General features: G+C 34.5%; 2 protein-coding genes and 1 long non-coding RNA gene across 3 annotated transcripts; 1 reads left to right on the top strand and 2 right to left on the bottom strand.

The window, feature by feature from the left end:
* The first annotated feature begins 44,340 nt into the window (after positions 1-44,340).
* Positions 44,341-44,939, top strand: LOC108466129 (uncharacterized). Its single transcript, XM_017766490.1, has 2 exons — positions 44,341-44,599; positions 44,674-44,939. Exons 1-2 carry the CDS (start codon positions 44,341-44,343, stop codon positions 44,937-44,939), a joined length of 525 nt encoding a protein of 174 aa, XP_017621979.1.
* Positions 44,940-65,354: 20,415 nt separating this feature from the next.
* LOC108463153 (uncharacterized) lies at positions 65,355-67,356 on the bottom strand. The gene is made up of 3 exons (XR_001868013.2): positions 66,800-67,356; positions 65,778-66,694; positions 65,355-65,695 (listed from the first exon to the last, which is right to left on the bottom strand). It is a non-coding gene; the product is annotated as an uncharacterized LOC108463153 (long non-coding RNA).
* A 3,304-nt stretch (positions 67,357-70,660) lies between these two features.
* LOC108466733 (uncharacterized) lies at positions 70,661-71,575 on the bottom strand. The gene is made up of 3 exons (XM_017767105.2): positions 71,407-71,575; positions 71,169-71,315; positions 70,661-71,087 (listed from the first exon to the last, which is right to left on the bottom strand). The coding sequence occupies exons 1-3, from the start codon at positions 71,482-71,484 to the stop codon at positions 70,821-70,823; spliced, it is 492 nt and encodes a 163-aa protein (XP_017622594.1). The 5' UTR covers positions 71,485-71,575; the 3' UTR covers positions 70,661-70,820.
* Between the last annotated feature and the right edge of the window lie 514 nt (positions 71,576-72,089).

The raw sequence follows: 72,089 nt of genomic DNA, 5'->3' as shown, positions 1-72,089 counted from the left end.
ATCCATGGATTTATTTCTAGAATTTTTGGTCTGGCCAATTGGTACAGTTTATTAGTTAAAGTCACCCATGTTACAGGGATCGACTGCTCTGACCTTCGCGCGTTACAACTTTAATATATCTCTGTACAGGGCTTTAATACTGGTGCCGTTTGTTTCTAATGAAACTAGACTCAAAATGGAATCTGTACATATAAGGCATGACTCCTAATTATTTCTGGATAATTTATAATAAATTTTTAAAGTTGCGACAGGGGACCCAGAAACCGTTCTGGCCCTATCTCACAATAGCTTTAATATCTCTTAACATGTAACTCCTATGACCGTTTAGTTTCTTCCACATGAAAGTAGACTCATTAAGGTTAATTTTTATAATTTATTCATTATTTAATACCATTCCTACAAATTTTGGTGATTTTTCAAAACCACACCACTGCTGCTGCCAGCATCTATTTTCAAAGTAACCATTACCTATTTCATGATTTCCACGATTCAAATGGCCCTTTTTGCACACATAGCACAAAGTGTGATTATGATTAACCATTCCAATGGCTAATCCTTTCAAACAATTTCATACCCCATAATGATTATCATACAAACTATTATAGAATCATACTAAAAACGTATATAAGCCATTTTCGCATGGCTATCCAAGCTTACACAAAACCGAAAGGTACATGACCTTCAACATTAGGGTAGTCCTATACATGCCATTTCAAAGTTCAACCAAAATTATACCAAAATGGAGGCTTTGATAGTGTAGATGACTTCGACTTTAATGATCCCGAATCTGCTTGCTACCGAGCAAAATCTATAAAACAGAGAGCCAAAGCAGCGGAGTAAGCATTTTTATGCTTAGTAAGTCTCAAGCAATAAAATCAGCTTTAACGAAGCATTACATTCACATAGCCAAATGAATCATTTCATTAATACACATTCACATAATCATACTTACTTCACCATCCCAACTCTTATGTTCATACACAAATAACGGCTTCGTTAAGGCCGATAACTCGTTCCATCATAGGAGCGAATATTCATACGCTCTTACTCCTAGCGCGCAAAGCACACACAACACATACCTTGTTATTGGGAAGTTTCACAAGTGCATTAGCTGAAAATTTTCCAGCAAGCTTATAATTTTCAAATCACATACCTTTGAGTTTAACCGGATATAGCTACTCGTTCAAATGCCTTGGGACATAGCCGGTTATGGTAACCGCACAAAGGCCTTGGGACTTAACCCGATTTCACAATTTGCACAAATGCCTTGGTCTTAGCCGGATGTAGTCACTAGCACAATTGCCTTGGTCTTAACCGGATGTAATTACCAGCATAAATGTCTTGGGACTTAGCCGGATATCATTCAATTGCTCATGCACACATATACATCAATAATCATTTCCCATTCATATTTCATTTTTCGTTACTAAGGCTCAAACACAAACATATCACTAGCATAATCGCCTTGAACTTAGCCCCGGGTATCATTCAAATACTCATACACACATAAATCAATAGTCATTACACATCAATTTTCATTTCACATAATTCGAGTAGGGTCATTTCTTGAGGACTTACCTCGGATGTTGTCGAACGGCTTTGACGGCTATTCGATCACTTTTTCCTTCCCCTTATCCAATTGTGGCCCTCTAAGCTCTTGAGCTAATTCAAACAAATTCAATTTATTAAAGTCTCGCTTGCTAGCCTTGGCCGAATACACATATCATTGATTCAACATCACATAACTAAGCACTTTAGTCAATTTTCTTTAATTACGCACACATTCGGCCTTAGCTCACAATAAGGTAGCCGATTACCTAAGTCAAGAATAGGCATCATTAAGCTTGCCTCTAACCGAATGCATGCACAATAATTCCCCTCATGTGGCCGATTATGCTTAGTCATTCTTGCATAAAATCAAAAATAAATTGCAAGATTTTCACATCATATGTGTACTAGGCCGAATGTACATGCAAATTTCACAACATTCTTCAACAAACTTCTTCTTTAAACAACATATTCATCACTTTCTTCATAATCAAAATATCATGTGCAATCATATATACACATATAAGTGCAAGGCCGAATTTCAAGGTGTCCATAGCCATCCAAAACACAAATTTTAACTAACATGCAAGAAGCATGAACCATGCTCATGAATGCATCATGGCCGAATACATCACAATCATGCCCCTTTCAACTTCAATCATGGTTAAACAAAAAAAAACTCAATGTCTTACTTAAAATTGGTACAAAGAAGTTTCAAGAGTAGTCAATCCATCATTGCATGCATCATTAGCAAGCTTCACATTTAGCATGCAATGGCTTTAACACAATAACAACTTTGGCCAAATGCCATTTCCATGGCATAACAAGGATTTGAACCATGGCTAACATGCACATCAAGTTAGCAACCAAAACATGCATGAAACTCCTAACACAACCTCATACATACCTTAATCTTGATGCAAATTTAGCCAAATCTCCTTCTAGATCTCTTCTAAACCAAGCATGAAGCAAAAATCCTATCTCCTCCCTTAGTATTTTCGGCCAAAAGGAAAGAACAAGGATGAACAATTTTTTCTTGTTTTTCTTTCACTTGCAGCAATGGGGAAAGGATGAGCTATTTTTTGATTTTTTGTTTCTCATCCAACATCATTAATTATTTTATCATTTAATTCATCATGCATTAACAAAACATGTTTCAACATGTTTTCTTTGCCCATAAACCATGTCATGGCCGGCCACTAGCTTGTTTTGGGGAAATTTGACATGCAAGTCCATAGTTTTGTATGCATGCTTTAATTAGTCATCACACATTTCCCTATCATACTTTCAAAGTTCACTACTAAGTCCCTTCTAGTGAAATTCACCTTTATAACACTAAATCAATCATCAAAATGTCACACATGAGCACACATATTATAGGCATCAAAATAAATTTTAAATTATTTTTATGCCTCGGTTTCAATGGTCCCGAAACCACATCCCGACTAGGGTCAATTTTGGCTGTCACAACTCTCCCCACTTAAGAAATTTTGTCCCGAAAATCTTACGGTAAATAGGATTGGGTATCGCTCTTTCATAGAGTTCTCGGTTTCCCAAGTAGCTTCTTCTATCCGTGTTTGAGCCATAACACTTTCACTAGCGGAACCCGCTTGTTTTAGCATCTCTTTCACTTCACGTGCGGGATACGAATCGGTTCTTCCTCATAACTCATATTGGCTTGAATTTCAACTTCGATGGATCAATCACGTGCGATGGATCGGATCTATAGCGTCGAAGCATTGAAACATGGAAGGCGTTGTGAATCTTTTCGAGTTCAGGGGCAAAATCAAGCGATACGCATGGCCCGGGCCAACTCGTTCGGAGATTTCAATGCGCCCAATGAATCTCGGGCTCAACTTGCCCTTACGGTAGAATGAGTATCTTTTCCACGGCGAAACTTTAAGAAACACTTTATCTCCCACGATACTCAATGTCCTTTCGTTTCAAATCGCGTCGACTTCTAACGATCGGAGGCTATTTTCGACTTTCACGGATTACTTTTACTTTCATTCAGCATCTTTAATCAAATCCACTCGAAAATTTTGTTTTCACCGAGCTCGGTCCAAAACAATGGTGTACGGCATTTACGCCCGTACAAAGCCTCGTAAGCGCCATCTTAATACTTGATTGAAAACTATTATTGTAGCGAATTCAATCAAAGGTAGGTACCGTTCCATGAACCACCGAACTCGAGGATGCAACATCTCAACATATCCTCAAGTATCTGAATTATCCGCTCGGATTGACCATCGGTTTGGGGGTGAAAGGCGGTGCTGAAATGCAACTTGGTACCCAAAGCTTCTTGCAATTTCTTCCAAAATCGCGAGGTGAACCTCGGATCTCTATCCGACACAACAGAAATTGGTACCCCGTGTAATCTCACAATCTGAGAAACGTACAATTCAGCTAGTTTATCCAATGAAAATCCGTGCACACAGGGATAAAGTGAGCCGACTTAGTCAATCTATCAACAACAACCCAAATCGCATCCTTCTTACTTGCTGACAATGGCAGTCCGGACACAAAGTCCATTGTGACTCGATCCCATTTCCACTCGGGTATCGTGATCGGCTGAAGTAATCCTGAAGGCACTTGATGTTCCGCTTTCACTTGTTGACATATTAAACATCTCGAAACAAAGTCGGAGATGTCTCGTTTCATACCATGCCACCAAAACCGACGTTTCAAATCGTTGTACATCTTCGTACTCCCCGGGTGGATTGCCATTCGGCTACAATGGGCTTCGTTCAGAATTATCGAAATAAGTTCCGAATTCCTTGAAACACACAGACGACTTCTGAACCTCAAACAATCGTCATCATCGATCTGAAACTCCGATTCCTTGTTCGGAACACACTCGACCCATTTTGCAACCAACTCATCGTCGACCTTCTGAGCTTCACAAATTTGATGTATCAATAATGGTTTGGCTTTCAATTCAGCTACTAACACGTTGTCGGATCGAGCGGACAAGTGCACATTCATCGCTCAGAAGCGAATAATGATTTACGACTCAAGGCATCCGCAACCACATTCGCCTTTCGGGTGATAGTCAATGACCAGCTCATAATCCTTTAATGACTTGAGCCAACATCTTTGTCGCATGATTTAAGTCTCTTTGGGTCATCAAATATTTGAGACTTTTGTGATCCGAGTACACATGGCACCTCTCACCAAATAAGTAATGTCGCCAAATCTTCAAGGCGAATACGATGGCGACCAATTCGAGATCATGGGTCGGATAATTTTCTCGTGTGGCTTTAATTGCCTCGACGCGCAGGCCACAACTCGACCTTCTTGCATCAATCGTAACCTAACCCAAGTAGGAAGGCGTCACTATAGATGACAAACTCTTTGCCGATTCGGGTTGCACTAGAATTGGGGCTTCGATCAAATAAGTTTTCAGTTGGTGAAACTTTTCGACATTTCTCCGTCCATTCGAACTTAACATCCTTTTGGAGTAACCGTCATCGGCGTGGCTATCATTGAGAAACCTTTACAAATCGTCGGTAATAAGCAAGGCCCAAAAAGCTCGAGCGTCATTAATATTTCTGGAGGCTTCCAATTAAGTATGGCTGAAATTTTATTCGGTCGACTCGAATACCGTCACGAGATACCACATGACCCAAGAAGCTAACCTCTCTTAACGTAACTCACACTTGCTTTGAACTTAGCATATAATTGCTTATCCCGTAAAATTTGCAACACTAACCTCGGTGTTCAGCATGTTCGGTCTCATTTCTTGAATAGACCAAGATGTCATCAATGAACACGACTACGAATCGATCCAAATATGGTCCGAAGATCCGATTCATTAAATCCATAAATACCGCAGGGCATTAGTAAGCCCAAAGCGGCATCACTAGGAACTCATAGTGACCATATCTCGATTCAAGGCGGTCTTGGGTGCGTCCGAATCTCGAATTCGCAATTGATAATAGCCCGATCTCAAATCTATTTTCGAGAACACCGAGGCTCCCTTCAGTTGATCGAACAAGTCATCGATACGTGGTAGCGGATATTTGTTCTTTATCGTCGCTTTATTAAGGCGACGATAGTCGATCTACTGACCTCATGGTTCCATCCTTCTTTTCACAAACAACACCGGCGCACCCCAAGGCAAAAACTCGGCGAGCAAAACCTCTATCCACCAATTCTTGCAACTAAGCTTTCAACTCCTTTAATTCCGTTGGTGCCATACGATACGGAGCTATCGAAATTGGAGTGGTACCGGTACCAATTCGATGCCAAATTCTATTTCCGAGCAGTGGTAAACCGGCAATTCTTGAGGAAAACATCCGGGTATTCACAAACCACCGCAGCGATTCGGGTTTCTTTTCTGATTCCTTGTCATCGAGCACATATGCAAGGTACGCTTCGCACCCTTTTCTTACATATTTCCGGGCCAACATTGTTGATATTACAGCTGGTAACCCCTTTAAGTCCGTAGACTCAACCCGAATTATCTCGTTATTCGCGCACCTCAAATCGATAGTCTTGCTTTTGCAATTTACAACCGCATCGTGCATGGTCAACCAATCCAAACCAAGAATAACGTCGAATTCATCGAACGGCAAAAGCATCAAGTCTGCCGGAAAACAAGAACCTCGGAACACTAGGGGACTTTTCTTGCACACTTTGTTGACAAGCACGTAATGACCCAAGGGTTTGACACCGAATTACAAACTCGAGAGACTCAATAGGCAAAGTCTTCTTGGATGCTAAGGTTTCACATATATAAGAATGAGTAGAACCGGGGTCAATCAAAGCAATCACATTAGTATTGAAAAGAGTGAAAGTACCGGTAATGACATCCGGTGAGGCGGCATCCTCGCGTCTGGCGTATGGCATAAGTCCTAGCAGAGCACGAGCCTCGGATCGATGGTAGCATCTCTAGATCCTCTCGACCGCCACTAACATTGCCCACATTTCTAGGTGGCCTACCTCGGCGATGGTAGCACCGGGTTTCCACTTTGACTTACATTTTGTTCAAGCAACCTCGGGCAATCCTTCATAAGGTGGTCGGCCGACCCACACTTATAGCAGGAGCGATCACGGAACCAACACTCCCCAAATGCCATTTGCCACAATGCGAGACACTCCGCCTCTCTCGCGATCATTTCCACCATGTGGCGATCAAGTGACTCGTGTGGTCACAGGGTCGATCGCGTCCTCGTCTAGAAAAGCCAGCGCCTCTAGACCGGCTCACATCATCTCGAAATCTCTTGATGCTGTTGAAGAGACTTTCCGAGGACCTTTTCGAATTCTCCGGTTCCCACATCAACTTTTGTTTCTCCTTTCTAAGCTCTTGACTTTACAAGCTCGCTCAACAAGTACTACGAACTCTCGTATTTCGAGAATGGCAACGAACATCCTTATATCATCATTCAGCCCATCCTCAAGCGTTTACACATAATAGCCGGACGAAATGCATTCTCGCGCGTCCGGCTAAGCCTCACAAATTTTCGTTCGTGAGTCGTAATGGCGACATAGAACCTTGCTTAAGATCAAGAAATTCCCTTCGCTTTTGGTCGATGAATCTCGGTGATATACTTTTTTGAACTCGGTTTGAAAGAATTCCCAAGTCACTTGCTCTCTAGGCACCACGTAAGTCGAGTACTCCACCAATAATAGTCGAATCGCGTAGCAAGGAGATGGTACACTTTAAGCACTCATCGGTGTACAAGATAGCTCATCGAGCACCCGGATAGTGTTATCCAACCAAAATTCAGCTTGCTCGGCATCGTCGCTATCCGTAGCCTTGAATTCAGGTGGCCCCATGTTTACGAATTCTGTCATTGGGGCTTACTTGACCTTATTTGGTCGATTCTGGGAGGTATTGTAGGTCTTGGGTTGCATTAGTCGGGAATGGAGGTTGTGGAAGCAGTAGTGTTAGTTCGAATGTATTGGTTGAACCAATCATTCATCACACTATAAAAGGCTTGCCTAGCCTCATCATTCGGATTGCTGGCCATAGGTTGAGAGTCCTTGGCGCTGTCCCTGCGGGAGCAGCGCCACACTCTCCACATCATCAGCTATTGCTCGATTGGGATCGGGATCCATTGCTATAAACAAACACAAATTCAAATTGTCAGAAATCTCCACACTATCAATTTATCACTTAATGGCATGTATAGCTAGACCCCAAACATATTACGGTAGTCCTAGAATCGACTAAACCGTGGCTCGATACCAATAAAATTGTAACACCCGAACCCGAGACCATCATGGGTTATCGGACACGAGGGTTAACAAGCCAAATCCACATATTTCACCCACCAATTTGACATTTCCAGACAGGCTGGAAATCTGCATCACTGTCACCTTAAAAATCATATCTCGAGTTTCAAAACTCAGAAACTGATTCCGTAAATTTTCCCTGAATTTAGACTCATATATCCATCCATGGATTTATTTCTAGAATTTTTGGTCTGGCCAATTGGTACAGTTTATTAGTTAAAGTCACCCATGTTACAGGGATCGACTGCTCTGACCTTCGCGCGTTACAACTTTAATATCTCTCTGTACAGGGCTTTAATACTGGTGTCGTTTGTTTCTAATGAAACTAGACTCAAAATGGAATCTGTACATATAAGGCATGACTCCTAATTCTTTCTGGATAATTTATAATAAATTTTTAAAGTTGCGACAGGGGACCCAGAAACCGTTCTGGCCCTATCTCACAATAGCTTTAATATCTCTTAACATGTAACTCCTATGACCGTTTCGTTTCTTCCACATGAAAGTAGACTCATTAAGGTTTATTTTCATAATTTATTCATTATTTAATACCATTCCTACAAATTTTGGTGATTTTTCAAAACCACACCACTGCTGCTGCCAGCATCTGTTTTCAAAGTAACCATTACCTATTTCATGATTTCCACGATTCAAATGGCCCTTTTTGCACACATAGCACAAAGTGTGATTATGATTAACCATTCCAATGGCTAATCCTTTCAAACAATTTCATACCCCATAATGATTATCATACAAACTATTATAGAATCATACTAAAAACGTATATAAGCCATTTTCGCATGGCTATCCAAGCTTACACAAAACCGAAAGGTACATGACCTTCAACATTAGGGTAGTCCTATACATGCCATTTCAAAGTTCAACCAAAATTATACCAAAATGGAGGCTTTGATAGTGTAGATGACTTCGACTTTAATGATCCCGAATCCGCTTGCTACCGAGCAAAATCTATAAAGCAGAGAGCCAAAGCAACGGAGTAAGCATTTTTATGCTTAGTAAGTCTCAAGCAATAAAATCAGCTTTAACCAAGCATTACATTCACATAGCCAAATGAATCATTTCATTAATACACATTCACATAATCATACTTACTTCACCATCCCAACTCTTATGTTCATACACAAATAACGGCTTCGTTAAGGCCGATAACTCGTTCCATCATAGGAGCGAATATTCATACGCTCTTACTCCTAGCGCGCAAAGCACACACAACACATACCTTGTTATTGGGAAGTTTCACAAGTGCATTAGCTGAAAATTTTCCAGCAAGCTTATAATTTTCAAATCACATACCTTCGAGTTTAACAGGATATAGCTACTCGTTCAAACGCCTTGGGACATAGCCAGGTTATGGTAACCCGCACAAAGGCCTTCGGGACTTAACCCGGATTTCACAATTTGCACAAATGCCTTGGTCTTAGCCGGATGTAGTCACTAGCACAATTGCCTTGGTCTTAACCAGATGTAATTACCAGCATAAATGTCTTGAGACTTAGCCCAGATATCATTCAATTGCTCATGCACACATATACATCAATAATCATTTCCCATTCATATTTCATTTTCGTTACTAAGGCTCAAACACAAACATATCACTAGCATAATCGCCTTCGGAACTTAGCCCGGGTATCATTCAAATACTCATACACACATAAATCAATAGTCATTACACATCAATTTTTCATTTCACATAATTCGAGTAGGGTCATTTCTTGAGGACTTACCTCGGATGTTGTCGAACGGCTTTGACGGCTATTCGATCACTTTTTCCTTCCCTTTATCCAATTGTGGCCCTCTAAGCTCTTGAGCTAATTCAAACAAATTCAATTTATTAAAGTCTCGCTTGCTAGCCTTGGCCGAATACACATATCATTGATTCAACATCACATAACTAAGCACTTTAGTCAATTTTCTTTAATTACGCACACATTCGGCCTTAGCTCACAATAAGGTAGCCGATTACCTAAGTCAAGAATAGGCATCATTAAGCTTGCCTCTAACTGAATGCATGCACAATAATTCCCCTCATGTGGCCGATTATGCTTAGTCATTCTTGCATAAAATCAAAATAAATTGCAAGATTTTCACATCATATGTGTACTAGGCGAATGTACATGCAAATTTCACAACATTCTTCAACAAACTTCTTCTTTAAACAACATATTCATCACTTTCTTCATAATCAAAATATCATGTGCAATCATATATACACATATAAGTGCAAGGTCAATTTCAAGGTGTCCATAGCCATCCAAAACACAAATTTTAACTAACATGCAAGAAGCATGAACCATGCTCATGAATGCATCATGGCCGAATACATCACAATCATGCCCCTTTCAACTTCAATCATGGTTAAACAAAAAAACTCAATGTCTTACTTAAAATTGGTACAAAGAAGTTTCAAGAGTAGTCAATCCATCATTGCATGCATCATTAGCAAGCTTCACATTTAGCATGCAATAGCTTTAACACAATAACAACTTTGGCCAAATGCCATTTCCATGGCATAACAAGGATTTGAACCATGGCTAACATGCACATCAAGTTAGCAACCAAAACATGCATGAAACTCCTAACACAACCTCATACATACCTTAATCTTGATGCAAATTTAGCCAAATCTCCTTCTAGATCTCTTCTAAACCAAGCATGAAGCAAAATCCTATCTCCTCCCTTAGTATTTTCGGCCAAAAGGAAAGAACAAGGATGAACAATTTTTTCTTGTTTTTCTTTCACTTGCACAGCAATGGGGAAAGGATGAGCTATTTTTTGATTTTTTGTTTCTCATCCAACATCATTAATTATTTTATCATTTAATTCATCATGCATTAACAAAACATGTTTCAACATGTTTTCTTTGCCCATAAACCATGTCATGGCCGGCCACTAGCTTGTTTTGGGGAAATTTGACATGCAAGTCCATAGTTTTGCATGCATGCTTTAATTAGTCATCACACATTTCCCTATCGTACTTTCAAAGTTCACTACTAAGTCCCTTCTAGTGAAATTCACCTTTATAACACTAAATCAATCATCAAAAATGTCACACATGAGCACACACATATTATAGGCATCAAAATAAATTTTAAATTATTTTTATACCTCGGTTTTGTGGTCCCGAAACCACATCCCGACTAGGGTCAATTTTGGGCTGTCACAAACTAGGCATCCGAACTCGTTGAGTTGAGTCCGAGTTCACTCATGGATGCGAACGCCCGAGCTCGTTGAGTTGAGTCCGAGTTCGCTTATGGGCGGGTTACATAGTAGCTTGGCTACATATGTGGCACTTATGTGCAAACTTTCCATGTATCCGAATTATATTCCGATGTGTTCAACGGATAAAGTTCTACTCAAATGGAGGAATACTCAAGATGAAAGGGACGTATTGGTAAGTGTTGTGAAATGGATACTTTGAACAGGTATGTACTTAACCCTCGGGTTGAAAACTCGATATAACAACAATATGTTAAGATGATAAATGAAAATGTGATATGAATGTCTTGGTGATGATTATGCAAATGATGTTTTATGTTTGCTTATATGGTTATGTTACTTGCTATTTGCATGTGAACTTATTAAGCATTTATGCTTACTCCCTCCTTTTCATTCCTTGTAGTTTTGACAAGCTAGCTCGGAAATCGGAAACGGTCGGAGGCTCGCTCACACTATCCGTATACCATCTTGGCATAATGGCTTGTATATTTTGAGTATGGCATGTATAGCATTATAATCATTTTGTATATATGGTCTTATGATATGGTTATTGAGTGGTATGGAAATGCTTGGTAATGATTAGCCATTGGAATGGCTAATCATGATCATATTTGGTGTTATGTATGTCAAATTGCTAGCTAATCCATTGAAACCATGAAATAGGTAAAATTTACCATAAAATAGATTCAGACAGCAGTAGTGACGTGAATTTGAAAAATCACTAGAAATAGTAGAAATAGAATTAAATAATGAATAAGTTATGGAATCGAATCTTGATGAGTCTATTTTCATATGGAAGAAGCGAAACAGGTATATGAGCTATATTTTATGAGATGTTTAAATTTTTGTGAAACAGGACCAGAGCGATTTCTGGATCCCCTATTCCGATTTTGGAAATTCATCATAAATTTTACAAAGATAATTAGAAGTCATGATTTATATGTACAGATTCCTTATTGAGTCTAGTTTTATTAGAGACAAACGGCATAGTCATTGAAGCTCTGTACAGGGAGATATCTGATTCGTAATACACAGAGGTCAGAGTAGTCAAATCCTGAAACAGGGGAGACTTTAACTAATAAAATGTACTAATTGGCCCTACCAAAAATTCTAGAAAAAAATTAGTAGATAGATATATGAGTCTAGTTTCAGAAAAAAATTACAGAATTGGATTTCGAGTTTCGGAACTCGAGATATGATTTTTAAAGCGACTGTGATGCAGTTAGCCAGCTTGTCTGGAAATTTTAAAATGAATTGTATGAGCTGTTTAAGTAATGAATTAAGTCCGTTAACACCTCGTGTTCGACTCCGGAAACGGTCTCGGGTACGGGGCGTTACAGTTATTGAATGATATTAGACAATTTTTGTAATTATTTCAATTTGAATTGAAATGTTTTGAATTGTACTGTAATACTCTGTAATCCTAATTCGGTGACGGAAATGAGTTAGGAGTGTTACACTTGTTCTTAATTATGTGTACTTAATTTTTTGTTTGATATTTCTAGATTATTTATTCATGTTTGATGTGCTTAAATTAGAGGAGGAATAGACCATATTTAAAAGTAGGTCTTGCATAATTGAGTGGAGTTGCATACAATCCTAGAAATAGGACGACATAAATCTACCAGATTAGAGTCAAACCTAATAAGGGAATCCATAGTTCGAATTAATATGATAATGGGGTTTTAATTAGAAAGAAATTTCAATTACTCATGTCGAAACCATTCCTTTTTTCAAAATTTAAAATTTTATAAAAAACGGGTAATCGACTTTTTGAAAATAAACATGGAGTCGCCACCGATCTTTTTGTTTTAGTGTTATCGGATCACCTAAGAATTTGGTTATTTTAATAAAAAAAATTTGGTTTACTAAAACAACGATCCCGGTCTACGAAAATATGAGAAAACGGGCTCGAGAGTCGGTTACGTATGAGGAAGGATTAGCACCCTCACTACGCCCAAAATTGGTACCAAATCGATTAGATACTGTCCTTATGTCTAAAATGTTTTTGAAATGTGGTTCTTTTTTAATAACCTTTGAGTAACCCGAGTTGGTTGCCAAAATCTTCTTGTTTCGACGCCCGAAAGTTTATAATTTGAAAATTACAAAAGGATGCCCAACTATTTGGTCCAACGAAAAAACGAAACCCAGCACAGTAGGGTACAATTCCTCGAATTTCCAAACATTGAACACTGCATTGCCTTAGAAAATACGAGTGAATTTCTGAAGAGATATTCGATTATTTTGATCAAACGGGAAATTCCAACCCAGCACGATAGGGCACTATTCCCCGAATTGCCAAACATCGAACATTTCTTTTGTTTTAGAGGGTTTTCTTAAAAACATGAGTGAAAACCTAAAGGAGTATGCGATTGTTTTGAACAAACGAGAAATCACAACCCAGCACGATAGAGCATGATTCTCGAATTGTCAAACACCGAGTATTGCCTTCATTTTAAAGGATTTTTAGAAGACCTGAGTGAAATTTTGAAGGGATACTTGATTATTTTGAGCAAACGCGAAATTGCAACCTCGCACGTTAAGACGCAATTCCGCGAATTGCCAAATATCAAATCTTGCCTTCGTTTTAAAGAATTTTTAAATAAAACTAGCTTAAAACGTATTAATGCATTTTGAAATGAGCCGAATTTACATTTCAAAAATGAAGTGGAAAACGATGATACAGGGGAATATGTGTACGCATAAACTACGACAATGGAAGAGTGGAGGTAACAATTTATTTAACCAACTGACAAACCTTTACAACTAAGTACAACTAGCTTGGAAATATAGCTCAATCTCAATCATGCATGGAGAATAATTAGCATGGTAATATAAAACAATGAACAGATAAATAATGCAACGATAACATGCATGACATAATGTAATATGACTACTACTAAATACACAAAACAAAATGCAAATCGAAGAAATAACATGGTATAAAACTATTTTAAAGTAATGACAAATAAATGGACACATAAAATGTTGGTTGACAAATTTGCATATAAATGACTAGGGATAGATATATAATTTTTCTTGAAATAGACATCATGAAGTGAAAGTTTAAATCAAATCACATATAAAATCGTAAACACAAATTCCTTTAAAAGTTGACAAAGTTTATGACAATTCAAATAACATATATATGGTACGAAAGAATAACAAGGATATATGACAAGACATAATACAAAAATGGATTTATAAAACGTATGCACATGTAAATCTATTGAGGAAAAAAACATGAGATTAATAATAAGATATATATAAAATTTGAGTTAGTCTAAAAATTATACATGTCCTTATATCAAAACATTTAGAATAATAGACTATATAAACACCAAAACCATATAATGTAAAGATATACTAAAAATAATAATAATTTTATAACTACAAAAAAATGAAGTTTCCAAAATTATTTCATATATACATAAAGAAAATACTTGATAAATCACAAAGTAAAAGGTGTTTTAAAATAAAAAAATCTATTAAAGTAATAAGTGTATTAATATATATACAAATTTAAAAGTGAGTACATGTAAATTCATATAAAAATGATAATATGTATAGGTTTAATAATGTATGTAAATCAAATATATATATTATTATAGGTAAGTATAAAATAATTTATATGGAACGTATATACAAAACACATTATCTTAGCAAAAATATACATTAAAATACATGGGTCTAATAATATATAGATCAAATATAGATAACGATAAAATATTTATAATAATAAATTAAAAGATATGTTATGTAAGATTATATAATAAAAGACGAGAATAAATTTAAAAGAAACTATATCGTAAAATAATATAAAATTAATAATATACATAGAATAAAATAATTTTACTATAAAGTATGTATATATATATATATATGTATAATAGCGTATAAAAAACATTACAATAGTGGTTTTAAAATGAAATAAAATTATTAAAATAATTTATAAAATAAAAAAAGGACAAATTATAAAGGGAATGAACGATTAAAATAAAAGGGGTCTAATTAAAATACAATTAAGATGAATGGGCTAATTTATAAATAAAGTAATCAAAAAGGGGACCAAAGTGCGAAGCACACAAATGCCTAGGGACTCAAACTGGAATTAATCCAGGCCCTAAAACGTTGAGCACAAGCGCGGACTGAAATACAAACGCCCGCAAATTATGGGTAAAATTTAAAAAGAAAAAAATGCGAATATTAACTAATTTGAAAACGGGGTAAAACGGGGAGGACTGATACTGAAAATAAACCCTCACCGAAAAAACACGCGGGTCATCGGGGCAGCAAACCGGATTGGGTCGGGTCTCTTACCAAACGACGTCGTTTTTGAGCCACTGGAGCAGGCTCGAAATGACGTTGTATTTGGTCCTTTAAAAGGGCTAAAGTTGAATCAGTTAGCCGAACCCTAGCCCCCATTTTACTTCCCTTTCTCCTGACCCTAGCACTCCCCCTTAAGCACCAATCAGTGTCTATCAGCAGAGACGAACAGCCTCGGGCTTCAACGGACGACTATTTCGGCCGTGGGATCCTTTCTAAACTCAGATTTCAACAAAGTCGATAGAACCCCTGGTACTTTAGCAAGGTAAGGCTTCGTCTTCCCTTTTTCTTTTATTGCTTTCGAAATAAAATAAAAAAATTAAAAAAAATACAAAGCAAGAGAATAACCACAAAAAGAAAGCCCGGAGATTTAGATCAAAAAAATCACCTTCCGATATTGGTTGCTTTTTTTGTATTGCCTATTGTGTATTCATGAAATATGCGTTCGTAACCTTTACAAAGATTAAAAGCTTGGCTTTTATAGCCGAAAAGTAATCAAAAGAAAAAAAAATACAATCAATTTCCTATTGGCTGCCATTCTCGCTGCTATTTTTTTTTTGTTTCCTTTCGCAGGTACAGGTGCGTGGTGTGTGTACGAGGGCCGAGCTAGCGTACGGAGGCTTGACGTGGTTGCTGGAAGCATTGTACGGCGTCTGGAGGCTACAGGGGTTGCAACGCAAATGAGGGAGGGGTGACCTAGGGTTGCTGAGGTCTTTTAGGCCATTTGTGCCTCATAACTTTGGATAAATGGGCTAGGGTATTAGTGTTGGGTTTTAATTGACTAATGGGCTGTGAACCATTGCATGTTTTTGGGCCCCGGACTGTTTATAACACTGGACATTTTAATTAATTGTTGGTTTTTTTCTTTATTTTGTATTTATTTTTTTGGGTTTCTAGTGGGCATTGGGCTTATTGGGCCTATTTTTGGGTGTATATGGTATTTGGGCATTGGGCCTATTGTATTTAGGACAGATTTGTAAATGGACATTTATTTAATTATTGGGTTTTTACTATTTGGTTTGAGGTTAATGGGCTGGGCAAATTTGGCCCACTACAACTCAACCTAAATTTAGTTGCTCTTGCTCTTGAAAGAGATATTAGCATAATTTAGGGATTTCTACAAATCAAGATACTAAGTAAATAAATTGCATAATTTAGATTGATAGTGACAAATGAAATCTAGGTGAATTCTTTCCTGGGTATTGTTTCGCTTCTTGGTTGTTAATCTTGTATTTTTCTAATTCGTTCCTTTTCGTGTTCATTAGTTAATTAATTTAGTTAGTTTTACTTTTCAATCAATCATTCGAATTATTCGGTTAAATAATAGAAAGATAGTAACTACTAGTATTTTCCTTAGTCAAATTTTTAGTTAGTTTACAATGCATCACGACTCGATCGCAGGGTCCAAGCAATAGGATGTCACATTCATTGTTAGAATTACTACGAATGCAAAACATTTAAATCGTAGCATAATTCAAGCAAACATAAACATTTCAGTTTATAAGGATGATATACAATCTTCCTTGGGACTTATACGAGCCTATGTAGCTTTAAAATGAATTTAAGATTGACAAATGACTATTTTGAAAGGAATCCAAAATACAAGGTCGATGTAGCGATGTGAGGGGGTTGCTCATCATGACATGACATACTAACTTGGCCTCGTTGCAGTGATAGGGTTCCTTATCACGTTGTAGCTTGGAGATCAAGCTCGTCATGATGCCCATCGATTTATGTTGTGATATGACATACTGACATGGAATTCATAACCTGTTGTGCATCTTAAGAAATTTCATCACCTTGCTGGTGTTACCCAAGCCATGGAATCTCTAAGCAAATCATTTGTCTACTTGGTTCCAAATTTAAGCCTAGGTGTTCTTCCATAAAACAATTTTTTCTGGGATTTGACAATGTACAACTTCCTCATAGAAATCTGTATTACCCTTCTCGACTTGTCTCTTTAAAGATAGTCACACACACACACACACTAATCAGTCAGTCAGTCAACTTTTACTAATGCACTTGCAATTGTCGTCGCCTCAATGCTTGGTCCTTACCCTAAGCCATTCATTCTACACTAAACCAAACTTATGATTTCCTTATTACACTAGTAACTATCTTCTTCCGACTTGGCCATTATATAGTCTCTTTCATAAGGAAGACCTAATTCTAACCACTTCTCCTACAATCCCCTATCTGACATTAGGTTGTTTACTAAACACCCTTTCCTTGCAGACTTGTACTTTACAATATTGTCCCATAAGATTCTTCCCCTCCATAACATTTTACTAAACACCCTTTCCTTGAAGACTTGTACTTTGTGTTTTGGGCGTTGAGGCTCTGGGACATGTGGAGAGATATTGGAATGTTGAGCTATGCTCCATTCACTGAGACATGTTGGTGTACCGGAGAGTGCTATAAAGTTGGCCTAAACGTTATGGGCGAATCTTGAAGATCACATTCGCCATGTTGGCGCAAAAAATCTTTTAACTATTTTCTCTTAATAATTAACATCTATTTAAAACATCATTTTGATTTGCTTTAAAGAAATTCAAGTATTGTTGAAATTGTTTATCTTTAAAAAAAATCTCAAGTATTGTTGGTTTACAAAAGACATCATATTTCAAGTAAATGTGGCAATGGAAAAATAACATAAGACATTCGTCATTTTGAAAACATATGTTTATTATAGCTTGTAAATTTTCAGTTTAATGAGTAGGTATTGTTGAGTTTTGAAAATGAAGTATTGAGTTTGAAAATACAATCGTTGAGTTGAGTTTGACATTATTATGAAAAATCCAGTTTAAAAAAATTCAAATCATGTGAAACAATCCAAAAACCAAAATCCAAAAGGAAGTCCCAAGCCATAATCCACAAACATAAAAACAAATCCCAAAATATCAAGTACCAAAATATAATAGTTTTCTGATAATTTTTTAGTCTAGCTCTGTAAGCTGGACCCATCCTAACATTGATTATTATCTGAAAAATCAAAAACGTAAAGGGGTAAGCTTTTTAAAGTCTAGTGTGGTTACAAATCATATCAATAGAAATTAATACAGAACATCACAATTTAATAGATCACATATATACATAAATATACAACCATAGAATCACATTTATCAGAATGCATAATGACGATATCAATGCAACATTTTTTCAGAAACAATGCAGATTCTTAGAAAACGAGTTCCTACCCATCTTCGCTACACACAATAATGAGTTCCCCAGAACTTATCCATCCAATAACACACCAATAATGTGGACAAGCCACTAGATGTTGTAGTCGAATTGCTAGAAAAAAATAATGTGGTCGAGCCACCAAATAATGTAGATATACTGCTAGATACAGAATATTGTGGTCAAACCACTAGAAATTGTAGATTATTAAACTGTCAGAATCTTCCTCCGTACAATATTATCCCAACTCCATGCATGTGATGTGGCATACAAAACATAGTTTCAGTAGGCATGCTTTACATGCGAACCAGATCTTAATATAATTTATCACAGTGGCATGTTTGATATGCGAATCAGAATAATAACATGCTTAACATGCGAATCATAATCAGAATAATAGCATGCTCAACATGCGAATTAAAATATCAATAAATCAATGTCATGTTTATTATACATGCATAACCAATATCGCCATATATCACAAATCATGAGTATTAGGAAAACATACAATATCACGTTTACCAGAAAAATCACATAGTCACATACAAACATCACAGATCTGAAGTTTCGAATCACTTACTTGGAATCCTCATTTTTATCAGATTTTATCAATCTATATGAATACTTAGCGTATTTTCCCATTTTCACTTTTAGAAATCCTATTAAAGAATTATTTAATCCTTTCATATAAATATTTATCTCGAATAGAAACAATATCATATATTTTATCAAAAAAAATCCCCATACTTGATTTCGCAAATCAGGCGACAATGACTCCGTTTCCAACTTCTAAAGGAAGATATCAAATCTTGAATCCTTACGTATAAACAATTCATACCGTATTAGAACAAGTTATTTTAATGAATAACCCTCAATTTATGATTTGGCGAAATACTTACATAATCAATTGTACAATTTCACACTTCCAAAAGTGGGGGTACGGATCCAGGATTTTCGAATAACACTTCATAATATCCAATAAACCGAATGGTTATTTGTAATATCCTGATTTTGGGCCTAGTCGGAATAGTGGTTTCGTGACCACAAAATCTGAGATAGAAATAATTATTTTATGATTATTTTGAGGTTTATGATATGATTGCATGATTGTGTGAAAATTTCGTGAAGAAATTTTATGCATAAAGTGCTTAAATTGAAATTAGAGACTAAATCGAATAATTTGCAGAACTTGCATTCTAGAAGTTTCTAGTATGAAATTGTTTTGAAATATTAATTAGGAGGTCTTAAATAGAAATTTTACCAATTTCTAAGTCTATGGACAAAAATTGGACATGGATGGAATTTTTGGAAAGTTTAGTAGTAAGGGCATTTTGGTCATTTAGGGGCAAAATGAATTAAAATACAAAATTAAAAGCCAATTTTGCTCATCTTCAACCCCATGGCCGAATATAGCAAGGAGAAACCAAGGCTAGGGTTTTTCAAGCTTCCAAGCTCGATTGTAAGTCCATTCTAGCCTCGTTTTTAATGATTTTTACGTTTTTAGAGTCCCAGTAGCTCGATTTAGCTTATGCTAGCAATAATTTAACCTAGGGTTTATATTTGGAAAAATACCCATAGGTGAAATTTGTGTATTTTGGTGTTTTATGATAGAATATGAGGTTTTAAATTATGTTAGACAACTTGTGCTACTCGGTTCTAAGCGAAAACTAGCAAAAGGGCTTAATCGGTAAAAATACCTAATAGTCATAAGTACATGTTAGAGTGAGAATTTGATGTTGCCATAGAAGGGAAAAATGATCAGCTTGTCATAAAACATAAGAAAATAGGCTGAAGTTTAATTTACGAGCTTTGGGGAAAAAGTGTAAATATGTGAAAGTTTAGGGGCAAAACTATAATTTTGCCAAAATATGATTTTTGGGTCAATTTGAATAATGTGAGTCCTAATTAGACTATATTTTAAATGATAGAGCAAGGAAAACTGAAATTTGGACTAAAATGGGGAAAATACCAAGTTGTGGACAAAATGGTAAAAGTAGCCATTTTCGCATACGAGGTAAGTTCATATGTAAATGTTGGTAACATAGTTATTATTTTAAATGTTTTTATGTTATTTAAATTATATGATAACTATTATGAAATATTATACTCGTGATAATTGTTTGATAATATGTCAAATTATGTGATATACTTGGAAAATGTGAAATACTACCGAGTATCGGTATCGACATTCCGTAGGAGATAGTTGAGACACATGATTGGGAAAAAGGTCCCGTTGAACCTTAGGAATAGATTAGGATACAAGTGACATGTCACTAGGATGTTTGGGCATCCGAACTCGTTGAGTTGAGTCCGAGTTCACTTATTGATGCGAATGTCCGAACTCGTTGAGTTGAGTCCGAGTTCGAGAGATGTAACTAGGCATCCGAGCTCGTTGAGTTGAGTCCGAGTTCACTTATGGATGCGAACGCCCGAGCTCATTGAGTTGAGTCCGAGTTCACTTATGGGCACATGGTAGCTTGGCTACATATGTAGCACTTATGTGCAAACTTTCCATGTATCCGAATTATATTCCGATGTGTTCAACGGGTAAAATTCTACTCAAGCGGAGGAATACTCGAGATGAAAGGGACGTATTGGTAAGTGTTGTGAAATGAATACTTTGAACAGGTATGTACTTAATCCTCGCGTTGAAAACTCGATATAACAACAATATGGTAAGATGATAAATGAAAATGTGATATGAATGTCTCGGTGATGATTATGCAAATGATGTTTTATGTTTGCTTATATAGTTATGTTACTTGCTATTTGCATGTGAACTTACTAAGCATTTATGCTTACTCCCTCCTTTTCATTCCTTGTAGTGTTGACAAGCCAGCTCGAAAATCGGAAACGGTCGGAGGCACGCTCACACTATCCGTATACCATCTTGGCATAATGGCTTGTATATTTTGAGTATGGCATGTATAGCATTATAATCATTTTGTGTATATGGTCTTATGATATGGTTGTTGAGTGGTATGGAAATGCTTGGTAATGATTAGCCATTGGAATGGCTAATCATGATCATATTTGGTGTTATGTATGCTAAATTGCTAGCTAATCCATGGAAACCATGAAATAGGTAAAATTTACCATAAAACAGATTCAGACAGCAGCAGTGACGTGAGTTTGAAAAATCACTAAAAATAGTAGAGATACAATTAGATGATGAATAATATATGGAATTGAAGAATTATGAGTCTATTTTCATATGGATGGAACAAAACAGGTATATAAGTTATATTTTATGAGATGTTTAAATTTTTGTGAAACAGGGCCAGAGCAATTTCTGGATCCCCTGTTCTGACTTTGGAAATTCACCATACATTGTTAAAAGATAATTAGAAGTCATGATTTATATGTACAGATTCCTTATTGAGTCTAGTTTTATTAGAAAGAAACGGCATAGTCATTGAAACTCTGTACAGGGAGATATCTGATTCGTAATACACAGAGGTCAGAGCAGTCAAACTCTGAAACAGGGGAGAATTTAACTAATAAACTGTACTAATTTGCTTGACCAAAAATTCTATAAAAAAATTAGAAAATAGATATATGAGTCTAGTTTCAGGGAAAATTTACAGAATTGGATTTCGAGTTTTGTAACTTGAGATATGAATTTTTAAGTGACTATGATGCAGATTGTTAGCTTGACTGAAAATTTTAAAAATAAATTGTTTGACCTGTTTAAGTAATGAATTAAGTCTATTAACACCTCGTGTTCGACTCCGGCGTCGGTCTCGGGTACGGGGCATTACATTTTGTGGTATTAGAGTAGGTTTAGTCGGTTCTCGGACTAACCTATCATGTGTAAAAGTTTAGCTATACATGCCACTGATCTGTGATAGTGTGATGTCTTCCGACGCGTATGAGTACAGTACTGTCTTATTTAGACAGGGAACTCTCCAACCGAGCTACGCCGACCATGTTCAATGTTATGTGAAGGTATTTGAGTAAAATTATGATTATGATAAGTCTCGGTTTAGAAAAGTATGAATAAAAGTTTATGATACATATGTGATAAATATCCATACTTGCTTAATGCTCATATGATGTAGTGTATATGGCTTACTTGATAAGATGAATGGAATAAATAGAAAGTAGTAGAGGTATGAATAAAAGTCATAATATTATGATATGAATGAAAATGTCATTGTCTTGATTTGGACGTCGAATGTTGATGAATGCTAATGATATATAATTTTTATGAGATAAAGGATTATAATGAAATGAACTTATCTATGTTAAATTGTTGGACTAAATTATATGATTGTAATGATATGTACACGATGATGCACGAAATGAAAGTTGTGATTGTGATGCAAATATCTATGTTTGTTTGGTCTTATATGATGTCTTGAGCATGAATTAATTTAATTAAATGAATAGATAAGTAAAGCTATCTAGAAAACATAGAATGTATGCATAAGTATATTGTCTAAATGGGACAATAGGAAAATTTGTGTAAGCCAACATGAATGTTGCATTGCCTGAATGAATGACATGATTTTGATGATGTTGCTATGATGATGGAAGTTGTGTCATATGTGTATGTATAAGAAAGTCGAGTCAGAAGTCCTACAACCCCTCCCCCTTACCGAAGTGGTACTTATAATGGAATTTCATGAGATTTGTATTGAATAAGTTTCCGGTTGAGAACCCAAAGAGTTCAGTGATAGAATAATTATAAGTATGATCAGAGATTGAAAATGAGCTGATAAGTAAAGTCAGAACCAGTAAAGTATCGGATTGATATAAAGATTATTGGAATTATGCACTGTCCCAGTTAGAGAAGGAATTCCCTTTGGTAAATCGAATTACTCAGGTGCAAGGTCGAGAAAAGTGTAAATCGAAATTTATTTAGAACTGGCATTCTTTAGTGAATGGTTTAATATGAAATTTATGACGGCAGAACTAGTTGGGGAAATGATAGTTGAAATGTGAATTATCTGAGTGTGACAGTTATGACTGGGCAGATTTGGCAGTCTCTTTTGAGATGTTCTATGTGTTCACCCGTTCTCAGAAATATTTCTATGGCTATTGATCTTCTGAAGAAATTCTTGTTATATGGGAATGTCTTCTAATTCTGGTGTTGGATGAAAACATTGGTAGTCTGACTGGTTTATAATTTATATTGCTCTATTTCATCGGGTATTCTATTTCATTTCGTCTGATAAGAATTGATGAGAGAATACATATGATATTATGATTCTGTTTCTTCTACTTGATGCTTCATCTGATATATATGTATGGGAAGATATATTGATCTTGTTATATTTGATTTTAGTGGAATTAAATGATGTTTTCTTTTGGACTTTCTTTCTTTGAAGAATTATCGGGGTATTCTGTATTTTCTCTATGAATTTAGTTTTCGATTCTCTGGCATAGTATCGTATCTTGGGTTTCTTTATCCTGGATCTCTTTATTCTGGATTTCTTTATTCTGGGTTTCTCTATCTTGGATTTCTTTATTCGGTTTTCTTGTTATCTTTGTTCCATAATTTGTCAATTATGACTCATGTTCGAAGTACGTTCTTCAGCTCGTGATAATCATGTCAAATATGACTATACTTCTAATTTGATCTTGGTAATGTGGTGATTTTAGTATTGGGATTTTTTCTAATTTCTATATAAGGATTTGACATTAGTAAAGGCATAGGTGATAAAAGCGCGAGTTTCAGTCGGTATGGTGAATTATTTATTTGAAAGATTTCATGTGACAATTATGTCAGGATTATTTTTTTCAAGTCTGATAATATAATTTCATTTTTATACAAATAAAAGAGTAAATAGTCTGAACGAGAAGTGTATATTTATTAGAAAGAGTTGGATATTAGTTAAAATCACTACGAATGATAAGGTTTTCGTCTTGTGAAAGCTGAAAAGTTTATTACATGTTGACAAAGTTTGGATAGATGAGAATATTGGTAACCGAAGCGTCTGAACTAGACTAGTCTACATTGAGTAAAGACTTCCTGACTTTCAGTAATGTACTGTTGTATGAATTGTGATTTGTTTCAAGACAGTGAGGTAATGTGATAGTTTAGAGCATTCGATGTTACATAAAATCGGAGTTGTTAAAGGGGTTAAAGCCGAACATTGGGATCTATCAAAATTATCCTTGTCAGTGTTGATATTGGGATGGAAATGAGAAGGATTATTCTTGAGGCCATATAAGAAATATTTCCATGGCGGAAAGAGGAAAATGTGATGTATCCTATTGTTAAATGTTTGGCGAGATCTATAAATCATATATGTATTGAATGAATTCCTACTCATCAGATTCATGGAATTTCAGGTCTCTTCGATTGTTGGATTTCTTGGAATTCCAGTCTCCATTAAATCAAGTTGAGATCTGGGTTTTATGTCATGATATCATGGGAAACTGAGAAGGGTTGAAAATTTAAGAACAGTTGAGAGTTGAGACTGTAAGCTTTCAGATCATATGAGAAATTAAAGAGATGTATTGGAGGTACAGTCTAAGTGAAAGTTCTTCAGCACCGAATATGAGATTAAAAGTGAAGACCACTTTTCTGGTAAGATTTTCGGGGACGAAAATCCCTAAAGGGGGGGAGAGTTGTAATATCCTGATTTTGGGCCTAGTCGGAATAATGGTTTCGTGACCACAAAATCCGAGATAGAAATAATTATTTTATGATTATTTTGAGGTCTATGATATGATTGCATGATTGTATGAAAATTTCGTGAAGAAGTTTTATGCATAAAGTGCTTAAATTGAAATTAGAGACTAAATCGAATAATTTGCAAAGCTTGCATTCTAGAAGTTTCTAGTATGAAATTGTTTTGAAATATTAATTAGGAGGTCTTAAATAGAAATTTTACCAATTTCTAAGTCTATGGACAAAAATTGGACATGGATGGAATTTTTGGAAAGTTTAGTAGTAAGGGCATTTTGGTCATTTAGGGGCAAAATGAATTAAAATACAAAATTAAAAGCCAATTTTGCTCATCTTCAACCCCATGGCCGAATATAGCAAGGAGAAACCATGGCTAGGGTTTTTCAAGCTTCAAAGCTCGATTGTAAGTCCGTTCTAGCCTCGTTTTTAATGATTTTTACGTTTTTAGAGTCCCGGTAGCTCGATTTAGCTTATGCTAGCAATAATTTAACCTAGGGTTTATATTTGGAAAAATACCCATAGGTGAAATTTTTGTATTTTGGTGTTTTATGTTAGACAACTTGTGCTACTCGGTTTTAAGCGAAAACTAGCAAAAGGGCTTAATCGGTAAAAATACCTAATAGCCATAAGTACATGTTAGAGTGAGAATTTGATGTTGCCATAGAAGGGAAAAATGATCAGCATGTCATAAAACATAAGAAAATAGGCTGAAGTTTAATTTACGAGCTTTGGGGAAAAAGTGTAAATATGTGAAAGTTTAGGCGCAAAACTGTAATTTTGCCAAAATATGATTTTTGGGTCAATTTGAATAATGTGAGTCCTAATTAGACTATATTTTAAATGATAGAGCAAGGAAAACTGGAATTTGGACTAAAATGGGGAAAATACCAAGTTGTGGACGAAATGGTAAAAGTAGCCATTTTCGCATACGAGGTAAGTTCATATGTAAATGTTGGTAACATAATTATTTTTTTAAATGTTTTTATGTTATTTAAATGATATGATAATTATTATAAAATATTATACTCGTGATAATTGTTTGATAATATGTCAAATTATGTGATATACTTGGAAAATGTGAAATACTACCGAGTATCGGTATCGACATTCCGTAGGAGATGGTTGAGACACATGATTGGGAAAAAGGTCCCGTTGAACCTTAGGAATAGATTAGGATACAAGTGACATGTCACTAGGATGTTTGGGCATCCGAACTCGTTGAGTTGAGTCCGAGTTCACTTATGGATGCGAATGTCCGAACTCGTTGAGTTGAGTCCAAGTTCGAGAGATGTAACTAGGCATCCGAGCTCGTTGAGTTGAGTCCGAGTTCACTTATGGATGCGAACGCCTGAGCTCGTTGAGTTGAGTCTGAGTTCACTTATGGGCGGGTTACATGGTAGCTTGGCTACATATGTAGCACTTATGTGCAAACTTTCCATGTATCCGAATTATATTCCGATGTGTTCAACGGGTAAAATTCTACTCAAGCGGAGGAATACTCGAGATGAAAGGGACGTATTGGTAAGTGTTGTGAAATGAATACTTTGAACAGGTATGTACTTAACCCTCGCGTTGAAAACTCGATATAACAACAATATGGTAAGATGATAAATGAAAATGTGATATGAATATCTCGGTGATGATTATGCAAATGATGTTTTATGTTTGCTTATATAGTTATGTTACTTGCTATTTGCATGTGAACTTACTAAGCATTTATGCTTACTCCCTCCTTTTCATTCCTTGTAGTGTTGACAAGCCAGCTCGGAAATCGGAAACGGTCGGAGGCACGCTCACACTATCCGTATACCATCTTGGCATAAAAGCTTGTATATTTTGAGTATGGCATGTATAGCATTATAATCATTTTGTGTATATGGTCTTATGATATGGTTATTGAGTGGTATGGAAATGCTTGGTAATGATTAGCCATTGGAATGGCTAATCATGATCATATTTGGTGTTATGTATGCTAAATTGCTAGCTAATCCATGGAAACCATGAAATAGGTAAAATTTACCATAAAATAGATTCAGACAGTAGCAGTAACGTGAGTTTGAAAAATCACTAAAAATAGTAGAGATATAATTAGATGATGAATAATATATGGAATTGAAGAATTATGAGTCTATTTTCATATGGATGGAACAAAACAGGTATATAAGTTATATTTTATGAGATGTTTAAACTTTTGTGAAACAGGGCCAGAGCGATTTCTGGATCCCCTGTTCTGAATTTGAAAATTCACCATACATTGTTCAAAGATAATTGGAAGTCATGATTTATATGTACAGATTCCTTATTGAGTCTAGTTTTATTAGAAAGAAACGGCATAGTCATTGAAACTCTACACAGGGAGATATCTGATTCGTAATACACAGAGGTCAGAGCAGTCAAACTCTGAAACAGGGGAGACTTTAACTAATAAACTGTACTAATTTCCTTGACCAAAAATTCTATAAAAAAATTAGTAAATATATATATGAGTCTAGTTTCAGCGAAAATTTACAGAATTGGATTTCGAGTTTTGTAACTTGAGATATGAATTTTTAAGCGACTATGACGCAGATTGTTAGCTTGACTGAAAATTTTAAAAATAAATTGTTTGAGCTGTTTAAGTTATGAATTAAGTCTATTAACACCTCGTGTTCGATTCTGGCGATGGTCTCGGGTACGGGGCGTTACATTAATATTGTCCTTATAGAATATATAAAAGCGAAAGAATATTATAGACGAAGAATCGTCAAAACTTGCATAATATTGAAGGAATAGGGGCTCAACAACTTCTCACAGAGAGTTGATTAGAGAGGAGGATTCACAACTAAACAAAAAATAACATAATATAAAAAAAGAATTAGAAATAGGATTTGGAATACTCTTTTTTATGAACAAAATATTAGAATTGAGGGATTAGAGAAATTAGTTACGACAAAAGGAGGAGAAAACAAAAAGAATCAGAGAATTTAGGTATAGTCGACGGTGGTGGCAGTGTGACGGCGGCGCTAGCGGCGATGGTGAGGTGGTCTTTAGAGGTGGTGGAGTGGAGGAGAAATGAGGATAAGAGTGGTGAAAACAAAATAAAATAGGAGAAAAGGGAGGAGCAAGGAAGAGGGTAGCTAAAGGAAGCGAAGGAGGGAAAAGATGAGAAAAAAAAGATAAAAATAAAAGTGTGTCTAGGTGCATGGCTGACCAAGGTATTGTAAGGGAGGGAAAAAGGCAATAGGGGGACAAAGGCACCAAAAGTGGATCATGGGAGTGAAAAGGGTGCTATGTAAGGTAATTTTATTAAAAAGAAAATGAAAAGAATCCTTGAAATTGTCAACAATTAAATAAAAAATGTGAGAGTGTGGGGGCTTGAACATTTTGGAAATAATTCACTCATTTAACCACTAGGCAATTTAATTGCTTATGTGTGTCATAAACTAACACAGTGAAAATAATAAAATATGGGGCGTGACAGCATAGCTTCAAGCTACACCTATTAGACATGTTATAATGGCTTTTTGAGCCATGTTGGGGCGTTATAAGGAAATCCACATATCCAACAGATTTAAGTGTGTTAAGTGTAAGAACATATCTTATATTTCTCAGCCATTCTGATAAGACAAGTATGCGGGCATGTTTCATGTTATACAAGTTCTATTTATGAGCTAAGTTTCCAAGTATGATTTTTTTACATGCACAATTGAAACTGTTTTTACAAACTTATATGTTTTTCTGATAAGCAAGCAAACAACGATCTGGGTCTTGCATCTTTACGGTGAACCCAACTCGTGACATGATTTTCAAACTAAATCTTCTTTTTGTTTTAAACTCTTTATTTTAAGCATACTCTATCAATTTTTGATTATTTATTGAGTTCTCAATGAATTCATCCACTCTTTTCTTACATCACAGGTAAATAGGTCTCGAATGGCAGTAGCGAGGTAGATGTTTTGGCAAGGCTCATCCCTGAATAGATATTGGCGAACCTGGGAAAATAGGCGATGGGGTTTTAGACTTGTTATATTTTGATTCTTGAAATAATTTCTTTAAAGTTTAAGTTTATTTTTGTTTTGCGAAACATTTCCTAAAATATTTAATTATCTTTTTATTATGAATAAAGTTGATGTTTTTCATGCATAAGTAGTACGTTGTATTACCTTAACTTTTACAAAAATATACGAGTCAGATTTATCACTAGGTACTATTTTTTGTGATCCTTGTATATTTGCAACTCCAAAAAATTACATGTGTACCCTTGATAGCGATAACCTTAGTACTTAGCGAACCCAGGAAAAAGCAAACCCATGTGTTTATGCAAGCCCTATTATATTATGATAAGCTATGCATGTACAATTCCCTTTGTAGAGAAGTCTATTTATTTAATGAACCTATAATGAATATTAGGATGCGAATTTATAATACTATATGCGAACTTAGGTTGATGTGCGAACTTGTACTTTATGTGTGATGCGAACTCACATTGAATGCTGCTATGCAAAGTTATGATTGAGTGATGTTTGTGAACCTTTAAGATGTTGTATATTGACATGCAAACACTTCCTCTATTTGTTTTATAAGCTCACATGTTTTATGCATGATGTTATGTCATTCCGCTGCAATGTGTGAAACTCAGCACAACTTCCATGCTGTGAATCTATGATGTATTGGAGGTTAGGTTGGGAGTTAATGGAGAGTCACTTCGATGGCTAATGTGGCACATTAGATTCAGGTTGAACTTACTCGGTCGGATTTGAGGTATTACATTCGTTGTTACCAGAGCAAAGTTTTTTCAGGTTAGTAGGCTGGCTAGGTAAGTTCGTCGGGTTGAATATCCGACAAGTAACTTCACCAAGATGGTGAGGTGTGTTCACCAGAAGTTGATAAGGTAAGTGTAACGCCCCAATTTTCAGGAATTCTGTGAATGTTGGCATAGGTTTAATTATGTTAGTGGGCCTCTAGAAGGCCTAAGCTTAAGATAGAACCCGACAATTTTAGTTAATTTTTGTTCCATAAGAAAAAAAGGGTGAAATTATGAAATAGAACCTATATGAAAATGTTTGAAAATGCTATAGGCTAAATTGAAATGGCCAAATAAATAGGAGTGCAAAATAGGAGGATTTGCATGACAAACCTCCCATTTTACATGAAGTGGCCAGCCATCATGTTGTTGTAGACAATATGAGCACTTGATATCCATAATTCATGGTACAAATTGATAATGGGTTAGGTAAATGTTCCATGATAATGGATTAGGTAAATATTCCATGATAATGAGTTAGGTAAATGTTCCATGATAATGGTTTAGGTAAATGTTCCAAGATGGGAATTTCATGTCTTTTGTATTAAAAAATTAAATGGATGAAATATGAAATTTTATTAAAAAAAAAGAGGTGAAAAGAACAAAGTTTTGTCCATCTTTGTTCATCATAGCCTAAAGTTAGAGAAGAGAAAGGAGAGGAGAAAGCTCTTGAATGTTCGGTCACTTGGGGAAGAAAAATTGAAGGCAAGTTCATGGTAGTTTACTTTTATTTTGAGGTTCATGAGTTGTTCTTGATTCTACCTTAACTCTTGAAGCATATTTTGGTTTTTAGTTGTGCTGTGAGCATTTGGTCATGAATTAAAATGAAGGAAATGGTTGTTGTTTCATGTTCTTTTGATGAAAAATGGAAGATAGGTGAAGTTGAGCCAAACAAATGAACATGCATGTGCCTTAGATGCTAAAGGGAAAAATCGGCTAACATGTTGTGCTTTAAAATGATGAAAAGGAGATTATACTTAAGTAAAATCATAGATATGTGATGATTGATTGGTGATATACATGTTTAAATAACATGCATGCAAGTTATGTGTGAAAGAGTGAATTTGGTAATAAATCTGCTTGGGACAGCAGCAATAACGTGACTTTGGAAAATCATCATAAATTGTGGGAGACGAATTAGAAGCTGAATAAATTATGTAATTAAATCTTGTTGAGTCTAGTTTCAAATGAAATAAACAAGAACATATTTTGAATTCTGTACAATGAGAAATTTGATTCGTAATGAAGAGTGGTCAGATTAGTCAAATAGTGAAACATGGGAAACTTTAAGAAAAATTTGGTATTGATTGGCCATACCAAAAACTCTGAAAATTTTATGGATAGAAGATATTTGAGTCTATTTTCAGGGAAAATTAACGGCACTTAATTTGGAGTTTCGTAGCTCCAGTTATAGATAATTTAGTGACTGTTGCTCAGGAAGACAGCTTGCAGTGAAATTATGATTATGTGGTAAACATTGACAAAAATTTGTTAATGAGTTGCTTATTATTTTCTTATAAGCTTACTATGATCTGTAGGTGTGGTTGGCCGAATATTGTAAGGGGTTAATATGTAGTTTGTGACAGCCTTAAAACGACCTTAGTCGGAATGTGGTTTCGGGACCACAAAACCGAGGCATAAAAATAATTTAATATTTATTTTATTGCCTATAATATGTGTTAACTCATGTGTGACATTTTTGATGTTTTGATTTAGAGCTATAAATGTGAATTTCACTAGAAAGGACCTAGTAGAAAACTTTGGAAGTATGATGGGGGAATGTGTAATGACTAATTAAAGCATGCATGCAAAACAATGGCCTTGCATGTCAAATATCCCTCTTTTATAAGAGGTGGCGGCCATGACAATGAGGATGGGCAAAACATGTCATAGACATGTTTTGTTGGTGCATTAGGGAGAAAAGAAATAAACAAATAAGCATGGGTAATAAAGAATGAAAAAAAATGTGTGTGAGTGAACCCCCTATTGCCATGTATTGAAGAAAAGAAGAGAAAAAAAATTGATCATCCTTTCATTCTCTCTTGACCGAAAATCCTAAGGAAGAAGAGGGAATTTTGCTTCATGTTTGGTTTGGAAGAGGATTAGGAAGGGGTTTGGCTATACTTGCATCAAGATTAAGGTATGTTTGAGGTTGTGCCATGAGATTCATGCATGTTTTTAGTTACTAGCTAGATGTTCTTATTAGCCCATGGTTCAAATCTTTGTTATATCATGGGGATGGTATTTGGCCAAGGTGGATTTTGTGTTAATGCCATTGCATGTTAAATATGAAGCTTGTTAATGGTATATGTGATGGTGGATTGATGGCTCTTGGACTTTCTTTTTAGTATTTTGAGTAAGACATTAAGTTCTTTGCTTAATCATGACCAAAATTATGGTGTTGTGATGTATTCGGTCATGGTATATCCATAAGTATGATTCATGCATGTTGCATGGTAGGTAAGATTTGAGCTTTGGATATGTGTTTATATTTGGATATAAACAACTTGAGATTCGCCCTTGCACCTACATGAATATGTGTTTGCACATGATGAATTGGTATGACATATATACTATTTCAAGGTGTACATTTGCTTGTGATGATGTTTGGTTATGTAGTAAATGAGAGATGTGTATTGAGCTACAATATGTAATGCATTAGTTAGTAAAATGTATGCTGTTTTTTGTGTGGTATTAAGTGTAAAATTGGCCTCAACATAGACATGCATATTCGGCCAAATGAAGTAGATTGGTGTGCATGTATTCGGTTAGAGGCAACCGTATTGAAGTCTTATCTTGGCTTAGATAATTGACTAAATGGGTAATAAGTGAGGATGGTTGCCGAATATACAAACATACATATGCATGTGTAATTGAATTATGAATGTTTAGCAAGATGGTTAAACTAGTTGATTTATTGATTAAGCTCAAGGAGTTAAAGAAGGAGAATCAAGCAAGGGAAAGACGAAGGTCATCGAGTAGCCGACTTGGACTGTTTTACCCAACACAAGGTAAGTCACTAAGCATATATTTTGTATTGATTTGAATAGACATAATGTCTATGTAATTATGCCGAAAGGAATGATGAATTTATATACATGTGTGTATGTGGTGATGGAAGTATTGAATGGAAGGAAAAGAGGTGAGATGTATTGAGTTGTTGATTTGGCACTAAGTGTGCGGTATAAACATTTGTGATCATGAGAATGGCACTAAGTGTGCGGGTTTAAAACTTGTACAGCACTAAGTGTGCGAGTTTGATCATGTAGCACTAAGTGTGCGAGTTGATTATATAGCACTAGGTGTGCGGACTCACTATATGCTTTTGAATCACTATTGACACTCGAGTGTGCGACACTATTGAGTTGATCACGGACAGCGGATCGGGTAAGTACCTTGAGTTCATGGCTAACAGCGCTAAGTTTATATTTGGGGTCGAGCTTGGTAAGTTTGAACCTATGTGACAATGTAAATTGAAGTCACGTACATAAGAATTATCGCGGAATGAGTGAAAGGTCATGTAGATGTATGATTGAATCGAAAGGTCTAAGGAACTATGGTATAGTTCGGTTTGAATGGAGTAATTAGCCTCGTTCCATTTTGTTTCCTCTTGCGATAATGTTATTAATGGTTGTTAGTGCATTGCTTATGACTTACTGAGTTATATACGCATTCAGTGTTTGCTTGTCACCTATTTTAGGTTTCTTGGACTCGACTTTTTGCGTATTCGGGACCGTCATCGATGTCATCACACCGGCTAACAACTTTTGGTATTTTCTTCGTAGTTGGTCTTGGAGTACATTTCGGCATGTATAGGCTATTATGTTTTGTTTGAACTTGGTATGTAAAATTTTGAATAGCCATGCGAAAATGGCTTATAAATGTTTTGAGCATAATGTTATAATCATTTGGTATGTATATGCTCATTAAGAAGCACGGAAATGTTTGGCAACGACCAGCCATTAGAATGGGTCATCATGATTATATTTTGGACTATATATGTAAAAGTTGAATCATAGAAACTATGTGTTAGAGAAAGTCTACCCTAGAAATAGATGCTGGCAGCAACAGTGACGTGGATGTGAAAAATCACTAAAAATAGTAGGAATGGAATTAAATAGTGAATAAATTATGTAAATGAACCTTGATTAATCCATTTTCATATGGAAGAAACGAAACGGTCATATGAGTTGTATGTTAAAAGATATTTGGGTTTTCGTGAAACAGGGCCAGAATGGTTTCTGGATTCCCTGTTCCGACTTTGAAAATTCATTATAAATTAACCAGAGATAATTAGGAGTCATACCATATATGTATAAATTCCTCTTTGAGTCTAGTTTCTATAGAAACAAACAGCATCAGTATTGAAGCCCTGCACAGGGAGTTATTCGAGTTGTAACGCACGAAGGTCGGTGTAGTCGACCCCTGTAACATAGGAGACTTTAACTAATAAACTGTACTAATTGGCTTGACCAAAAACTCTAGAAAAAAATCTTTAGATGGACATATGAGTCTAGTTTCAGGGAAAAATTACGAAACTGATTTTCGAGTTGTAAAACTCAAGTTATGATTTTTGAAGCGACTAGTACACAGATTGGCAGCTTGTCTGGGAAATTCTCAATAAGTGGTTTGAAGTCTGTTAACACCTCGTGTTCGACTCCGGCGACGGTCTCGGGTTCGGGGTGTTACATAGTTCGTATTCGAATAGTTAGATTAATGTGTTAGTAATCCAATTGTAGGCAGTTCGTGTGTGGATCTCGTCAGCATATCGTCGCAAACAGGTGTGTAACTAACACCCTCTTTCTTAGTCTAGATCGGCAAAAGTCGAAAATCCGAAATGCCGAAAACCGGTATTTTGTAGATTTACGAGTGTGCGAATGCTCGTGAGGTAAATCGATTAATGTTTTTGGTAAGCTGCAATGTTTGGACTGTAAAGTGCATGATTTCTGTGCCCTCGATATTTTTGGGCTTAATGGGCCAAAATTGGAATGATGGGCCAACGAGCCCAATTCGGTAAGAACCCTCGATGTGATGATTCGTAGTACGTGAAAGGTAGGAATATGCATGAAAAACCTAAAATAGATAAATTACTGAAATACCTTTAAAAGTGGAAAATTTACGTTTATCCCTAGGAGATAAATTACCAAATACCCCTAGGGTTAAATTGACTTAAATGCATGTTTGATTGTTGTTATTTCTTGCATGCCATGTTGTTATTATCGATGCATGGGATTGGGATATTGATGGAGGAAGTACTGAAAGTGGCTTGTCCACGTCTTGGAGGCTTTGCCTCAATTTATTGATAAGCGAGCAAAGAAGGGCAAGCTGTGGAGTGTTGTTTGGGTGGGTTGAGCTATTCCCCACATGGAGTGTAGGGTTGGTACGGTGGAGTGTAGTGGTTGGTGGGTTGAGTAGTCTCCCAAATGGGCTTGCATATGTTATTGATATTGCATGTATTTTGAAATGGGCCTATGGGCCATCTTGTTATCTGAATAAGGGCTAAGGCCCGGTTTATTGTAATCTAAAAGGGCTCGCCCATACCATCATTACTGAATGGGCTTAGGCCCAATGGGTGGAGCGACTTGGGCTTTGAATGGGTTTTCCTTACACACTGAGTTTCCCCAAACTCACCCTTTTATTTTCATTTACGCAGAAATCCCCAACCATAGTGGGCTTGGAGTCGTGAGGGAATTCGGAGTGGCCACCCGCTCGAAAGTTTGATTTTCTTCCGTGAACTGGACATCCTTTTATTTACGTTTGAAGTTTTGGGTTTTAAATGTAATAAGGCCGCTTAATTATTTTTATGGTTTTAATATGTATTACTAAGATAGGTATTACTTATTTTAACTATTGAAATTGGATAGCTTTAGGCGCGTTTTCAAAAACAACAATTGATTTCAAAATAACACGACAACAAGCAAAGCTTCCGCAATGAAAGTATTTTCCAAAATTAATCACTTTTCCTAAAATGACTTAATCAAATCGGTTTCCTAGAAATATCCATGACGTTAAGGTGTGGCAATGGCGGTATGCATGTCTAGGATTGGATCCGAAGGAAGCTTAGTATAGCAATCGATGGACTCACCACCTATTTTCCGGTTTCCTACCGGTGCATGACTTCCATTCACTTTAACCTATAATGAAATTATCTTTTAAAACACTAAGTAAGTTTTTCTGGATCAACAATATAAAATGTTTTGAACGCTTTGATGTGGCATATCGGATCCGGTCATAATGTCTGGGCCGGGTTCGGGGTGTTACAGTAAGTTCGCCAAATTTATGTGTATTAGACATATTATGTATGATTGTGTGGTTGTTTATTGGGGTAGAATTGGGAACAACATCGCCTTGGCTTAGTTATATCTTTTGTAGGATTACGCCTCGAATCATCCATCTATTGTTTGTTACCTTAGTAAGTTTGTTGTGTTTTGGAAAACTGTGTTCACATGTAAGCTTGTCAAGTGTGAACTGTGTCTGCTTGTATGTCTGCTATGTTGTGGATAACAATTAAGTGTGTTTGAAGTCTTACCTAAGTCAGTATCTTGTGTACGTTTAAAGTAAGCAAGAATGCCTCACCGTAGAGTGAATGCAAATTGTGCGAATAGAGTTGGTAACCCCTTTGAAGGTGACTGGACTTTGACTACACAAGATCGACCTCAGAGGGAAAATATTTTGGAATAAGGTATGAAGACCTTAGTGCAAGCCATGATTGGGGCTTTTAAGTGTGTTGCTAGTGCCAACACTGCACCTGCAAACTGGGGTTGCCACTGGAGCTTTTGCGAGCTCTAGGTGGTAGGGAATTCAGTGGTGTTAAAGGATTCAGACCTAAAAAAAGTTGAGTATTGGCATTAGGGTATTGAGAAAATCCTTGATCAGATGGCATGTTTTAATGATGAGAAGTAAGGATGCACTATGTCCTTACTTTTCTGTGATGCCTATCGTTGGTGGAATACCGTGAAGCAAAGAACTGCTAAGAACCAGTTGACATGGGAGTTTTTTTTTTGGGACATTTCAAGAAAAATTTCATGAATGAGTGATATTTGGAAGCTTGCAAGCGTGAGTTTATCAATTTGGTACAAGGCGAATTGTCTATGGCTGAGTAAGAGGTAGAATTTGTGTGACTAAGCCTATACGCAGCAGAGATGGCTTCGCAAGGGAATGGTCATTGTCAAAGGTTTCATTTTGGTCTACATCGTGATATCCAACTATACCTGGTAACTCACGATACTGTGAACTTTGACGATCTGGTGGACAAAGCTAAAGCTTTTGAAAAGATGAAGGCACTGCGAACTAAAACTGGAGCTGGGAAGCAAGTGTCTGGGTGAGTGTCTAAGAGGGATCGCAACTCACAAAATTCTAGCAGGAGTGTTAAGCGAAGCCTCAGGTAAGAACGTCTACCACAAAGGAGCAACACCTAGGATGGAACAGAGGGTTCATATAGGTCTATGAGCTAGCCTTTTTGTGAGCATTGTGAGCAAAGACATCTTAGGGAATGTCGTAAGATGACTGAAAGTTGTTCCAAGTCTGGTTCTAAGGATCACTTGATAAAAAAACTGTCTAAAAAGTTGGGAGGGTTTACAAGTTTAGACGGTGACCCCTAGTCAAGAGTGAATAGGTGTTTTCGAACGAAGAAAAGGTAAAGGAGGTGAAACAAGACCAGTTGGGCAACGAACATTAGCTCACACTGTTGCGACCCAAGAGGTGTCAAGAGGCCTCGCACGAGTCTGTGCTATGAAGGAACCCCATGAGCAAGGTGCCACCGATGTTATTACAGGTGTTTTTACTCTACGAACTATTTCATTATTCTCCTTGATTGACTTTGGTTCCATGCACTCGTATGTTTTAAGAGAGCTAGCTTGTAAGATGGGAATTTCAATAAAAACCATATATAAGGGTGTGACTGTCACTAGTTCACTTCGGGACGGTGTGTCAGTCACTAAAGTATACTATAAGTGTCCATTGGAGTTTTAAGGTCAAGTCTTTAATGCGAACTTAATGGAGTTACCATTTCATGGGTTCGACATGATTTTGGGAATGGATTGGTTGATTGAACATAAGACCAAGATCGACTTTGAGCTGAAAAGAGTTACCTTGTGAAGTAGTGAAGGCAAGGAAGTTATTTTGGTTGGTGAGCAAACTCAGTTTATGTCCAATATGGTCTCAGTGTTGAAAGCAGAAAATATGTTGGGTAAAGGCTGCCAAGCTTATCTCGCTTGTGTGATGGGTTCACAAGATGTGGCAAAAGTGGTTGCGAGATGCGAGCTATGAAAGACTTTCCTAGCGTGTATCCTAACGAGCTACCTAGATTACCCACAGACTGCAAAATAGAGTTTGCCATCAAGCTATACCCTGGTAGTTCACCAATGTCTATTACACCATATTGCATGGCACCTAAGGAGATTAGAGAGCTTAAAATACAACTTCAAGAGCTGCTTGATAAAGACATCATTCAAACAAGCATAACACCTTAGGATTCGCCAATGCTTTTTGTGAATAAGAAGGATGGTAGCATAAAGATGTGCATCTTACAAGCAGTTCAATTAATTGACTGCAAAAAAGTAGTATCATTTACCATGAATCAATGATTTGTTTGAACAGCTGTGAGGTTCTATTGTGTTTTCCAAGATCGATTTGTTATTTGGTTGCTACCGAGTCTAATATGTTGAAGATAACATTCAGAATGAGGTATGGGCACAATAAGTTTTTTGTGATATCTTTAGGGTTAACAAACACGCATTTTGCTTTCATGGACCAGATGAATCAAGTGTTCCATGAATACTTGGATCGATGCATGTTGGTGCTCATTGATGATAGCTCAGTGTATTCGAAAACTGAGGAAGCGCACAATACTCATTTGTGAATTGTATTGCAAATCTTGAGAGAAAAGTAACTATTCACAAAGTATAAAAAGTGTAAGTTTTGGCTCAAGGAAGTTGCTAAAGACGACACTGGGTTATCAAAAGGGAAATGAAAAATGATAGTCGTCGATGAGTGATGCGAAGATTGGATTTGTATTTCTATGATTTGAGACCAAGCTAATTATTTGCATATTCATGTTAAATTGCATGATTGATTATTGAGGTGAGTTAATGATAGTCGTAAGAATTGATTTTCTATGATTGGTATTGCATATCGAGATAGTGAATGGGATTGAATAAAATAGAAAGTAGCATGAGTTATTTGAGATATGATATGTGATATGAAAATGGATTGAAATATGTTATATGATATCAGATAATTGTGTTTTGATAATGAGATGAGATAAGATTATGAAATTGAATGTGAAATTATATATGAATTGGATGATATAATGAAAACTAGATTATTGGCACACTATTTATTGTTCAAGCAGATTTAGATATAGTTAGCATGCCATAGGATAGATTGAGAACGGGTTACTTCGACTATATATCGATGAGCGTTGGGTGCATTTTCCTTCAAGTGTTTCGATAAGTGATAGGCATAACTTTTACCCTAGTTATACCGATAAGCATTCGGTGCAATTTATATACTTCTGATGTTTTTATGATGCATTGGGTGCCAATTTGGTGTGTTGGTTGGAATCCATATATCCGTTCGAGTCCAAGTCATGTTAATAGGGAATATAAAATGTAAATTGCTTAAATCATGCTAATATTGATTTGGTAATAAATAATGATACTACAGATGCATATTTGCAATATATGAATATCGATAGCATGTGAAAGACCATGCGAACTGATTATACGAGCCCAAAGGGCCGATATGGAAACTTGGCGAATCAATAGATTGAATTTAAAAATGGAATGATGGTATATATGAATGTTTAAATTGGAATTGGAATTGGAATTGAATGTCTTAATGTTTAGTAGATGATATGGTATGTGTTTTTACTTCGATTGTAATGATGAAAGTTTATGAATTTGGTTAATTGAAATTGTGTATAATCTTGATTTTGATACATGAATGATAAATGTTTTGGTTATTAATAGATGTTTTTAAAATTTTATATATATATGATGTTATAAATGTTTAATTGACTTGAATCATGGAAGTACCACTGAGCTTTATTGCTCATCATACAATTTGTTTGTTCGGTGCATAGGTTTAAGTAAATCTTAAAGTCTCAAGACGTGATTCAACATCAGCTAGTGATCCTCAACTTAGCAATGTTTGTATAGTCCATTTCATTTTAATATATGACATGTACCTATATTCGAGTCAATTTTGTATATCGTATATGGATAAGTTGATATTTAATTAGAAATGGTTAACTTAATATGGTCAAATGGTATTGTAAATAACATGTTTTGAGATGGTTGAAAATGAAATGAAATTAACACGAATGTGTTATGTTATGTTAAATGAAATGAATTGGTGTCAATTGGTCAAATGGTTAAAAACGTAGAATTTTCATAGGTATCAAAGTATTGAATGACATTTTGTGTAATGTATATGTATAACTGTTGTTTAATGGTTAGCATTGACCTATGAATGTGCCATTTTTTATTAAATGTCTGAATGGAAGAATTGGTTACATGTTTAGATGATTTGAATAGGTACCGAATGTCCCTTTTTTGAAAAAAAGGGTCACATCTCAATGTCGAACCTTTATTATCGTGATGAGAAATCGTTAATAAGTTGTATTGCAACGAGGAGCCCCAAAAGTCGCAACTTTGACTCGATATTTTGCAAATTTTAAAATTTGATCTAAATTTGATCTCGGATTAGAAAAAGAGCTATCATAAGCTCTTATAAGACTCGAAAATGACTATGTAAAATATTATAAATGTCTGTTAAACTTATTTTCATGTATAAATGGTAGCATTATGTATATAATTTATCGTAGTTATTCTAGAAATGAATGTGACATGTCGTAGCTCAGATCTAACGACCGGGTCAGGTATAGGGTGTTGCATTTACAATATTTATAGTTGAGCGACATAATGATTTTATAAAGTGTTGTTAGTTGTGTTGTCAAGTGATGGTTATAAATCCTTGTTGAAAAAGTTCAAATGATTGTATAAATGTGTATAATTGCTTAAACACGTGTTGGTAAATCACCTAAGTGAAATGTGAACTACCAAAAATGAAAGAAGTGAAAAGAATGGATCCATGAGCCCTTAGTAATTGAATTTAATAAATTATTATTGACCGCCTAGTTATTTATAATAAAAATGTAACACAAAAAATATAGGAATTGTGAACAGCGATGTCCGCAAGTGCATGGGTGAAATTATAATATAGTTTAGTACAATAAAATACTTTAGAAATATTCTGATAATTGTACCCAAGGTAGGATAGAATAAATTATGAAAACCTTTTATGATAATAAGTTTAAATAGTACTAATTAATTCCTATATTACGATAAACCATTAAATAAGTTAATGAGATAAAAATAAATAAATAACGATCTTTGTTTGTAAATAAATAAATAAGTTAAGAAAAATAAACAAACAAACTAAATTAATAACACAAACAGGAATATTAACTTGCTTCAAGGTTTGTAACTAACTTCGAATTAGGGTTTTAGGGTGGATTAGCTACCGATTAACCAATTATTACCTTTGTTTGTAATTAACTTGCTTCATGTATAAATGGTAGCATTATGTATATAATTTATCGTAGTTATTCTAGAAATGAATGTGACATGTCGTAGCTCAGATCCAATGACCGAATCAGGTATAGGTTGTTGCATGTACAATATTTATAGTTGAGTGACATAATGATTTTATAAAGTGTTATTAGTGGTGTTGTCAAGTGATGGTTATAAATCCTTGTTGAAAAAGTTAAAATGATTGTATAAATGTGTATAATTGCTTGAACACGTGTTGGTAAATCACCTAAGTGAAATGTGAACTACCAAAAATGAAAGAAGTGAAAAGAATGGATCCATGAGCCCTTAGTAATTGAATTTAATAAATTATTATTGACCGCCTAATTATTTATAATAAAAATGTAACACAAAAAATATAGGAATTGTGAACAGCGATGTCCGCAAGTGCATGGGTGAAATTACAGTATAGTTTAGTACAATAAAATACTTTAGAAATATTCGATAATCGTACCCAAGGTAGGATAGAATAAATTATGAAAACCTTTTATGATAATAAGTCTAAATAGTACTAATTAATTCCTATATTACGATAAACCATTAAATAAGTTAATGAGATAAAATAAATAAATAATGATCTTTGTTTGTAAATAAATAAATAAGTTAAGAAAAATAAACAAACGAACTAAATTAATAACACAAACAGGAATATTAACTTGCTTCAAGGTTTGTAACTAACTTCGAATTAGGGTTTTAGGGTGGATTAGCTACCGATTAACCAATTATTACCTTTCGGCCTCTAATTAACTAATCGATTAGTTGATACTCACTTATCTCCTGACCTTACTTTCTCAACTAGGATAAATTACTATTTACTCAGTTCGACTTATCTCTCGACCTCGTCTAGCTTATGATAACTTCCTAGGGTTGTTAATCCTAGTGGTTTAAGCACGCATAATTCATACCAACTAATACCTCTCAAGAAACCTTAAACCCTCCATTAATCATATCCCCATCCACTAGTAAATCTCTCCTAAGGGAATTAACCACTCATGATATTCATAATCTCAACTTCGATTGCGTGAATCATGTGAAGACACGACCAATTTGAGAAAGAAAATAGATCTGAATAATCGTGGATTAAATATCGAATCAGGAACGGAATAGTAAATCTCTTGATTGGAATAAAGAATTAAATGGAATGCAAAAGAAAATAAACTTAAATATTTTAACTAAATAGATAAACTCTTGAATCAAAATTGATTTCAATATGAAAATAAAAGAGTTATGAAAAGTCGAAAGCAAAAAAATCTAAATCTACTTCTAAACTACTAGGGTTTTTTAAGTCGTTTAGGATGACTTCGTTACATCAAACCCCTAATGTCTTGTTTATAGAGGTGTTGACAACCCAAATTAGGTATTTGGCATGTCCTAGGTCTTCGTATAAGTTTGATTGCAAGGACGAAAATAACCCCGAATTACTTGGAAAAGACATCAACCTATGTTGTCTCACGCAAGGCACTCATGGACTAATGAGAAACATTCGAATTTTGAGAAGCTTAAGTTGATTTTGACTTAGGCACCCATTCGGATAATATTTTAATGTAGGAGAAAGTTCGTAGTGTATAGTGATGCATATCACATCTATTTGGGTTGTGTTTTGATATAAGAGGGTAAGGTGGTGGCTTACACATCTAGACAACTTAAGTTGCATGAAGGCAATTATCTAATGCACAATCTTGATTTAGTTGCGGTTGTCTTCGTACTAAAACTATAGAGGCATTACATGTATGATAAGAGGTGTATCGTCTACAATGATCACAAAAGCCTCAAGTACCTCCTCACTTAGAAAGAGTTGAATCTTAAGCAATGAATAAGGATTGAGTTGCTTAAGGATTACGACTGCGCTATAGAGTATCATCATGGTAAAGCCAATGTGGTGGCCGATGCTCTTAGTCAAAGATCGATGTCAGTGTTGAGGGTGATGTTAGCTCACCTAAGTCTTTTTGAGGGTGATGGATTATTGGTTGAGTGGTAAGTTAAGCAAACTAGGGTTGATGAGATTCAGGATAAACAACTTTTGGATGAGTCTTTGATTAGTCGGGTTCAGTAGATTGAAGAGGGTAAGACTTTGGTTTTCGAGTTTAACAGTAAGGGTATTTTGTGTTTCTGATGTCAGATTTGTGTGTCGTGTGATGTGGATTTAAGGTAGACCATTCTACAAAAAGCTCATAGTTATTACTATATGTGTCGGTGGTAATAAAATGGATCGTGTTCTCTGAGAGTTATATTGGTGGCTTGGTTTGAAATGAGAAGTGGCTGATTATGTGTCTCGGTGTCTGATGTGCTAGTAGGTTAAGCGTGAGCACCGACTTCCTTTTGGCTTGCTTCAACCTGTTAAGATTCTGTAGTGGAAATGGGAACGGGTAACCATGGACTTCTTTAGTGGGTTGCCCTTGGCACCGACTAAGAAGAATTCTATTTGGGTCATCGTGAATCGATTGACCAAGTCTGCTCACTTTCTTCAGATTTGAACAGATTATTCTTTGCAGAAGTTAGCGAAGTTATACATCTTTGAGATAGTGAGACTTTGAGGGTTTCCTGTATCAATTATTTTAGATCAAGACCCTCAATTTACATATTGGTTTTGGAAGAATCTTCATGAGGCTCTAGGTACTCGGTTGAACTTTAGTACTACATTTCATCCACAGACTGACAGACAGTCCAAAAAAGTGATTCAGGTATTGGAGGATATGTTACAAAGTTGCATTATTGATTTTTAAAGTAGTTGGGAGGAGTTTTTGTCACTAGCTAAATTTTCTTATAATAATAGCTTTCAACCCAATAGTTAGATGGCACCATACGATGCTCTATATGATCGTAAGTGTTGCATTCTACAGTGTTGGACTGAGTTGAGAAAGAAGAGAATTATGGGTTCGAATATGGTTATTGAGACTAAAGAGAAAGTTAGGCTAATTCAGGATCAACTTAAGGTAGCTTCTGACAGACAAAATTCTTATGCGGATATTAAGAGAAAAGATACTGAGTTTGATGTGGGAGATCAAGTTGTTCGTAAGGCATCTCCATGGAAGAAAATCCTTAGATTTGGATGTAAGGGCAAATTAAGCCCTAGGTTCATTGGGCCTTATTAAATTTTGAGACGGGTGGGATCGGTCACCTATCAGTTGGAATTGCCTCTAGAGTTAGATTGCTACATGATGCTTTTCACGTCTCCATGTTAAGACATTATCAGTCTGACCCATCTAATAGTGTGTCTATTGGAGAGATTGAGGTGAGGACAGATTTGACTTTTGAGGATGAGTTGGTTCAGACCTTAGATTTTGAGGTAAAAGTTCTGCGAAAGAAAGATATTCCCTTGGTTAAGGTTTTGTGGCGAAATCATGGTACCGAAGAAGCCACTTGGGAACTTGAGGACTCGATTCGACAATAATACACTTATCTATTTGAGTTAGAAAAATTTCAAGCTCAAAATTTCTTAAAGGAGCAGAAAGTTGAATCCCCCAAAATTCTTGTTTTTAAATTACTGAAACATGTCATGTTAATTGATTTGGTTCAGTGGCTAAGTGTTCTTGTTATGTGTGGGAGGTCCTGTGTTAAAATCCCTTCCCTTGAATTTATGTTATTTTTGTTCCAACCTCTATCCTTGAATATCTAACTTTTATATTATTTTTTCTCAACTGTTGACAAGAATGAGCTTATTGGTTCAAAGGTAAGGCTTTAACTTTCCTAGACCTAGAGGTCTTGTGTTTGAATCTCGTTTGTGTAAAATGGAAATATTTTTTCTATTTCCTATCTGTGTCGCCCATGTAGTAGGACCTGGGTTGAATTTGAACTCTAGGAAAAAATCTAATGGGATAACTGATCTGCTGGGATAGCTAATCAGATTTAGTGGGGGGAAGATGGGTAATTTTAAAAAAAAATTAAAAATTATCTCATAATTTCTCTCTACCACTTTTGTCCTTCTCACTCTTCTTTCCATGTTTCAATTTTTAATTTTTGCTATTGAGTTTTCTTTTATTTTCTCTTTCAGCTTTCCTCATTTTTCATTTATACTATTATTTTCTCTTTTCTTCTCTTTTTCTTTTTCTGTTTCCATCGTTTCGTGCTACCAAGTAGTTATTCTTCTTCGGATAAGTTTGGTTGTTTCCTTTGTTAAGAATGTGGTGTTATTTCGCTAGTTCTTGTGAGAGCAAGAGGATTATTTGATTGTTGGTTAGGGATTCGGATTTGTCTAATTTTGTGATTTTGTTACCTCTAACACCCTTTCAGAAAATTAAGTTGTCCTTGGTTTTTCATCAAGGGTAAAGGACTATTTTGGTATGTTTAGGTTTTTTGCTTACATTTAGGGATGAATAATTATTTTGTACTTAGTATCATTGTTATTTTGATTGCTTCGATTATCATTTTCGGTGTTAAAATTGTTGTTGTTGTGATGGCATCGAAAAATGATCAAGTGTGTGACTTGAACTCGTAAAAAACATTGAATGACACAAAGCCAAAAAACCCACTATCGACATCACACGGCCATGTGTTAGACTGTGTGGGTCACACGAGTGTGTGCTAAGCCGTATGGATCACATGGGCGTGTGTCAGGCCGTGTGAACCACACCGGCTGGGCTAGGTTGGCCTTGTGGGCACATTGTCAATAAACTCTAATTAGGGCCATAATTTGAAGTGAATATCAAGGTTAGTTATTTCGTAAGGTTTTTTAAGTGACAAATATGATTATGATACATGAAATTTGATATTTTATTTCTATATGTGTGACTTTTGCAAGCATGATACTATGTACTGATGTGTAAAGCATGTATGATAAATGTGTATCTGAACTTCTGAATAATGTTTGCATGTACATTGGGGTGAGATAATGATCTAATGGAGGAAGTGTGGCAGTTTAATGATCTGGCTTATATGGTGGTATTAACAACATATCTTTTCTAATGGCTTGACCACACTTATCTAAGGTTGGCAGTTAATTGCACTATTTCTGGCAGCTTGACTACACTATTCTGAAAAGAAACATACGCTCACTTATAAGTGTATGAGGTTGGATGGGTGTTTATTACCCTAATTGGTATGTAGGGATGGACAAGAATAATGTGTAGTAAATGGGGGTAGGATCTATATTTATTCTGTAATAAAGTATTGCATCGCATGATATGCCATTTGTATTTGATCTGGTTATCGTGTTGCATTGCATAGTATGGCATGTTGTATTCTGTTCTGTAACACCCCTCACCCGCATCCGACGCCTGGACGGGGTTCGAGGTGCTACCTGACTTTTACTAACACTTTCATACTAAACAGGGCCATAAAATCTCAAATAATTAAAAACTTTTATTTTCACATACAATTTGTCCCATATACGGGCTTACGAGGCCCAAAACATACATCTGGAGTGGTTCGGGACCCAACCGAGAACTCATGAAAAATTTAGAAAATCTCTTGCATCAAGGCTTCATACGCCCGTGTGGGTATAGAGCACACGCCCATGTGCTAGGGACACGCCCGTGCCCCAAACCCGTGTCCAAAAACCTGGACAAATATAAGGCTATTTTCCAATCCATTTTGTCACACTCACAATAGATACACGCATACTTATACAATAACATACAACATGGCAAAATTAGGTACTTAAACATTCCTAACATGTCATGATTATGGCAATTTCACATGCAACCATTACAATAAGTTTTTCTTTCATCTTTACCATATTAATGCTATAGCTATCAACATGTCATCAAACCTCATGTCCATCACAAAGCATGCATAATCATATCCACAAACCATTCATGAAGCATTATTAACTATTTACCAATCACTTAATCCTGCATTAGTTATTAGCTCATCAATGAATCTCAATTCAATCTCTAGGCATACATGTTGTAAGCCACATCACAAGAGATAATAACATACATGCATAAGAATAATCATATGGGCCCATAACGATATTAGCCGACATAGGCCAATTTACATGACTAATACTACCTTAATAACAAGCCAATGCCTTTGGCTAAATCATAATATTACATACTCACATTAAAACCCTATACATGCCATAGACTAGAATCACTTGAGTTTACTTACGCCGATAGCGTTAACACGATAGTGTGATAATATCTCTGACAGCCTCCAACCTGAGCTAACCTGGAAACTCTAGAAAACATGGGAAAGAAGGGGGGTAAGCTTTCGCTTAGTAAGTCCATATGAAAACAATAAGCAACTCATTAACTTGTTTTATCAATGTTTACAACATATTCTCAAGTTCACTACAAGCTGTCTTCCTGAGAAACAGTCACTAAATCATTTATATCTGGAGCTACGAAACTCCGAATTAAGTTCCATTAATTTTCCCTTAAACTAGACTCATTTATATTTCTTTCATAAAATTTCCAGAATTTTTGACTTAGCCAATTAGTACAGTTTATTCCTCAAGTTTGCTCCTGATTCACTGTCTGACAGTTTCAACCCTTCTGCACTAAAGTTCAATTATCTCATAGTACAGGATTTTAATAATGTTCTCGTCTATTTCTCTTCAAACTAGACTCATATGTATACTTACTAATTTTTTTCTAGAATTTTTGGTCAAGCCATTTAGTACATTTTATTAGTTAAAGTTTCCCCTGTTTCAGGGTATGACTACTCTAACCCTTGTTCACTACAAACCTAATTTCTCCCTGTACAGAATTCCAATAACCATGCCATTTGTTTTCCTTAAAAATAGACTCAATAAGGAATCCATGCATGTAATTTATGACTCTTAATAATTTTTGTACAATTTTTGGTGAATTTATAAATTCAGAACAGGGGATCTCAAATTCATTCAAATCTTGTTTTACAAGAATTCAAATATCACACAATATAGATTTCTTTTTCTTCCCCTGTTTCTTTCATGTGAAAATAGACTCATTAAGCTTTAATCCCATATTTTATTCTACCTCTAAATCATTTTCTACTATTTTTAGTGTATTTTGAAAATTACACTATTGCAGTAACTCAAATCTGTCAAGGCTAAGTTACTCATTCATGATCATTGTTCACAAAATTAATACAACATCATTTCATCTATCATGGTAAGAACACATATTATGCATCATAGATCATCACATATCAAGGCATTCTCATAGGCTTAGTATACATACTTGCACAACTCGTAACATAACTCAAGTGCATACTCACCAATGACTTACCTCATTGGGACCATCATCAACTCTTTCCTCGGATTGCCCGTTGAACACTTGGAATACTAATTGGATACTCGGAAAAGCCTTTGCACATAAGTGCCTCAATTTTAGCTAAAGCTACCTCATATCTCATGACATTTCAATGCTTACTCTAGAGCTAGTCATCTAGACTCATAATTCCTAGTGACATGTCACTCATATCCTATTCTATTCCTAAGGTTCAAACGGGATTTTTCCTCGTCTATTAAGGCTTTGTCTTATCATATTTCTATTAATCACATACACTTAATATTTGTACAATTCATGTAATGATAACATTTAAATACATGTATAGCATGGTATTGTTTACATACGAACTTACCTCGATACCACAAAGGTGAAAAGGACATAATCATCCCTTAATCGATTTCTTTCCGTTCTAGGTTCAAATCTCGATTTCCTTGATCTATAATATCACATTTAGCCTACCAATCAGTCACAATATTCATATGGGTCTAAAAATTATATTTTTACAAATTTTCATTTTGACCCCTAAACTTTTGCATATTTGCACTTTTGCCCCAATGCTCGTAAAATAATTTTATCACATTTCTTTACTCCTTGAGTCTAGATGAACCATTTTCATAACTATAGCAACTCATAATTTCAACTATTTTACACATTACAACTCATTTTACAACTTAGCAATCTAGCCCTTTTTTAAGGTGTTTTCATGCAATTTCTTTCACAAAAGTTGTTTATTAGACAACTAGGACTCACAATCTTCCATAAAAACACAGCAAACAACACATTTACTCTCATGGAAAAACCCTAGACTCTTCATCATTTTGCAAAATAGTCCCCTCTTATGAAAGCTCAGGCTTTAGGGGTTCCAAAAATGTAAAAATCATCAAGCAAAGACATTAAAATCACTTACAAGCAAGGGAAATATGTTGCTGAAACTTTCCAGCTTCAAAGCCCTTTTTTTGCTGCATATTTCGGTGAAGGAGAAGAGAAAAATGATAGCTTTTTCTTTTTGATTTGTTAATAATAAAACTAGTCAAAATTGGTGACCGAATTTCACCTAATTTTGACTTTTCAACAATTTTGTCTCCCATGGCCGGCCATCACACTTTCAATGGCCTAATTTCACTTTAAATGTAACACCCCGAACCCGAGACCGTTTGGATTGTCGGACACGAGGTTAACAAATAAAACCACTTATGGCACCGACCAATTTGACATTCCTGCAAGTGGAAAACCGATTCCGTAAATTTTACGAATTTAGACTCATATATCCATCCATGGATTTATTTCTAGAATTTTTGGTCGGCCAATTGGTACAGTTTATTAGTTAAAGTCGCTCATGTTACGTGGGTCGACTACACGACCTTCGCGTTACAACTTGAATATCTCTCTGCATGGGTTTCAATATCGATACCGTTTGTTTCAATGAAACTAGACTCAAAAGGAATCTGCACATATAAGGCATGACTTCTAATTTATGGAAAATTTTCAAAGTCGTGACGGGGACCCGAAACCGTTCGCCCTGTCTCACGAGAACTTTAATATCTCTCGGTATCTGATCATATGATCGTTTCGTTACTTTCATATGAAAATAGACTCGTCAAGGTTCGATCACATAATTTATTCACTATTTAACACCATTCCTACAAATTTTGGTGATTTTTCACATCCACGTCACTGCATTGGCAGCCTCTTTTTTAAGGTAGGCTTTACCTATATTGTAGTTCCCATGGACCAACTATAGTCTAGTCATACTTAGGTCCACATATGATCATATTTAACCATTCCAATGGCTGATCATGTGACCAACTCTCTCATTCAAACCATAATCACATCATGAAACCAAATATAATTACAAACCACATATGGTCAAATTCCATACTCCACTATTACGAACCATTTTCGCATGGCCGTACACATATACATCACAAGTACTTAAAATAACCGAGGGTAGTCCTATACATGCCATATCCAAAACTCAACTAAAGGAGTACCAAAAAGGGCTTTGATAGTGTGGTTGACTTCAACTTCTATGATCCCGAATCCGATCGCTAACGAGCAAAATCTATAAACAGAGAAACAAAGAAACAGAGTAAGCAATTTATGCTTAGTAAGTTTCGAGCCATAATATACACACAACCAAAGCATAGCATTCAAGTAGCTAAACAATAATTCACATGCACAATTTCTCAAAGACATGCTTACTTCACAATCCCAACTCTTATATTCATACGCAAATAACGGCCTAGTTAATTCCGATAGCTCATTTATCATTAGAGCGAATATTCGTATGCATTTACTCATAGTGTGCAAAGCACACACAAAACATACCTTGTTGTTGGGAATTTCACATGTGCAATAACTGAAAATTTTCCAGCAGCTTATAAATTTCAATTCACATACCTTCGGAGTTTATCCGGATATAGCTACTCGTTCAAAACACCTTCGGGACATAGCCCGGTTATTGTAACCCGCACAAATGCCTTAGGGACTTAACCCGGATATCACAACTCGCACAATTGCCTTCGGGCTTAGCCCGGGTATCATAGCTCGCACAATTGCCTTCGGGCTTAGCCCGGATATCATAGCTCGCACAATTGCCTTCGGGCTTAGCCCGGATATCACTCGAACATTCATACACATCTTTGTTTCATTTTCACAACAAAACTTTTATGCACAATTCACTTAACAAAAATATCATTTCGGCTCAATGGCCATATACAAGGGCAGAATTTTGATTGCTTATTACTTCATTCAATCGAATCAAAATCTAAGTTTCGATACTCAAAACTTACCTCGGATGTTGTCGAATGATTCCGATGGCTATTCGACTACTTTTTCCTTCCCTTTATCGGATTTGGTCCTCTTTGCTCTTGAGCTTAATTTAGCAAATAAATTGATTCAATCATTTGAGTATCAAAAGAGGAACTCAAGGCACTTAGCCCACATATATTCACTAGACATTAAAGTCACATAAGTACGAATTCATGAATCGACTCAACACACAAAGCCTTCAACATGCTTACTCATGGCGAACAACACAACCTCTTAGGTACTCATTCATGGGCCGATTATGCATGTTGATGTTGAGGCCAATTACATGTTTAATACCACACATGCATGGCACACATTTTACTAGCTAATGCTTTACATATTGTAGCTCAATACACATCTATCATTTGCTTCATAATCAAAACACAATCACATGAAAATACATACTTTGAGGTAGTATATATGTCATTCCAACACATCATGTGCAAACATATATTTATATATAGGTGCATGGCGAATCTCAAGGGTTCATACCCATCCAAACACAAATTTTTTACCAATCAAGTAACAAGCATAAATCATGCTCATGAATGCACCATGGCGAATACATCACAACCATACCCTTTTAACTTTGGTCATGGTTAAACAAAGAATTCAATGTCCTACTCAAGAATACTAAAAGAAATTTCAAGAGTAGTCAATCCATCATTACATGCATCATCAACAAGCTTCACATTTAGCATGCAATGGCTTTAACACAATATCAACCTTGGCCAAATACCATTTTCATGGCATAACAAGGATTTGAACCATGGCTAACATGCACATCAAGTTAGCAACCAAAACAAGCATGAACCTCATGACACAACCTCAAACATACCTTAATCTTGATGCAATTATAGCCGAATCTCCTTCTAGTTCTCTTCTAAACCAAGCATGAAGCAAAAATCCTTCCTTTTTCCTTAGTATTTTTACCAAAGAAGAGAAAAATGGATGAACAAAATTTTTCTTTTCTTCTCTTTCACTCACGGCAAAAGGGGAAAGGATGAGCAAATTTTGATTTTTTGTTTCTCTTCCTACATGCTTAATTTTTTATCATTTATCACATCATGCATTAACAAAACATGTCATAACATGTTTTCCTTGCCCATATTCCTTGTCATGGCGGCCACTATACCATCTTTGGGGAAATTTGACATGCAAATCCCTTATTTTTGCATGCATGATCAACTAGTCATCACACATTTCCCCATCATACTTTCAAAGGTTACTACTAGGTCCTTTCTAGTGAAATTCACATTTATAATTCTAAATTGAAACATCAAAATGTCATACACAAATTAACACATATCATAGGCATCAAAATAAATTTTTAAATTATTTTTATGCCTCAGTTTTGTGGTCCCGAAACCACATCCCGACTAGGGTCAATTTTGGGCTGTCACATTAAATACCCCCAATTTAAGATACAAGGCAACTTAATACCTTTAGGTATTAAAACACAACTTTTACCTTTTACGCGATTTAGTCCTTTTTCGAAATTAGACTAGAAATTGCTAAAATTAACTTACCAAAATTTACATGCACTTATAAAATTATATTATAACACATAAAATAATACTAAAATAATTTTCTCTAGCCTCGAAATAGTGGTCCCGAAACCATTGTTTCGACTAGGCCCAAAATCGGGCTGTTACATGTTCAGTATCTAACCTCTGTGTGAATTGTGCTATATGTTCTGCTTTTAAGGGCTGAGTTACATACTTGGCTTGTAAGCTCACCCAAATTTTTTGACTTCTCAAGTAATTAGCAAACTTAGGATTGGGTTGCACATGGGTGCTCGAATTGATATCCTAATTTAAAACTAAGACAGTTTATGTTTTTAGAACTATTCTAGATTTATCGGACTTTACTTTTTTGGATTTTATTTTTTTCGTTTTTGATTTGCTTCTGTTGGATTTAGTAATTATTATTTTCAAACCCTGAAACTATTTATTTTTTATAATTCAATTCACGATTTTCATAAAATATAATAACTTATAAAATTCTGAAGCGAAACAAATTAATTACTGAAGTGTTTTTCTATAATGAAATGAATAGTTTTAACAAATACTTTTCTAAAAATTGGAAAGTGATTTACCAAAATTAACATTGTCAAAATGTACGTTCTTGAATTCAAAATTTGGTTTTAAAACGGGTTTATATAATTCCTTAAGACTCGACCATAACATCTAGGCCGGGTGTGGGGTGTTATAATAAATGTGTATAATACGTATCGGTGGTATAAATCACCTAAATAATATGTGAACTAGTGAAAGTGCAAGAAGTGATAAAGAATGGCTCCATAAGCGCTTACTAAGTGAATTTAATAAACGAGTACCAACAAGTGATTTCTATAATGATAAAATAGGTGAATACGTATAAGTGTATTGTATGAGAATTTACTACTAAAATCAATGTGATAATTGAATTTCACAATGCTTAATTGATTTTAAAAAATGAATTGCCCTTGTAAACATATTGAAATAGTTAGTGAACGATTGACATGCCAATAGGGATTAGTGTGCACGTATTGTGTTAGAAGACAAGATTTTGTTTGAAGACAATAAGTTATGCCTTATGGCATAGCATTTATTAGCATAATGAGGGCCTAGTGTTCGGTGTGATGGTTGGATTGCACTTTTAGTGCAATAAGTGTATGGTGTTTGGTTGGAATCCCAAGCATTTGAGTCTTATTTTGCTAGCGTTTACTAAGTGTTAAAGTTAATAATAATTGAACTTACAAATTACAATATGTGTGCCAAATGTGGCATAATTTAAAGAAAAGTGATGAAGTGTATAATTAACTAAGAATGGACCTAAGTGTGAAAGTGATGTTCCGAATAAGTGAATTTAGTGAAATAAGAAGTTAACATTGAAGTGCTCTATAATTAACAAGTGAAGTGAAGTTGAATAAAAAGTTTATAGGATTGTAACCAGATAAATTTGTAAGCATTGGTGAACAAAATGCTTAATCTGACTGAAGGGTGTAACACCCCGAAAATTTTTACAGTAAGATATTATCCTTAATACAGTAAAATAAGGAAATAAAGTGACAAGATGAGGAAAATGGAGTTATGTCACTAGGAAGTATATTATGACATATTGATTCAAGAAAGGACTAAATTGTAAAAGTGAGAAAAGTTTTGTGGCCTAAGAGTAAATACTTAAAATTTGAGGGATTAAAGTGTAAATATGAAAAAGTTGAAGGACTAATAGTGCAAATATTTTAAGGGTGGAATGATCTAGAAACCAAGGAAAATTGATGAATAATGACCAAATTGAATAGGTGAAGAATTATGAGGGACTAAATTACAATTTTACCAAATTAAGTGATGACTCAAGAATGGAATTTTAAAAGATCATGAAGGGCAAAATGGTCAATTGGAAGAGAGAGAAATCCAGAAAGTAATGATTATGTTGGTGATATTTTATAGTTATTTAATTAGATAATTATTATTTATTTAATATTTTAATAAGATATTTTTTATTATTTTATTATTTTACTTAGTATATATATATATATATGTGTGTGTATGGAAAGAAAAAAAAAAGGAGAGGGAACAACACCATCATTTTCATGCATCTCACGTTAGAAAGAAAAGAAAAGAGTAAACTTTCCTTTCTTTACAATTTAGTCCTTCCACCAAAAATTCACCCTTTTCACCTAAAAATCAAAAGAATTTTCATAGCTACCAAGAGAGAAAAATGTTAAGGAGACTAAGGGGAATTGGAATATCAAGTTGGATTCAAGAAATAGACGCTAGAGGAGAGAGAAAAATCAAGTTAAAGATTAAAATCAATGGGACAAGGTAAGAATTTTACGATTTCAATATATTTTAAGTAGAGTTTCTCATGTAAGGTAATATCAAAAGCATGAAAATGATGCTAAGGTAGAGTTTTATTATATAAGGATCCATGTTCTTGATATATTAGTGAAGGGAAATGAGAGAAAATAATGGAAATTATGGTAGAGAATGGAAATAAGAGTGTTATAAACTTGGTAATCAATATGTTGCACTAAAGTAGTTTTGGACAGCAGCAATAGGCTAACTTTGAAAAATCACCAAAAATGGTAGAAATTGAATTAGAAGCTTACTGAGATATGGAATTAAATCTTATTGAGTCTATTTTCATATAAAAGAAATATAAAAAGTAAAGGAATTCTGTATTCTAAGATATATATATATATTTTTCTGAGACTGGTTCAGAATGATTTCGAGATCCCCTGTTCTGACTTGGAAAAATCATTAAAAATTATAAAAAAATAATTTTGGGACTTAATTTATATGGTTAGATTCCTCAATGAGTTTATTTTTATAAGAAACAAATGATAACTTCATTTGAATTCTGTTTAAAGAGATAATTAAACTTTAGTGAAGAGTGGTCAGAACTGTCAAATAGCAAAATAGGGGAGACTTTAATTAATAAAATGTACTAATTGGCTAAACCAAAAATTATTAAAATTTTATGGTAAGAATAAATGTGAGTCTAGTTTCAGGTAAAATTAACGGATCTTAATTTGAAGTTTTGTAGATGAAGATATAAATAATTTAGTGACTATGACTCAAATGGACAGCTTTGAATATACATATAAGTAAATAGTGAAATTATTGATAATGTTACTTATAAGCATATTATATAAATCAAGGATGTGGAATGAAGAGGAGGAGGAGGGAAATAAATATATGAATTTTCAGCTAGCAAGTGTTTTGTTGGGTTTTTCACACAGGAAGAAAAATAGAACCAAGTTATCCGGATGAAATATGAAGCTCTTGTTGAAGCTAGAGCAATAAAGTAATTATTTCGGATGAAATATGAAGTTCTTGTTGAAGCTAGAGCAATAAGGTAGTAATTCCGGATGAAGTATGAAGTAAGTTTGAGATTCAAGGACCTAGGAGTTGCAACCAAACGAACAGAAGCAAAAGGGATGAAAAATTGAGAGAAGTATTTCATCTGGGTAACATACATACTGCTGTTTGTTGCAACCCTTAATAGGTTTAAATTTAAAATGGATAATTTGTATGTTTTAGACTCAGGGACTAAATTGAATAAAAGAAGAACTGTAGGGGTAATTTCGTAAAAATGTCAAAAATGACCAAAATGAAGGAAATGAATTGCGTTATTATCTAAATTATAAAATTTAATGGAATTATTAATCTAGATCAAGATCGGGTGAAAACATGTTTTAGGGATTAAATTGAAAAGTGTTGAAATTATGGAAAATTTTGTTATTTTATAGAATTTATGGGTTGTTATCAATATATATAAGAATAATTAAGTTCGAAAGAAGGATTTAATTACAAAAACTTTATTTTTCTGTGTCTAAGGATGAAATCGTCATTAATCAAAAGTTTAGGGGTAAAATGGAAATTTTGCCTAGAGCATTAATTGAATGTATTAGAATATGAAATAAATAAAAATGATGATCAAATTTATTTATAAAGATCCGGGCATCTCAAATATGAGACTTGAACGTGAAAAAGAAAAAGTTTTCGGATTAGTAAAACTATAAATACGAATAAGCAACGAAGTAAGTTCGTGCAACTTGAATTGAATTATTTAATGTTTAAATTATACATTTATGTGACATGAATGTGAATTGAGTGTTTAAATGTATGTTTTGGACTTTAAGGGCCCAATAGAGGGACGTTATGATTATTTTCAGAATATGAATAATAAATGATTCAGAATTCTCAAAAAATGTTCAGTAAACTCTGACAATGCCTTGTACCCTATTCCGCAACAGATGCGGGTAGAAGGTATTACAAAGGGACTAATGATTCAATGATTCTTGTAGAATACTTAAAAGTGAGAAAATGAGCTAGTAAATGGTAATTACCTTAAAAGTGTATAGTGATTAACTAAACGGATGCACCCTTGAGTCTTAAAGAATGAACCAATAAGTGAAAAGAACCATACTCTCATTAATGAGTTGCTTATACAAAGTGAAGATATTAATTTATATAAGACTCAACACTAAGTGTAAGGGATGAAAAAGTAGGATGTCCTAATGTACTTACTAAACTCTTCAAGCTTAACTTGTTAGTGGTTTATATGCTAAAGTGGAAGCCCCTTTCGAGAAGCATGACACCATGTCAATGAAGGATTACATTCCTATGCAAGCTTTGAAGAGAATAAAGAATTTTGGTTTCGTATCATTTGTATTAGAAGAGTTTGAAATTGTATGTACATAGAATAAGTGTATTGTTTTCTAAATTTGCAAGTTTTATTATGTGTATTAATGCTTTTAACTCTGCCAAAGTAGTCTTGAGTATGATTATGATTTTGATAATGTTTTACGATGATTTTGTGCTCAAATGTGTTTTGATATTGTTCTAAAATAAATTGAAACTTATTGGTATGTTTTGATGATGTTTGAGATTGATTTAAAGTGTTTTGGGCTATTTCTCTATAACGTCTCAACATCGTCCCTCGTAATGTTATGCATTGAGCATACAAAAAGCAATGTTGCGACATCGTTCATCGCCATGTTTCAACATTAGGCATGTAGAGAGTGAAGTCATGATGGCAAGCAATAAAATTTCGTGACATTATACAATGTTACAATGTTATGCAACACAATGTCACCCACTACATTGTTTTAGGCTTTTTAAGCCCTCCAAGTCCCATTCTTGACCCGCGGCACTTCCTATCTCTCACATTTGGTTACTAAATGGGTTTTAAATTATTTTAAAGCTTGTAAATTAATTTTACTTATTCCAAAATTATTTATTATGTATAAGATTAAAGGAATATATTAACATAATTACGATAAATTAATGAGGTAATATTTTTAAAGGTAAATTAATGTCAGTAGAATTTATAATTATTTTTATTGAATTTTTATATTAATATAAAAATATAAGAAGTTTAATTCAATTTCTATTGATTTGACTAATTATCAATTATTTTGGATTCAATGAGTATAGTTTAGGAGTAGATCGTAAAAGTTTTCTTAAAAACAATGTCAAACATATTATTTTTCAAACAATAAAAATGTTTCCATTGTTGTGAAAAATGGAATTACAATTTTGTTTATAAGAAATACAAATTTGTAGGTTGCCAAATTAAAATGAAAAAGAATTCGCATATAAATTTACTTTATTGTTAAAAATTATATACATCGATAACTAATAGTATACCTATGGATTATTTTAATATTAATAGCGACGACATCAGAACTTGAGGTCTCTACATAGGATTGTTTCCTAAAATACTTGTGTAACGTTACTTTATAATATATATGATTGATGCAAGCATCAAGGTCATTCGGGTGCCTAACATAGCCAAACTTTAAAAAGTCCAATCATTTACACAATATCGAAGTAGATTCGAGTGAAGATGAGTTTGATCATATAAAAGTTTGTGATAAAAAAAAATTTGATAAGCTTTAAATAGATTTGATTGAGCTTAAAAGAAAATCATGAATTCATTTTTAGGAATCTTGGTTCGAAATCAAGAAGCGTAATACAAACATACTTAAAAGATTTTATTGAGTGTCAACGTTCGAATCAACATGTACAAACGGAGAGAAATTAATTCAATTGAAATCTTTATTTATCTAGTTTATGCTCATACATATCCTTTTTTCAAGATGGCTTCAAGAACATTGTCTCCAATCCAAGATACAACTCTCACCCACTCTAAATCATTCGGATCTTTATTTTTTACGTTCTTGAATGCCTTCTTTTATTAGTATTTGTTGCTGCTGATTCGCCCTAATCTCCCTTGGCTTCTCTTTGCATTTCAGGAGACTTGGTTGCTAAGATAGGGTTGAATCCACTTCAATTTGGTTTCCCCTTTCCTCGAACAAATTGAATTTGATCCTACTTCCTGGGTTTACAAGGTTCACCATACAATAAATACTTGTTAAGTAAGAATTTTTCTAGTTCAATTAAGTACTTGAATTTAGTTTTTAAAGTTTAATTTGGTACCTAAAATTTATTTTGATCCTGAACTTGATTTTTGATCCAAATTAATAAATACAATAAATGACTTATTTAAATCAATTTAAACTATGAAACCAAGTTCAAGTACTAATTTAAACAAAAATAAAAATAAACTCAAATACCTAAATCAATAAAAGAAAAAAGTAATACTTAACAAAAACATATTCAAACTTTGATATATAAAATTGTGTCTTTTAAACTAACTACTTATAAAATTCAAATGAATATATAAGGTATTTATATTGGCTTAAACATTTTAAATTTCTAAATACATATATATCAATTTAGATTCTAAATACAAACAAGTAGATCTTAATTTGGTTATAAGTTTGAGGGCATGAGAATTTGCGACCTTAAGTTCAAGTATACATTCTAATCATCAATCCAATTGTAGTTTATAATTATCCGAGTAGTTATAATTAACTTTATATTTTATAACCTCTTAAAAATTAAATGCATTTGAGTGATAGTCTAAATTTGCAAATAATTAAATTCATATAAATTAAAATTAAATCCAATTTTTAATATAAGAGTATTAAAATAAAAATTAATTAAAACATCCAATTTATAAAAAAAATCCAAGTTATGAATATAAATAAAGTATTAGTGTAATTAAAATAAGATAAAATTCAATGATGGTGATTTCATCAACTTTAGCCTTTTTCAATATTCCTTGGCTCTGCAGTCATAAACCAACTATGACTCTTGTCATCACTTCCCATTTCATTCATTTTGTTTTTTCTCCTAAATTATTAAGAAGAATTGGCAGATATAGTTAATTAAATTCCTTATGAAAATCGCTGCAGATTAAGTTATTTAATACTACTACTAGACCCTTATATAATTGAGGTTCCCTGCTCTCCTCACAGATAGATAAATAAATATTCCAAAGGAGTGATATATTTATATTGATGTAAACTAAAGTAAATTTTCTTCTAATATAAATTCATTTAATTTTAATTTATTATATTATTTTTACTCCGTGATTTAATTATGGTCAGAAGTTAATTGAATATTAAATTGATTAAGGCATGATTAAAAATCTATTATAATAAAAGTGTTTTTTCTTTTTATATTTTTATATAAAATCTATAAAAAAATTTAAATATGTTATACCTATATCTTGCAAGCTTACCTCACATCCTGCTGACCTAATGGGTCAACACCTTAAACTAAGATGAATCATCTTATGAGCTAAGGACACTTGCAAGCCCATAACCCCATAAGCCCAATACATTGTGAGCTTGTATCATGTAGAGCTATTCAAGGATTGGGCTACCTAGTCAAGCTCAAAGGTCAACTTGAAATTTGAAAAGGGTTGGTAAAAGTATTAGGTTCGAAAAAAAAGTTTCAGGAAAACAAATAATTTAAAATATGGATTAAGTTCGAGCTTGAACATCTAAGACCTAACTGACTTTGGCTCGTTTTTAAAGTTTGTAATATATTAATTACGTTATATTATTTTTATATATTACGTAACTTATAACAAATAAATTTTAAATTACAGTAATATATAACACTATAATGTAAACATTAAAAAATATATTAAATTACCTACATAAAATTTTAATAAATGAAAAATATATAATATTATTAAATTGATAGGTGCTAAAAGTAACATGTTTTTAGCCTCATTCTTAATGCATTTTTTGGTGATTATTCGATATTAATGGTGAATTGTATGCTCCTAATGCTTTAAATTAATGTTTTTTTTTTACTTATGGCCATGTGGCAGGTCATGTCAATTTTGCGAATTTGGACCCCAAACAACTGAAAAACACGATTTTTAGGTTTTTTGGGCATTCTAAGACCTAAATATGACAAAATTAAGAAGATAGGAGTGAGCTATCATAGAATAGTCAATAAATAGGAGTGAGCTGTCATAGAATAGTCAATAAAACAACTCGAAAAACACTATTGAAGCCTACTCTAAAGAAGATTTTCGTTAAGATTGAAGATTCTCATTTGATTTCTTTAAAGATTGTAAAGTTAATTTAGGTTATTGTTAACTTTGTCACATTAGAGACCGAATTGAATAAATGTAAAACTTGGTATGAAACTATTATGGTAATAGATAAAATAAGGTCCTTAATAGGGATATATGAAATCAGATTTTAATCCAAATCTAGGAATTGAATTTTCAATTTATCCTGAGTTTAAGAACTAAATAAAATAAAATATAAATATGAGGGGAATTGAAAAATAGAATTTCATGAAATCATGAATACCATAGTATAGTATGGAAGTGTTTGATATTGATTGGTGACATGAAATAATTGTATAGATCAAGAATCAGATCAAAGTGGAGTTGATTGGGGAAAAGTTAAAATTGTCGAGTAGCCCTTAAAGATCAACTCGTTTTGGTGTTCCAATAGGTAAGTTCATATGAAACTTACTATTTCATTTTATATCAAGTGTAATTTGTATTGATTATATATGTATACATAATTAGACATAACTTGAGAACTAATGATATTGACATGTAATGGACTGGATTGTAATGTTATATAATTGTTGGTTATGTATTAGTACATGGTGTAAATGTGAAAGTTGTTCGATTATAAGGCAAGTGAATGAAAATGTGATATTCTACAGGATATGATTTGAGTTGTGAATATTTACAAAGATCAATAATGACATATATATGGAAATTATGCTCGTGTGAACTTAATAAAAGGTTAGAATGAGTATAGCATATCATTAGGGCTATACGTATGCTTGATTGGGGGTTTTACATGTTATAACAAGGTCTAGTATTTGTTGTAGATTCTCGAGTTATATATATATCATAGGTTTAGCCCGGACGGGTAATCTCAATATAATGTTAGCTTGTGTAAGTAACTCTGTTATAATGTCAGCTTGTGTGAGCAACCTTGAAATATTGCCAGCTTGTGTGAGCAACTTATTCTCGTGTACCCGAGTCTGTTTTACTGTAGTTTTTTGGACGATAATCAATTGAATGGAAATTAAAATTTTAAATGTGAATTGGAAATGAGATAGCATGCATTAATATTTGATATGTAATAGGTATTCATGATATGAGAAGATGAGTAACACATTTGTTTGGAAAATGTTGACATGTGAATAGCTATGCCATTATGTGCCAAGGACAGCCATGTTAAATGCCACCATGAATAGTTTAATTATGCTTTAAATAATCAAGGTATGTTTAGTGTTTCCATTTGAACTTACTAAGCATTTCTAATGCTTACTCTAGTTGATTTCCTTTCTTATAGATTGTCATCTTGTGGAACTTGTTGAGCCAAATCAGTGGAGGAGCACACACTATTCTAAGACAGTAGTTATATGTTCAATTTGGTGTCTAGCCTATGTGGCATGTACATAAGGGCTCTTAGTGTGCAAATGGTCATTTTTTGAAGATGATAGTGTTATGCAATTTGTGGTGATGTTTGGTTATGGATATACCATTTGGTATAAAACTTTGTAATGCATATTTTGACAAGCTTGATGTTATGTGATTGTTCATGCTGCTCTTGAATGGTTTGGTATGTTTAGGCTATCATTTAGTCCATATGAATTGGTTAAATTGAGTTTATGATTTGGAAAGTGTAAGTTAAATGTTAAACATGCTAATTGGCTTAAAGTATGCTTAGTTTGAATTATATTAACCTCATTGTTTTGTTTAGTTTCCAATTAGTGTAATGGATATGTTTTGAGATTGAAATTGAAAGCATTTCGCATAGATAGGTAAAATGGAGTTGAATATGTTTACAAGATTCTATGGTGCACCAGAAGAACATAAAAAAAAAAAAATCATGGGATCTCCTAAGAAGGTTAGGGTCTTATCGAGATTTACCATGGATAGTTGTGAGAGATTTTAATGAATATTGTTCTCATTTAAGAAAAAGGAGGGGGGGGGGGGGGCGATTGCGGAACAAAAGAAATATGGCTTGCTTAAGGAAAGTATTGGAGGACCGTGAACTTAGCAATATAGGATTTACAGGCATATGGTACACTTGGGAGAGAGGCCGATTACCAGAAAATAATATTCGAGAGAGAATTGACAAATGGGTAGCAAATTTGGCATGGTGGAGAGTTTTCCAAGGTATTCTTTAAAACATTTGTCGCATGCTATGTCAAATCATTATCCGACTCTAGTTGATTTGGGGATTGAAAGTAGAAAGCACAAAGTGAAGAGAAAAAGGGTATTTAGATTTTATGCAAATTGGATCATAGAGGAAGAATGTGAACAGCGAGTTAAAGAGTTTTGGGAAGAATGTTCGGGTGATGTCCCAAATTAGGGAAGGTAGGAAATTTTCTTAGAGATGAATTGGGGCGAATTACCAGTAAGAGGAAGGCATCATCACTATTAAATATGAGGCTGAATGAATTGAGCAATTTTGATCCGAACGATGAAGTATTGGCAGATATGGAAGAAGTCAAGTTGGCTCTAAACTTGGCAGCTGGCAAAGAAAAGATTTTTTGGGAACAACGTGCAAGGGCGAATTAGCTCCGCTTTGGAGATAGAAATACAATTTTTCTTTTCCATAATCTAGTAAACCAACGAAAGGCTAAAAAGCAAATAAGGATTGAGTCAAAGGAGAGGAGGAGAAGATACAAGTGGGAAGTGGCAACTGACTATTTCAAGGAATCATTCACAGCTTCATATACGAGCAATAATGAGAGAGTGATGTCAGGGATAATGAGATGTATTCATGAAGAAATGAACACTAAGCTGATTGAACAATTTAAATCCGAAGAAGTGAGGGAAGCAATGAAGAATGGCACCTTTAAAGGCATCAGGTATAGATGATTATTATGCAATTTTTTTATCGAAAATATCCACACAATGCTGGAGATGAGATTACTATATACTGTTTAGACGTTTTGAATAGAGGAAAGGAGATTGGCATTTTAAACATCACTAGCATTGTGCTCATCTAAAAAGTGAGCTCTCCAACCTGTTTGTCACAAATTAGGCCGATTAGCCTATGTAATGTGTCGTATTATATCTAAAGTGGTGGTAAATAGATTTAGAACAGTGCTTGATAAATGTATTGATGAAACACAGGCAAGATTTGTTCTTGGCAGAAAAATTAGGCACAATGCGTTAATTGCATACGAGGTGCTACAATCGCTGAAACAAAAAAGGCGCAGGGCTACTTTGCCTTGAAATTAGACTTGTGTAACGCACATGACAGGGTGAAATAAAGTCACATGACAGGGTGAAATAAAGTTTCATTGAATAAGTTACGAGGCGTACGGGTTTTTGTGAAGATTGGTTAAGCTTAGTTATGGAGTGTGTTAGAACGGTGGAATATTCGGTTTTGTTCACTGGGGTGCAAGGGCAAAAATTGAAATCCACAAGAGAATTGAGGCAAGGCGACCCACTTAGCCCGTATTTATTTCTAATATGTGCAGGAGGTTTTTCTTCCCTTAATAAATTGGCAAAATGAGGAGCTATCCAAGGAGTAAGAGTCGGGAGAAGTGGGCTTTCATTAACTCACCTAATTTTTGCAGATGACAGCATCTTGTTAGGGGAGGAAAGCCTGGAAGGGGTTACTGCTATTAAAGCTTTAGTGACCGAATATGGAGTTTCAAAGCAATCGATCAATTTTGAAAAGTCACATATTTTTTAGCAATAATGTGTCGCGCATCAAGAAGGAACAAATTGGGGCAACTATGGGAGTAAGGGTCTCTAGTAACCTTTAAAAATACCTCGGGTTACCAACTATGATTGGAAAGCGAAAGAAACAGGCATTATAAATTCAGGAAACGTAATGAAAATTGGAGTTTACGTCAATGGACACTTGGAGGTAAAGAAGTTTTTATTAAAGCAATTTTACAAGCCATCCCAATGTGATGTTTTTTGTTGCCTGTTACGTTATGTCGTGAACTGGAAAGCATTACTAGTAAATTTTGGTGGGAAAATTCTAAAACAGAATAGGAAATTTATTAGTGTGATTGGAGGGGGATGTGCTAGCCGAAAGCACAAGGGGGATTGGGATTTAGGAAATTAACCAAGTTCAATATAGCGATACTTGCTAAACAAGGATGGCGGTTAATTATGAAACCAGATTGTTTGTCTGCTCGTGTCATGAAAGAAAAGGATTATCCACATTGTGACTTTATGAGTGCCAGTTTAGGATGTCACCCATCTTTTACCTGGAGAAGCATATGGGGAGCCAGGAGACTTCTGGAGCTAGGCATGGGCTAAAGGGTTGGAAACGGCAAATCAATAAACATCTGGAATGATGTCTGGTTACCAAGACCTGGACATGGAAAAGTTAGAATTCAGAATATTGATATTAATTATTCAACTGTAGCAGATCTTACTAATAGAGAGACAGCTACCTGTAAGTTGGAGGTCCTAAGGAAGCTTTTTGTCGAGGAGCAGGTAAACAAAATTTTGACAATCCCAGTTGCTGAAGTTGATCTTGATGATGAAAGAGTGTGAAGGGGACACAGTATAGGTGTGTTTTCGGCCAAAAGTGGCTATAAATGGCTGCTTAGTGAAGAAGTTACAGCAGCGCAGGGGGGAATGTTACAACAAGCTACGCTATTACCGAACTTCTACAACAAATTATAGAAGTTACAAGTTGCAAGCAAAATAAAAATTACAACACGGAAAATTGCTAATAACTATATCCCTATGACAATTTACAAGTGAGGAATATGCAGGTGGTGCGCATTTGTCCTCTGTCGTACAATAGAGGAATCGGTGAGCCATATCTTCCGGGATTGCATGTTTATTAAAAGTGTTCTTCAAGGGGTGGGGGTGGATGTCTCGCCCAGCATTCAAGGACAAAGTTGGAAATTGTGGTTAGCAAATATATTTTCTTGTACAGGAGAGGAGAAATGCAAATGGCTAACTATTGTGTTCTGGGCAGTCTGATACCACGGAAATAAGGTATATCATCAGGGTGAAAAACAGAACATAGTGGGTCTGGTTACGTTTATTAAAGCATATTATTCAGATAGCACATTTACAGAATCCGTGATTTCAACATCTATGAACCAGATGAATAGTATATGGACGCCACCAAGAATAAATGAAGTTAAATGCAATTTTGATGCGACTTTCAACAAGTGCATGTTTAGTTCGGTATTTAGGATAATCTTTAGAGATGGTGAGGGGCACATTTTGCGACTTGTGCTTACCCAAATAGTTTTGTGGCCGATGCCACCACGGTTGAGGCGAAGGCTTGTTTACATGCGGTGTCGGTGGCCGAAGAGTTGGGATTCCGACGACTTGTGGTGGAAGGGAATTCCTTAATAGTTATTAAGAAAATCCGTTCATCAGAGAATGGCAGATCAAACATTTCTATGATTATTAAAGAAATAAAAAAGGGGGCCCAAGGATATGAGAGTTTTACTTATCGTTTCGTGGGCAGAGCGGTGAACAGAGCGGCACATACGATGGCGAAGGAAGGAAATCAATGGCCATCGGCGATGATTTGGGTTAAGGAGGCACCTTCAAGAGTTGAAGCGGTGGACGAAGAAGATAGAAGGGCTCTGTTTTGAGGATGAAATGGGTTGGAGGAAAGGGATTTTTGCGGATTCCGACGATTTCAGGTTCTTTAAGGATCCATCGTTGGACGTTAACAATAATGTTCTTTTGGAGATAAACGATGGTAATAGAAGAGACGGAGAGGAATGCCAATCAGTTTAGGCTACAATTTTTTTCTGATTTGTTTGGTTTGTTTCTTTGTTTTTCAGGCAGCCATTCTAAGGTTTCTCGACGGCTACTGTTGTTTTTAATGCGTCTGTTCAGTTTTTTAGGCATCTAGAAAGTTGTATTCTGCTTTTATTTTTTTTTTTTACGGGGTGTCACCGACGGTTTGGGGGAAGCTGTTAGGCTACACGTGTTCTACATGTAGTCATGTAATTGTTTATTTTATTAATGACATCCTTTCAGTTTTCTTTTAGAAAAAACAACATGATACAAATATTCAAATATGTAAAAATCTATATATGGAATTATAAATATATAATTTTTAAAACACATGTAAGACAGAAATTGCCAAATGTAGATTAAAAGAAAATATTTCTCCTGGGCTCAGGGCTTTATTTTGGACGACCAGCTTCAAAATAGCAGGCTTTTTTATAGTGGGCAAGAAGTTGAGCAAGTCCATATATCATTGTAAAGTGTAAACCAACATGCAGCGCCCAATTTTAAATTTCGCATTTTCTCTTCTAATGTCATATGTCTTGATGATTTTATATATTTAATATTTAATTAATTTTTAATTACAACTTTTCTATACTTTTCTATTCAAATAACGAATCTGTTTTAAAATTAGCATAGTTTTTTAATTAATAATTGTAATTTAAATTATAATTATTTTTAAATATATGATTATTATCTCTTCTATTTTATTTCAATTTTTAACTAATAAGTGTAGATTAAATATTATAATTATTTTTATTGTGAATTTAGTAATATGAATGAAAATAAAAAAATATTTGACAGTTTTTCTAATTTTATATATAATATAGATATTAATTTTGTACAGTAATGTGCAATTTTAATATTTTAAAAAACATTCATACTTTTCTTTCTGCCACATTGGAAAACCAAAATTGTGCAAATAATATTTTGATTATATAAATATATTTTGTATTATTTATTAATAATTTATTGTTGCCAATTGAATTGAAAAATGGGCAAAATTGTCCCTAGAGTTAAAAAGTGTGTTATGAAGGTTTATTTTGGAGTTTTATATATAAAGTAAATAATAAATTTAAAATTGACTAATTTAAAAATATATAAATTAAAATTGATTAAATTAAAATATAGAAATTAAATCTATAATTTAACCTACGCATACTACATGGAGTAATAATAGAATTTCTCAAATATAAATAGTTTAACAAATAAATAACAATAAAATTGGTAAAGTGTCATTGTAATCCGTATACATACATGACATTACATTTTGGTCCCTTTATTGAATTGAAAAATGGGCAAAATGGTCTCTACAGTTAAAAGTGTCTGTTGAATGCTTATTTTGGTGTTATATAGATAAGATAAATAATAAATTTAGCCTTCGACCTTGGTACCTTTATTCAATTTAGTCTTTACTCTTTTTTGAAATCTTTCATTATTGGCTCGACACTATATTTATTTTATTTGATATATCAAAAATACTTTAAATTTTTTAAAAATTTCAAAACTCTTAACAAAAATTTAAAATTATAATTCCAAAATTATAAAAACATTGCTCTTTAGAATTTAAAAAAAACATAAAGTAAAAAAATTATAAATAACTCAACTTATCAAAAATTATTTAAGATAATTAGTGGTAATATATAAAGTAAGTTGGATTCAAATATCTTAATGATTAATCAAGGAGCTCGTCGACAACTAATTTTTTTATTGAGAAATTAGAATTTGAACCTTGTTGACAGGGGATCGGCTCTTTTTGGGAAAAGTTTTCGAAGTGTCGTCCACTGTACAACCGATCCAAACCATCTAAAATTGAAGGTATTATCCCTGTGGTTAGGGTTTTATCCTTTGAGCTTTGCGGAGAACTGTGTATGGTTCATGGAGAGGCACCTTGGTTGGCAGAGATTGGTACCTATAAGATTCGAGATACCTATTAGTATTAGGTGTGTAAATACTTATAGGGGTACTAGGTTTATTTATAAAGTTCATATAAGGCCTTGATTGGTGCTTCAATCCACAGTGCACCTAAGTACCCCTATAATTATTCACACGCCCAACACTAACGCTTATCTAGAGTCTTGCAGATACCAATCTCTACCAACTAAGATAACCCCCTTCATGAATTGTATACGACTCTCTACAGAAGCCAGGGTGCTCAAGTAGCACTAAGTTTGCTTTTATGGTTCATTTAAGGCCTTGGTTGGTGGTTCCATCCACAGCATGTCCTAGTACCCCTATAATTATTCACACACCCAATACTAACACGCATCTTGAGTCTTGAAAGTACCAATCTCCACCAACCAAGGTGCCCCCTCCATGAATCATACATGGCTGATCTCCACAGAGGCCAGGGAATAAAACTCCATCTATGGGGATAATACTTTCTATTGTTGATGGTCTAGGTTGACTACTTGATGGATGACACTTCAAAGACTTCTCCCAAAAGAGTTAACCATCTCTCAACAAAAAAAAAAGCACTTTTTATTGTTATAGGGAATCAACTTTCAACTCCTTTGGGAGAAGTCTCCAAAGTGTTGTTTTCTAGGTAGCCGCCCCTGGCCTCCTCAAAGAGGTAGCTCAAGTGGTACCAAGTTTACTTATAAGTCCTATATAAGGCCTTGATTGGTGGTTCGATCCACGTCATGCCCAAGTATCCCTATAATTATTTGTACACCTGATATTAAGACGAATCCCAAGTCTTGTAGGTATCGATCTCCAACAATTGAGGCTCCCCCCTCCGTAAACCTACATGGCTCTCTGCGAAGGCCGGGGGACAAAATCCTAATATGAGCACAATGCCTTTAATTGTTGATGGTCTAGATTGACTGCCCAAAAAACGGCACTTCAAAAACTTATCCTAAAGGAACCATTTCCAGTCAACAAACCCAAATTGAAATTCAAGCTTTTATGGCAAATTGGAGAAGCTACGCATCAAGGTAAAATTAGGAACATCTTTATTTTACCTTTCAAATTAAACATATCCATCTTAAGAAAATTTGGAGTTATTTATAATTTTAGACATGTAAAAGAATTTTTTTAAAAAGTTCAAAATTAAAAAGTTTAGAATTTTTTATTTAAAATTTGAGAAATTTTTATATTTTTTTGAACTTTTTAGATTTTTACGTTTTTTAAAAACAATCATATATTTTAAAATTATAACTTTTATTTATTTTTAAATTTTTTTTGACTTTTATATAAATTTGAATTATTTCTTGGTGTGACATATTAAATGTTTATTATCACATTAATAATAAAAGGTTAAGAGTCAAATTCTGTCAAATAAAAGAGTAGAGATCAAATTAAATAAAGGTGGAAAGATCAAGGATTCAAGCTATTGTTATGCTTTGTATATAAAATATCAATTAAGCATTTAGCCACAATTTTAATTGTGAAGCTATTTTACTCCATCTGGCTGCATGAATCGGTTTGTCCATTTTTTTCAATAGAGAGCCCTAATACAATCTGAAATAAAATACAAGGATTACCATAATACTTTTATCCCAATATAATCAGATAATCCTTAGAAAAAAAAAATTAACACACGAATAACAATATAATAGGATAATCATAGGAAAATACAAAATGAAAATCTCATTGTATATTCTTTGATCTTCATTTTCATTTTTTTGCAACATTAAAATGAAAATGAGAATCTACATAAGCTAAGCTAGGTTCTTAGACGAAACATTAACTTTTCCAACACAACATTCTATTAATTGATAAAATTCTTATGTTACAAGAATCCTCTCTCCTCCTTGCTTGTCAATGGCCTTAAGAATAGCTTGAGTAACATCTTTGGTTTTAGTAGTTTGTTGGTCTTGAGCCACAACAATGGCTTCCATGGCAAAGAAATGGTTGCAACAAACTCTAGCTCGAACAACATTAAGACCCAGTTCTTCAAACGCCTCTACAATTGACACCAACTTATCCCCTCCTCTGTTGCACCTCACTTTAACCACAAACTGATCTTCCCCAAGCTTCTCCACTTTCACTTCCTACTAAAACATCACGAATGCATAAATCCAAAAGAAGTACTTATATATATATATGTATATATGAAGGAAAACATGGATCACCTTTGGGATTTGTATATGCTTCAACAGATTGAAATATTCGTTTCTGATAGCCATAAGGTTTTGGTACTCTCTTTGTATTTCTTCCAACTTGACTTTAAGCTTGTGAAAATGGAGAAGAACATTTAAGATGATGGACCTCCTTCTAACCTTCAAAAAAAGGGGGGAAAAAAAAGGTGGGGTTAACATCATTGACCAGAAAAGCTTTTTGAATCCAAATCAAGACTAGTTTTTGTATTACAGATTTGGAATTGGTAAGAGTTCGCAGAAGCTGAAGCTTTCTACGAGATGCTGCTCTTCTTTGAACCTTTTTTGCCATCTCTTCTCTCTTTTCACTGTTTGATGATTTCTATGTATTAGTTGTAGAAAGATTTGAATGGAGTGGCTTGGCTTTTATAGGATGGGAAAAGGGATTTGAGTTTTTGAGATAAAGGGCATGTCTTGGGATCCATAAAAGGCTAGTTACCATGTGCTTGTCTTACATGAAAACAGAATTAAGCAAATACTTGGCCAACTTTAGTTGATTTGGCATTGCTTTTTTCGAATAATTAAATGGAAAAGTTGTGGAATTTTGTATTTATTCTTTGTTTATAAGTTTGGGGTTTCTAGTTAAACGATTTTAAGCTATTTAATTAGGTAGTTCAATCATGTGACATCCTAAAATGGTTTGTCACTAATAATTTAAGGGTATATGTATCATTCTTCAATTTGATTAGATTATTAATTAATCAACAATAAGGTCTGAACCAGCAAATACCAAGACAAGAAGCCTTATGACAAAATGATAATGTTAATTAACATGGCAGCTAAAAGGCTAACAAGAAATGCCAAAAAGAAGTGGCTAATTTGAAATGATAGATAAAAATGTTGGATTATTTGGTTGTCATTATTCTGTGTTTCACAGTTTAGCAATATGTGCATGGG

This window comes from Gossypium arboreum, chromosome 6, assembly GCF_025698485.1.
Source record: "Gossypium arboreum isolate Shixiya-1 chromosome 6, ASM2569848v2, whole genome shotgun sequence".
Taxonomy (NCBI): domain Eukaryota; kingdom Viridiplantae; phylum Streptophyta; class Magnoliopsida; order Malvales; family Malvaceae; genus Gossypium; species Gossypium arboreum.
The sequence above is the reverse complement of the archived record's forward strand: the minus strand, read 5'-3'. Positions and strand labels throughout refer to the sequence as shown.

Bases quoted from the DNA above. Each gene is read 5' to 3' on its own strand.
- LOC108466129 (XM_017766490.1), top strand. From the start codon at position 44,341: ATGGCACCATACGATGCTCTATATGATCGTAAGTGTTGCATTCTACAG. The intron at 44,600-44,673 runs GTAAGGGCAAAT...GTCACCTATCAG, and splicing joins GAAAATCCTTAGATTTGGAT to TTGGAATTGCCTCTAGAGTT.
- LOC108466733 (XM_017767105.2), bottom strand. From the start codon at position 71,484: ATGGCAAAAAAGGTTCAAAGAAGAGCAGCATCTCGTAGAAAGCTTCAG. The intron at 71,316-71,406 runs GTAATACAAAAA...CTTTTTTTGAAG, and splicing joins CTCTTACCAATTCCAAATCT to GTTAGAAGGAGGTCCATCAT. The intron at 71,088-71,168 runs GTGATCCATGTT...ATGTTTTAGTAG, and splicing joins AGCATATACAAATCCCAAAG to GAAGTGAAAGTGGAGAAGCT.